At 35.1% G+C, this 72,089-nt stretch overlaps 1 long non-coding RNA gene across 1 annotated transcript; it reads left to right on the top strand.

Annotated features, from left to right (window-relative positions):
- The first annotated feature begins 35,214 nt into the window (after window positions 1-35,214).
- LOC116668281 lies at window positions 35,215-48,608 on the top strand. The gene is made up of 3 exons (XR_004325397.1): window positions 35,215-35,382; window positions 41,075-41,080; window positions 48,597-48,608. It is a non-coding gene; the product is annotated as an uncharacterized LOC116668281 (long non-coding RNA).
- Window positions 48,609-72,089: the final 23,481 nt, after the last annotated feature.

Genomic DNA, 72,089 nt, shown 5'->3' with positions numbered 1-72,089 from the left:
ACTCACACACAGGAAATTCATTAAACTTTTATTTCTGTTTGGAGTATTTATAAAAAAAACTTGGAAAAAAATCTTCTGATATTATCATAATTACAAATCTTAAAGACTATACCTGTTTGCAACTGACACAGAATTTCCAGTCAACAGATTTAAAGGTGGAAACAGCCCGACAAAATGGATACCACTATTATTTCCAATTTGCAGATTTAAAAACTGAGACATGCAGAAGTTTTCTCAGGGCCACAGGCAGCGTGTGGCTTCAGTGTTACCCACGCGGTGGGGTGCCAGAGCTGGGCTCATGTCAAGCCATTACACTACGGTCTCTTGTATCTAATGTGGTCATTGAGGACATTTTAGATGTGTTGCCCATCTAAAGCTTATCATTGTTTATCACTCTTGGAACCTTACTCCTGTGTAAATAGCTTTCACATAATTAAGAATTCTTTGCTTACAACAGGAAATTTTGAACAGAGAAATTCAAAATCGTAGAACAATCAAATATCATTCTATTCAACTTCATGCCAACTATCATGGAGGGAAAAGCACTCCCAGTAATGAAAGTAGTAGGTCCATTTTAGGTCAAGATTGTCTAATATTCAATTCTGAGTTTTTGTTTTTGTAAAGAAAACCCCTCAGCCACTCACCAAAATATTTTGTAGAAAGTTTCTGTGCACACAGTCCCATCTTCCTCATACTTTGTGTCCAGTAGGGCAAACATGATGTAGAAGACAGTTGGCATTCTCCGAAGGTGAGACCAAGTGTGAGATGGAGAATTCCATAAGAGCACCCCTGCTTTAGAAGTTACAAAATGGAATGGATTTTTCTTCTCCCTTCCCCAAACACTCTCATACTAAGTTTCTGGGCTTATGAGGGAATACAGAGGGAAAGGAAGTGTTAACCACAGGACAGTGGAAGATTTGGGGACATCCTGCCCTCAGCATCACATTTATAAGGATTTCTGATGATTCTCTGTGTAGAATGGGTACCCAAAAGATACAGTATATTTTTTTTAACCAGGATAAGGGAAGAAAATTTAGCTATGCATCTATCCTTGTTTCTTGTTTTTGTTTTTTTTTTGTTTGTTTGATTCTTTTTGTTGACAGTAAATGTTAGCCAAACTGGAAGAGAGAAAGATTTATTTTTCTTAGTGAACACTGGATGTGTAATCCCATGGTCAAGAAAGTGCCTAAATCGACAGCATTCTGTATCATGGATTTTCCAAAATTGCCCATCATATCCTACTATTTATTTCAAGTCCTTAAGCAAGAAACAACGCTGAAGAGTAAGCCAGCTACAAATTTCATTGCACAGCCCTTCTAAAATCACATCCTCACTCACTGCAGCAGCTTGCCTGGGTTATCTGTCAGAGTTTGAACATGGTATCTGGAGGGGCAGGAAAGGGCTGATAAAATTTATTTGAACAATCTTTGTCTTTGCCTATGACTCTTAGCAACAAAATTATAGAAATAAATCCATGAAACTAATTGCCTAAGATTATAGTGAACATAGTGTGCTTCTAAGCTGTATGTAACAACAACAAAGAACATCAAATGAAAAAAAGTTCTCAAATGTAAGGTCATCCACAGAGAAAAGCAAATAGATAAAGAAGCATAAAATGCTGACTATGCAGCTACAAGTCCAGGGAAAGGAGAATTTTTGATATCTATTGTTAGTTCAGTATAAACTCAGGGAATATTCTAGTATACGATTCAAAGAAAGCACTGAATAATTTTTTTGCCTTCTGGCTGCCGATGACATTGAAGGAAGGATGGACAAGGACTGACTTAGCTTTGGTCAGGACGTTTGCCTGCCTGGATGTATTACTACATGTGAGATTTATATGTAACTCTTAAAAGAAAAAATGAGTGAGGAGGAAATGTGGAAAGAAATTTATTCTGGAAATTTCATCAGCACATAAAATAATTTGATATCAATATCAACCAAAAATATAAGGATTAATTTCCACCCACAAATGACTATTAGGAAGAAAAATTAACCTTTATAAGAGGGGTACACATAGAACTTTCAGAGATGACTGTGTAGGTAAATTTAAATTAACTTCACTTCTATGACCTCAAATCTATTCGTTGTGGGTTTTTCAGTGAGATAATAACTATAACATCAAAATATATATTTATCTTGATTATAAATGATGTTAGTAATTTTATTAACTGACATATCTGCTTTATGTGATAGCCCAATAAATTTATCTAGTTTAAAAAATATGTTTAATCCAAAGACTGGCAAATTTTATAGCAAAGACATAATGGTCTACACTAGTAGAAAGGTGTGTATAATTCTGTCAATTGAATGTATACTCGGACAATTCTTTAAATATAGACAAAGGTACTTACTGAAATATATACACACAATGTATTTTATTTTAAGTCGGACTATTTTATGCAGTCTAACATGGTCCAAATGATTACTGAGGTGATTTCTGAAGCTTGAAAAATTTAGCTTTTTCTGGAGTACGTACACTTATGGCCTAAAATGCAAATATAAGGGTTTGGCCACATAGAGCTATATACATTTTCAGTAAGACATAATTTAACCCACGGTGTGTAACTATTCATATGAGGTTAGTTAATACTGAGTCATTCCTGTGTGACTTGAGGTCCTTTTCAGTTTGTAGTATACACTCGCTCACTATGTCTGTAGCATCACAAAGTGCTTCTGCAAGATGCCAGGGAGTTGAGGCAAACTTTTGAAATATAAGAATTTTTGTTTGAAAGAAATGTGTTTGAAAGAAGTAAGATCTAAAATCACATCAAACAAATAGAACAAGTAGAGCTCTTGTGTTCTTACAACATGATGATGTCTCACAGACACTGCGGACACTTCACCAACTCTCACTCTTCACTTCTCTGTGTTTCAGCAGCAGCATTGTCGCCCTGACCACACTTACTGGCTACAGAATTGAACGTTCTGGAAAAAAAACACTTCCTGATTTGGTTTACAGAAATATCATAACCTTTGATTTTTATTCAAAGCAAGTTATAACCTGCTCTGTACACCATGGCATGAACTCACTGCAGCATTCTGTTTAACAGATAAAATCATAGCAGGTTAAGACTTAGTTGAACCAAAAACGAATTATCCATTTATAAGTAATTTAAAGAAACTAATTTCATATTTTAAATGTATCTTTCCATTCTTTTTATTAAGAAATATTTATTGAAAGCCTAGTAGGAACTATAATCTTAGCAGATGCTGTTATTTTAAAGATGAGTAAAGCATGCTTCCAGGTCTCAAGATGCTTAAATTCCAGCCAGGGATATAATAGTAAACCTACCCTCTAATACAGTGTATTTAGGAATCACACAGTCATTTGCTATTTATATCTCTTAGAAGTATAGCCAAAATTCATTCTCTAATGTCCCAATTAACACATACGTACTTCACAAAGTTGCTTTTGGGTACGTTTAATTTCTGACGATGAAACCATATAAACTCTTCCAAAACTGTGAACTCTGTTTAAATTTATTATTTTTAAATGCATATAGCTTTGAAGAAACTAATTAAAGCAATTAGACATTTAAAACTGGAGCATTAAAGCATGACAAAAACTATTTTCTTAGACCCCTAATAAGAAATTTGTGTCTCTCCCAATCGCTGAAGAAGTAATAATTAGCACCTCCCTTAAGGCTCATGAAAAATCTCCTTCAAAGAAAAAAAATGCATTTTAAAACATTAAAATTTTTTTATTGTATTAAATTTATTTAGTGTGAGTGTCATTCCATACTTCTCACTCACTCTTACATTTAATACGTTGATAATATTCAGGTTAAAAATGTTACTGAGTGTCCTACTTCCATCATTCAGAGAGAATTTTCTTTGTGTTTTATTCTGTTAATCCAAATTTGTTTTAATTTGTTAATTCTTGTGATCTAAAATTTCTTCCTAGAAGTATGTTTTAAAACTGTATGGTGGGTGTCTTCCAGGTTATTGGAGCACCATTCCCTAAGTGTTAGGAAGCCAGAATGTTCTTAATGCCACTCTGGTGGTTTAAATAAATTGAGAGTTTCTAAAACCAGCTATTTCATTCCAAGAGAATTAAAAAGGTTATAAATTGATATATCTTAGTTCTTTAAAGAAGAATCTCATGGATAGCACCATTTTGTTTTTGAGAGAGTAAAATATTAGTTTTATTTGGAACTGGGTATTTATAAATTTATAAATTTTAAATGCACTAATGAGAATGGTAAAATGAGAGATCAGTGGTGATATTAAGATCATTCTGGGCTAGACAAGCCAGGAAACTTCTAATTGTGCTCAAACCCAATGATACCCCTCTCCTGAGAAGTCCTTCAAGGAGATATCTGTGCAAAAGGGCACAAGAAATAGATAAAGGAAATGGTGCTGTTATTAACAGCTTCCCAACTCTGGTTAACTAGCTTGGACCAAACTGAGAGTGTCTGGCCTAGACTAACGGTTCTAACTTTAAAGAGTAATTAACAGCCACTCATTTCAGTACAGGAAGAATATTAACTAGAAAAATAGAAAGCAAATGCATATATGCTTATTGAAATGTAGCAACAGGGCCAGAAAATATCCTTACTTCCTCTCCATCTGTTTACGTAGGCTGGGTCTAGCGAAGGTGGAAATTCAAAAGAAGAAGACAAAAAAGAGATTTGGTCTGACTCCACAGAATCAAGATTACTTCATCTTAACTCTCCTCCTTCATGGAAGTTGACATATAGTCTCATGAATTGTCAGATTGTTAGGAAAGAGCTAGACAACAACAAAAAGCAGTTACAGAAACTGCTTAATACTGAGAGGCCCTCATATAAAGCAAGTGGCACCCAGGCAAGAATAACAAGAGACGTTATAAAGCCTGTCCTCTGTCAAACTCAACCCAGCTTGACTTGCATACTGCTCACCACATACGTTTAAACTTGAAACAAAGAAAACCCAAATGAAGAGAATTCACAGTGGAATCTTCTGTCTGTAACTTCCTGTGAGAGTGTTATACTGACTAACCTTTAAACCGTCAATTATATTGTACGTGTCCTACGCAAATTTTGCTGATTCTCATATTTTGCTCCAGAGATTCTCATCTTGAGACGTAGAGAATATTTGATGGCCTAGTTATCGAAAGAGAATTTATTCAATTTACTGTGCCTTGGGCAATGAAGAAAACATGGTATTAATATTGCTTTCATAGAGCTTATATTATTATATGCTAGGAAATAACCCATAAATAGACACATAGTGATGTTTAAGTAGATAATTAAAATCAACGTAAAAATGAAAAAGTTGTCAAATTTTTTCTGTCTCTCTTTCGTCTCCATTTCTTTCTTTTATTTGACCTGCCTTCCCAGGGGAGGAACTGGAATGTTGGAGACAGCAAGGCACTGTGTAAATCAGTAGGGATGGCAGCCTGAGTCCTGAGCAAGTGTCATGCAGGTGGCCAGGGACACACAGGCTGGTTCTGTGTCCCAGTGAAGGGTATCTGGGACCTAAGAGAAAGCGAAATACCACTTTTCCTATTTCCCCTACTACTCTTTTCTCGCTTTGCAGGTCCTCACGTAGACCTAGGAAACTTTTTGTCATATATTTCACCTGGTCTTTTGATTTTTTGCGCATTGTGTTGTCACTATAAATATCCTAAATTCGACCCCCTTCTTGCTTGGATCCACCATACGCGACTGCTCTCTTCTCAGGGATTGGTCCCTTTTGTGAAAAATTAACTGCTGTCTTTGGGACTTAACTACTGGCCATCCTAAGGATAAACCTTCTGAAAAACCTGACTCCAGAGCCTACCTTCCTTGCTCTATTAGCTCCTAAATCATCCTGGAACTCAGTGCTTTGACCTAGCTTTATATTGGAACTGATCAATGTGCGAATGGTGTGCTCCTCATATAAGTAAACTGGATTCTAACTTCAGAGCATCAGGACAGACCAATTCCTCCCCAAATTGTTTATCATCTTTTTAGTTTATATCTAATCAATTTGAGTTGGGTTCTTAAATCCTGAATAGCTCTTTTTTTTCGTTAAACAGTTTCAATGATTTGTTTCCATTAAAAAAACTCAAAAGTTGACTCTCTTTTTAGTCATCCGCAATATAATATGTTTCTTTCAAAGTTTGTAGATGTTTCTGATAAATTTTCATTTGTTTGTTCTGTTTTTCTTATTTTCTCAAGACTCCTTCCCTGAGCAGTATATATGCACTGTATTCATTATTTTGAATAAAGCATGAACGTATGCTAGACTGCTATATCTTAACATTTTCTATTCTAACTACTCTCCCTAACACCTGCACCTTTATGTCCTGTCTGAGATGGGTATTTATCTACTAACATTCCTTAACTCTTTCCATAGTACAGATTTGTTACAGTTTTCTAGCCATGTAATATTTTTCTTAGCCACTATTCCATCTTGGTTTGGCCATGTGTCTAGTTTTTTTGTCAAAAGAATGAACATAAGTATCCTAGCTCTGGTTCAAGTCTTTGAAACTCAAATCTGACTCTTCCATGCTATTTCATTACTTCCAATAGCTGAGTGCAAATAATGATAAAGAAGTAGGAGATGGTGGAATAGAAGCCCCCAAAAAGAAGAGTCCTAGGTCACCGTATCACTAAAGGGAAGAAAGACAGGCTACAGGCAAGAGTAACAGGCTAGAATTGTTTTGTAAATAATATAAGTAAGATTATTTTTCAGACATCATATATTTTAGATCATTTAATTATCACCACACACTTGCCTTAACTAACTAAAACAACCTGAACCATTTTAACCCAAATAACTTTGATGTTTTTCCATTGGGAAGTCTTCTGTGGACTCTCCTAGACTAGGCTGAGTGTTCCTCCTGTGTGCCCACCTAGTCCTTGTTGTATCACATATCATGTCCATCATTAAGCCATACTACAGAGCTTTAATTTAGCTTCCCCAGGTAGACTGTGTATGCTCACAGAATAGGAGTAGTTTCTGCCTTGTTCTGATAACATCCCCAGCACCTAGCCTTTTGACTTGGAACATATGAAGTCCTAAATAAACGTGCTCAAGTAAGAAATGAATGAACATACAGAAATAATTTTGAAGCTATGTTGATTTAAGATCTAAAGGCTTGAGTGACACCTCAGAAAGTCAAGAGATAACACTAATTTGAAAACAGTGTCCTCTCCTTGTTTATCCATTTAATTTCTTTTAAAATAAAGCCTTACAACTTAAAAAACATTTCAAAATGAGTTTATGTAAGCTTTTTTAAAAATATTAGATATGTAGAATTTGAAAATAGTGTTCACAACATGTGAGAGTTAAAAAAATCTAATGAATAATTGTGCTAATTTTTTTATTTGCTGCAAAACGGTAATCAATATTTGTCATGCCCATCAATATGCCTCATACACTTATTTAGCATTGATATATGTTAAATATAAATTAATACTGAAAGTGTTAGTGGCTATGCATATCTGCATTTGGTATGATTAATTTTCAAAAGAAAAAATTATCAGCAGCCAAAACACTTCAAAAATGTATTTTAGAAATGCAAAGAAGCTTTTACTAGATTAACCAACCATGTGAAAATAGCGTCTTTGAACTATAGATATTTTTGTGTAATATGACAGCTAACTAAGCTTTCCTTAAGAACAGTTTTTCTACAGAAACTGAAAAGCTTTTCCAACTCATTTATAGATTGGACAATTTTACATATTCAAAAGGAGATGATGCTTACTTCCTTACCTCTTCAATTTTAGGTGCTTGCACTCCTAAATAAAATAGATTTTATTCAGGTTAATCGCCTTTAGCCAGAATCTGAACTGTTTCTTGTTAAATTCTATTGCGCTTAGGCTTAAACCACTTCTTAGATGTCCCCTTTCATAATTAAGATAAAATCCTCAATTAAAATCCCTTCTGAAGGAGTTCTGGTTTATTGTCAGCATACCACGACTACAGAATATAACTTAATTCACTGTTAGATCTCTAGACTTTACAGGGTAACTAAAAATGTACAATAATTCATGTTCATCTGAGTACATTCACCAATTACCAGTTGAACATTTCTTTGAGGTTAATAAGTGTGTTCTTTTTTTTAAGACTCTTATTTCGGAGTTGCAATCCACTTTCTAGTTCTCCTACCCTATTAGTTCCAAAATCATCAGCAATTCACTATTGATTCTTTTGAGGTTTTTATTTTTGAATTACTCTTACAAAGGAACAAAGGTTCAGCACATTATATTTTATATCTAAGCCTTATCTGAAATATTTGATTAGCTTTTGGGACAAATCATACCACTCGACATTCTTCCTGTTCCATAGCACCAGTGAGTATGAACAAGGAACTCTAAATATCACCTTTGTAGCCAAATATTTATTGATTTCACACATGCTTGTACATATGTATATGAATTTATCCTATTACCAATGCAAATGTTCTTCATTTATGGTAAGTTGTTTGTTGAGCTTTGATAGCAGGGCAAGGGGACCCAAATCTTTAGTCATGAATCAGAGAGACCCAAACAAGTGAATCCTTTGGAAAATTGAATTGCAGCATGGTCTTTATGATTTTATTTGTCTGTTACTTTGACACACCTAAAAATTTTGGAAAAGTCCACAAAGTTTCAGTACTGAAAAGACAATGATGAATCCAGCCAATATATAATCCCAAGAGTAAAAACAAATTAAAATACAGTAAAAGGTAATTTCTAACCTAACTTCACATTTCTGTTTATCAGCAAAAAGTAGTGACTTTGTAAAAGCTCACAGTGTCCATTATGTTACTTTTCTTTGTATGTTTCCTACATAATAAAGAAAATCATTTTTAATGTTTTAACTTTATCCTTTTGCAATATTTTATTGCATCTGTAAATCAGCATGCATGCAATGATTAAAATATTTTTGAAAGAAAGGAAAAAACATACATGTCTCTTTATAATGGTCAAGTGTCATTCATTCCCTGTAATCATGTTTAGATGGCTTTTCTCCATTTTACCTCTTCTTTTCCTTCCTTGCTTAACTATTTTTGGCCTTTGCCAATATCTTGAAAACTAACATTTCATTATTTCACTCTTCCAATGTAGTGAACCTCTTGTTTTTCTAAGGGCCTGTGTAGTTCTGTGCATGAAGAGAAAATAGATTCCATATAGTTTGGTCTAATAAGTGAAATGCTTATCCAAAAGTAATCCAAGGAACATCATATAATAAATTATGGTAAAAGGAAGGCATTGTCGTAGATCAGGTTTCCTGGGAAGCAGACTTAGCAAAGGAGATTAGATGATGGAGTTTTGTTAGCACGTGCCCTCAGGTTCAGTGCATCACGGAGAGAAGTCAGCTTACAAAGCAGTCACAGTAAGTTGATCCCATGGGACACACTGAAACTGAGATAATCCTTTAGAGGTTTCCGAATTGAGGTAAGGAGGCCACGTCTTTATATTCCAGCATTTACCTGTCATTGGATGTGATCTTCCCAGGGACCAGAGTTTGTCCTTCGGGAAGTTGGTCATCTTCATTTAAGACAATTCCCAAAGTGAACTCTCGGCTAAGAATTATCAACCAGCAACCTTCCCAAGAGCGGAAGGAATAAGTCCTCTAGAACTGAAGGCAGTATCTGGCAGTGCAGCATCCTCAATAGGCAGTATGCACAAAATCATGACCTTGATGTAAAATTAAAAGTAAGTTCTTCCAACTTGATGTATAACTGAGATACAGGAAAACTCGGTTTATCCTTGCAAAGTGGGAGGGAAGAGTATTGTCACCTAGATAGACAAAGTTTATGTTTAATACTTTCTTCCTTTTATTTCTGTACCTACTTTCCTTTCTTAGTAGTCTTTCTCTCTTTTTTCCTGATAAATACCCACTTTCCTTATATTTTTCTCTCTGAATTCATAATCTCTCCTCTTTTACACCCCCAAATATCCTATTTCCACTATATCTTGATTTCAACTAGCAGCCTTGAAATAAATAATTCTGTTTAACTGAGGTATGAAATATAATGTATACCATTAACAGCTGAGTATTTCCCACAATATTAGTTGTAAAATAACTCTTCACGAGGTGGTTTCCTGTAAAATGAATGTCTCCCATCCCCAGTCATGTCACAGGAACCTCTAAGTCTACTCTATTCTTGACAACCTGTGATGGGAAACCACCCCACTAGTGATTCCATTCCTAATCTCCTGTGTGCCTAATAACCTCTGATTTTACAGATATAAGGGATTCAAGAGCTTAAGTCACTTTTCCAAAACTGCAGAAGCAGCTACTGGTTTTTCCTTTATGTCTTGATTTTCAGTTATTGTCCCCACAGCTATCACAGTGCCTAGAGCATACACTGTCTTTGATAAATATTTGTTGTTAGAAGTAGACAGAGAGACAGAAAATGACCTTCACTAATGGAATACCAGGCAACAAAGCCATCAGAAAAGGAAGCTATTTTGTGGTCAAGAACTTAGAACACATTTACTGTTATAAAATTCACAGTGTATAAAAAGTTACGTCAAAGGTTATTTAATGGTTATACATTCTGGATTTTAAATACACTTAGCAGCAATAAAGAACTTGCAAAGAAGTTAATTGGGCTCTTGGTCATCACTATATTAAACCTCTGTTGATTTCAGGACAAATAAAATAAGTGACTTAGGTAGTAAATGGGAAACATTTACTGATCTGATCTTTCCCTTTAGAGGTATATTCTAAGAAAGTGAGAAATAGAGCATATCCCTGGTCATGTAAACAAGACTGGGTAATTTTAATAATGAGTCTAGTAACTTTGCAACATTGACTTGCCTTAGGACTGTATGGTTTGAGTGTTGTAACACCTCTGAGCTTTATTTTCCCCCAGCTGAAAAATGAGGTGTTTGCTGTCTGGTCTCTGAAGTCTCCCCAAACTCTACCATTCCCTGAATCTATGAATACCCTTGCTCATTTACATCTGCATCATTTCTTACATATTTTTCTTTCTTTATATGTGTTTTTTGTTTCCTAGTTTATAATACGGTGGTTGTTGCAACCTTACATATTCCTCTGGGTACTTTTTCTCATACGTGAAGCACACTGTTAGCTAAATCTTCAGAATTATACTTTTGAGAATAACTATATTTTTGGCTTCTAAACTATTAACATATGTAGTCATGAAATGCTGAGTCAAATCTTGTGAATGATGTCCTGTAAGGTGTAGAGATTGTATTAACTTCTTATAATCAGAGCACAAAACTAAAATATTCTGAAGCACTTCTGCTCTAAGGAATTCATGTAACTATTACGGACCTGAGTATGTATTTTACAAAATAAATCAAGACATTTCCTGTTCTTGTGACCTAGATGTGGACTTTCAATTAGAATGAATTTTACTGCTTTTCACAGGTTTTCTAGTATACAATTCTCAATGAACAAGAAGTTTTATTATTTCATTGGCATAAATCATTATTTTTATAATGCTTCATTACTTATTGTATAAATGCTTTGCTAGTTAATCAGAGACCCCAGCTTACTGTTCTTCCACTATATGATGCTAAAACAAACACTTTCTTCCACTTGCCCAATATATTACACATTTAATTCTTTATTTAAAAGTAAACACTAGGATAAATAGTTTGCAAAGCTTTTCTAATAGCTCAGATTAGTTCTTGGTTTTAGACTTTGAATGCTTTTTCCTTGTTGCTATGATCCTTCAGAATTTTTTCTAGTGCTCAGTCCAGTGAGATTTCCAGTTTGACTGCTGGCATTAATTTCTGGAGCCAGACACACTGAGAACTAGAAAGGCCATTTATTGTTACAGAGTAGCAAAGCCTTGTACCAGGAAAAATACTCCCCAGTCCTATGTGCTGGCTAGAAACTTTCATCTTTCCACGGTGTGCCTTTTGACATAAATAGTTGTGCTAAAATTATGAAGTGCTTCTGAATAAATCTACAGCATATTTTAAAGAATAGTTCTCTCAAAGTAGTCCATTAGGAGAAATACAGCAAACAAACAAGACACTCACTAGAAAGAATGGTCTTAAATGTAATTGGAAATTGTTGATTCAATGCAGAGAATTTCATAATTAATTCTCCAGATTATTGCAATGATTATTCAAGTTTTCACATATCTTAGCCAAACTCCTTCCCACATAATTATAAGAAATTTAAAAAGAAGTGGCTATTGTATTTCTAAAAGTTTAAAATTGTGTTATATTTTACTGTATGAAATCATGCAAATGATATTACCATTATTGCATTGGCTCCTATGATTTTGCAAGAACTTAAATACTTTCAGACTTTCCAACACATTACAAGTCTCTCTTTTGTAGACGTGAAAGAAAGACAATAGAGACTTCTATAGAATTGACAATTGTCTTACTACTGATTCGTCCTCTGAGTCCTAATTTGAGTGTCTTCCCTCTTTATAAGTTTGTAGAGTAGACTAGAAAAGACCCCTGAACTTTGGAGTCAGATTGACTTGGTTTCAAGTCTCAGTTCTTAGCTGTAGACTTGTTCTTAGCTGTTCTTAGCTCAAGAAAAAAATGTCAGTTTCTTCATGCATATAAAGAAAAATAATAGTATCTCTTTCATGATACTATGACTATGGCCAATAAAGCAATGAATGTCCAGGAAACACACATTCTGTTGTCATACCTCAGTAAGTATCAGTTTTCTTCTCCATTAAGTAGAAGGAGACACCCTGTCTGCGCTCTGTAACCTAAGCTCTGAAGTTTGTGAAAAAACTTTTTACCTCTTTCAACCAATAGTGAGACGTAAGGTTTTAAATTCTTCAATTAATCATAATCATTTTTAAAAAGCATATATTGAATACTTACTCTCTTCCAGGCACCCCAAAATCAGGGAAGAATGTAAAGTTCTTTCTCCCAAGAATCTCAGACTCCACTAGCAACAATATATTTATATACTTAATATTTATATATTCTATATATTTTTTAAAATATATAAATATATGTATCTGATAAAACGTGTGTTATAGGAGCCAGTGCAATAATGGTAATATCATTAACATGATTTCATACAGTAAAATATAACACAATTTTAAAGTTTCAGAAATACAATAGCCACTGTAACAAAAGTGAATTTTATTTTCTAAGCTCGTAAGATTGTACTAGATTTATTTGTATAGATAGCTATCTTAGAAACCTTTATTTAAAAAGAAAAGATACCTCTTTTTTGTGATTAATGATTTTCTATCTGCTCAGAAGGATCACAAAAGACCCACAATTCATGACATGCAGGCCATGTACCTGTCACAGGTTGGGCAGGAAGAATTACACTGAGAACACTCATTTCCTTGCTGCTGCAATTTCCTTTTCTTTGCAAGTTGAATCCTATTTTTGTCAAAGAAAAATATGTAAATGTTGAAGTATTTTTCTACCGAATATCTTCCAGCTCAACCTAATCTCACTCCCTGAGCAACAATATTCATTTCTTTTAGTTGTGACTTTTCCTTGTATTATTTATTTTCAAATAACATATTTATGCTTCCATTTCCTGATTCATTAATTTTAGATATATCTGCTTATATCATCACCTATTTCCTATTAAAGTGTGGTTTAGATATCACTTCCTTCTTTGCCATTTCCCTCAATACTGATAAATCACAATGTGAATTAAAATGTATTCATTATTACCATGTTATGACTACATAATTTGGGTCACTGCAAGTTCAACAACTCTTTGATGGTTATTTTTGTGCTATGGAATATTCTTTTATGTTTATGGGGTTAAAATTTGCCTTTTTAAAATTACTTGATAAAATTACTTGCTTGGAGAGTGGTAGAGCACATGCTCACCATGTGTGAGGTCCTAGGTACAATCCCCAGTACCTCTATTAAAAAAAAAAATCACTTGCTTATGTTCAAAGGAACTATCCCTTATCAATTTCAGTAAGCCAATTTATGTATCAATTGACTATCAATATTTAATTTCTAGTTCTCAAAGATACCACATAATCTATCTATCTATCTATCTATCTATCTATCTATCTATCATCTATCTATCTATTTATCATCTATCTATCTATATATCTATCTATCTATCTATCTATCTATCTATCTATCTAATGTTTTGTTTTCCTGGTGGGTTCTACATCACCATTCTCTGTCCTCCTACTTCAGTCTAAACTATTTGCTTTCTGGACTTACTGCAAATTTCACACCTTGAAATTTCCTTTCTTGCCTTCTAATGTAAGAAATTTTGATGTCTAGATCCCATTTCTTCATTTTTCTTGGTTTCCTAAGAATGAGTACATGTTAGATAATTTTTAAGCTCTTGCTCAAAATTCAGAAATGCTTTCCTCTCTGAATTATTGACTGAAAGTTTGGCTAGACAGAAGATGCTAGAAGGAAAATATTGGTCCACTCTTGCTGGTGCTGTCTCATTTTAAATGTTTTCTTCTGTTAAACAACACTGGCTTTATTATTATAAATAAAGTGGTAACATAAAGTTTCCTTTTTAGATATATTTATATGAGTCAAGAAGATGGTCCATAAAATATACTGAGGAGGAAAAAAGCTAGTAATCATGTACAGCCAAGACCACAAGATGGTACATGGATTTAGCAAAATGTACAAAAGACAGATGAGAGTAACTGAAGGCATTGTTAGAAGGCAGTGTTCCACTCTGTTTACCTCTGTTCCATTGTGTATGGCCTAATATTTCTAGTGCTTAAAAGCTATACGATTTTCCAAAACCATTTTTCTGTTTTGTGTAACAGGAGCACTGTGATTCAGCATCAATATTTTTGTTTGAGTTCTTATAGTTTCACACCACAAAGATGTAGGATACCGTTTGCTCAGTATCATTTTGCAACGATACTGTGACTTTGAGAATAGTTTCTAGTTACTTCTCTATTTGTTTCTATCACCTAGCTAAATGGGCCCCAAGAGATGGCTTTTATTTGATATCATCTTACCAAATATTTATAAAATAGTGGCCTAAGCGTTGCACTTCTATGTCTCTTAATATGATGTTCTCAGAGTAGCAATTTTCATCACTGTTATTTACTCAAAGCCTTTCTGGCTTAGTGGGATAGAGGCAGAAAGATGACAGGGGCAAGCAGCTGATGATTGATTGTCTGTTTCCATTGTCTGCTCTTCAGTGTTTCTCTTTTTGTGAATGTGGACCCAAGATTGATTTTATCTGAGTTCCATTACCCATCAGGGTTTTCCCATGTCTGCGTATTTTAAAAAGGAAAACTGTAGTCATCTGTTTCTCTAGCTTTGTTTTCTTTGGTTCAACTAGTTGGATTAGTAATATATTCAAAATCATACTCTCCAGAATGACAGGGTACTTTTTTATTGCATTGATACCAAAGTTTCAGGCTGCTAATTACGGATTTTAAGAACTTCTAATAACTTCATAGTTTCATCACGCAAGATACTATATTTTGAAACTTAGCTTCTTACCTGCCAACTTCTAATATATAGAGTCCCCCAGGTGTGTATTATAATGGTTGAAAATGCTTTATCTCCAATGGTAGAAAAAATGGACTGTATTATGCATGTGATTGTAAATACCTATGAATGTACAAGACAAATAGTGTGGAAATAGTGAGTGTTAGGAAAAAAACTTCTTATAATAAATTTCAGCAGTCCGTACTATTGTAAAGAGAAAAATTTCCAAAACTTGAATGAATCACAGAGATTCTGCGTTTGGAAAAAGTTACAATAGTTTGAAATAATAACTTGCAGTCATCATTTTTGGTTCAGACACTAGATTAATCATTACTGGAGTGTTACGTTCTGGTGCTCATACAATTGAGCATTGTCACTGCTTCCCTATGAACCTGCAAACACGTATGTTTTAAAGCACTTTATAAAAACTTTTGATCTGGGCTGTACCTTGTTTTAATGATTATTATCGCCTATGAAATAGTGGGGAAGTACATATTCTTTTTAAATTGCTCTAAGATTAACTTAAGTTACTTTAGCAAAATAAAATAATTCTTTCTTTTTTTTTTTTTTTTTGGCTATTTCTCCCTTTAAAATATCTTTTGACTTTTAAAAACAGAACATCCAGGAGTGAACCTATCATATAATGTATCATAATTGTTTTTGAGCTAATTTTGAAGGCTATTTGTTCCTTATCTTAAAAAGAACCAAAGCCTCCAATTAGTATCTTCTCTTGGTTTAAGAATAACAAGTTTTAACTGGAGATCAGAGGAAACAATTAACCTTGAGAAGGAGTGCCTCGCATTCTAGCTAATGGAAATATATTTCACATTTTATTCACATGAATAAGATGACCTTAAAACACATCCTGTTTACCACTCCACAATAATATGAGTTCTACTGAATGACTTTAGGCAACTGAAAAAAAAAAAATCAATGAAATGATCAAAACCTTGTTAGTGGAGAAGTTCCTAATACTAGGCCATGCAGAGAACATTGTCACATTGATGTATATGGCTTAGTGTAAGCTGAAAGACAACAATGATTTTAATATAGAGTTTAATCCTCTGTGCGCCAGGAGATTGCATTATTAGAAGAATTAAAATACATAGTATTAAACACTTAGTTTTTTATTTTATTTTATTTTTTTAATTGAAGTACAGTCAGTGACAATGTGTCGATTTCTGGTGTATAGCATAATGTCCCAGTCATGCATATACATACATATATTCTTTTTCATATTTTTTTCATTAAAAGTTATTGCAAGATAGTGAATATAGTTCCCTGTGCTATACAGAAGAAACTTGATTTTTTTAAATCTATTTTTATATTTAGTGACTAACATTTGCCAATCTCAAACTCCCAAATTTATCCCTTCGCACCCCCCTTTCCCCTGGTAATTATAGAATTGTTTACTATGTCTGCAAGTTTGCAAATCTCAAACTCCCAAATTTATTCTTTTGTTTTTATTTTTTCTAAATTTATTGAGGTATAAATGACAAGTGAAAATTGTATATATTTAAGGTATACAATGTGATTTTTAAAAAATTTTTTGTTGAACTGTAGTCAGTTTACAATGTTGTGTCAAGTTCTGGTGTACTGCTTAACATTTCAGTCATGCATATACATACATATATTCATTTTCATATTCTTTTTTATTATAGGTTAATATAAAATATTGAACATAGTTCCCTGTGCTGTACAGTAGGTCCTTATTGTTTATCTATTTTATATATAGTAGTTAGTATCTGCAAATCTCAAATTCCCAATTTATCCCTTCCCACTCCTTTTTCCCCCCAGGTAACCATACTTTGTTTTCTATGTCTGTGAGTCTCTGTTTTGTAAATAAGTTCATTTGTCTTTTTTTTTTTTTTAGATTCCACATATAAGTGATATCATATGGTGTTTTTCTCTCTCTTCCTGGCTTACTTCACTTAGAATGACTATCTCCAGGTCCATTCATGTTGCTACAAATGGTATTATTTTATTCTGTTTTTTATGGTTGAGTAGTATCCCATTGTATAAATACACTACAGTTTCTTTATCCAGTCATCTGTCAATGGGCTTTTAGGTTGTTTTCATGTCTTGGCTATTGTAAACAGCACTTCTATGAACGTTGGGGTGCATGTATCTTTTTGAATTAGAGTTCTCTCCAGATAGATGCTCAGGAGTAAGACTGCTGGATCCTATGGTAAGTCTATTTTTAGTTTTTTGAGGAATCTCCATACTGTTTTTCATAATGGCTGCACCAAACTACATTCCCACCAACAGTACAACAGGATTTTAAAAGCTGACATTTTTGATTAAAAATGCTTCTTTTTCCTTTACTCATCATATTTCATTTTTACATGCTCCCATTTTTTTTGTTTGTTTTTATTTTTGTGTTGACTTTTTCCTTTTTTCATTGTGGTAATAGTATCAGATTTCAAGAACTTGGAAAGTAGACACATATATAAAGTAGGTACAGATGTCACTTTTTAAACTATTTTCCATTCTGACCTAGTGTGTAGCACGTTTACTGCGATTAAAATGTAGGGCTAGAATGGAACAATATCACATCTAAATCATTTCCAGTCCAAGTAGTTGTTCTCAGACTTCAGTGTGTGTAACAATCACCTCAAGACTTGTTGAAACAAAAATTGCGGAGCCCATCCCCAGAGTTTCTGACTCAGTAGGTCTTGGGTGTTTGTATTCCTACGGCTTTCCCAAGTGATGCTGATGCTCCTAGTCTTGGGATCACACTTCGAGAATGAGAACCATGACTTAAACATCTTCCTGTTCTAGCCACTCATTACCTCTGCCTGAAACTCGTATCTGTCTCCCCTTATCCTCTTAACTAGCATCTACCCAATATCAAAATTCGTCTGAAGAAGACACCTCTTATGGTTAAACTTCTCAAAGACCTCTAGCTTAGATTTGATCTCTGTATCTGCCAGGTTCTCTCAGGAGAGAGAAAATGTATGGTAATTTGAAAATAGAAAGTATAATGTAAAGAATATTAATTATAACAGGGGTTTGGAGTAATGAAGTTTTGATAGTAAGAGTTAAGGAGAACTCTAAAAAATGGAGGAAAAGCAAATATAAGGAACCTCCTTGCTCCAAGGGCTGTGATCTAGACCTCACTAGAGAGGAAATAAACATGGCTCACTGACTGGCATGGAAGTCCCTCTGGTGCTGCATCAGTAGAACTTGCTGGAAATCTGACTTGTTAGGTACCAGGGGAAGCTGTCCACAGGGATGATGTTCCCCTCCATGCACCACAGAATCTGGGAGCTACAGAAGGCATATGTGCTATAAAAGTCACCCTTGCTGCAGGAACTGGGCACTGGGTGTACTGAAAGGGTCTAAGAGAAGCACACTGGAATAAGGAAGGAACGCATCCTCATCTTACAACGTTTCCAGCACAAACTGCTGACAAAGCTTAACACTGTGCCATCTGGGAAAGAGAAAATGTTTAAAAGGACCCATGCTAATTTGTTCAGAAAAAGCAACGCAGAATAAATCTAAGACTGAGGCCAATAAGCTGGTAAATGACACAGTACCCTGAGAATTTGATCTGGTTGATATATTATGCGCACAAAAAATATATGTTGAACTGAACTTCCATGGCAACTATGTATATTTTACTGATACATATAATGCTCCCTTCAGTAGATATTATTGAATATACAATACCACTTTACATGTCACATTATGATTTTAACCCCAGTACTCACTAAGTACCTGGAGCATTTTAGGAGCTCAGCAAGTTTTTATGAGCTGCACGATTATCATATAACAGAAATAAAATATCAAGTCAAATGTTTTGAAATGACTTTGGATGTTTATATTCTAACTCTTTCAGAAAGCAGTAATAAATAAAAGTGTAAATAGGTAAAAACATAAGAAATCACGTCTGTTAGGACATCTGCGCTATAAAATTTAGTTGTTAAGATTATTTTAAAAACAATACTCTAGAAATACTAGCAAAAATTGTCAATAAGTTGACATATAAATAATTCAATTTGGATTTAAAAAGATAGTCATAAAAAACCCAATACCCTAGGATGAATTGGAAATTGTACTGTTTTGCAAATTCTTAACTATGATGTCTATACACATCAAAATATGACATGATTATGATATTCAGAATGAGAAGGATCTTATAATTCAATCTCCAGAAAAAAAAATAAAACATTATCATTAAAAAGAGGAGAGCTGTTCCCTTTTTTGATTGCAGTCATAATTGAAAACAGAGAGAATCTCATATTTCAATAGTGGAATAAAAGAAATAAGACAGAACAATATTTGCTGTATCTATGTTCATATATTTTATACATATGTGTATATATATCACTTTCTACAAAGTGGCACATATATTAACACATTCATAAGTACCAAGAAAAACAGGCAATCTTATGAACACCATTTTGCAGATGACACAACCAAGAAACTAAGAGGTTAACCAGTTGCTCAGAATCACACTGGTAGTAAATATCAGGGCAGGGATTTAAACCTAGGCAGATTGCTTTTATACCTTTTCTCCTAACACTACACTATACATCGTTAAAATGAAGTTATAATTGACTTATTAGTTTCAAGCATATGATCTAATGACTTGATATTTGTATATATTGTAAAATGATCAGCGCAGTAAGTCTAGTTACCATCCATCATCATATATAGATAAACATTTTGTGTGTGTGTGATAAGAAATTTTAAAATCTACTTTCTTAGCATATTTTCAAATATGCAATAGAGTATTATTAACAAGAGTCACCATATTGAACATTACATCCCCATGACTCCCCTATTTTATAGCTGGAAATTTGTACCTGTTGTCACCCTTCACTTTTTGGCCAAACCCTCAGTCCCAGCCTCTGGTAAGCACCAGTGTGTTCCCTGTGTCTATGAGCTTCAGTTTTCTTTTTTTTCTAGACTCCACAAATAAGTGAGATCATATGGTATTTGTCTTTGTCTGTCTGACCTATTTGGCATAATGCCTTCAGGTTTTATCCATGTTGTTGCAAATGGAAATATTTCCTTTTTTATGACTGAGTAATATTCCTGTGTGTGTGTGTGTGTGTGTGTGTGTGTAAACATCATTTTTATCCATTCATCCATTGATGGACAGTTTTTTTCCCCATATCTTAGCTATTGTAATTAATGCTGCAATGAACATTAGGGTGCATATATCTTTTCAAGTTAGTGGTTTTGTTTTCTTTGGAGAAATACTCAGAAGTGGAATTGCTGGATCATATTGTAGCTCTATTTTTAATTTGTTGAGGAAACTCCATACTGTTTTCTATAGTGGCTGCACCAATTTATATTCCCCACCAACAGTGTATGAGAGTATCCTTTCTCCACATCCTCACTAGCAATTTTTATTTTTTCCCTCTCTGATAATAGTTATTCTGATAGATGTGAAGTGATATCTCACGGTGATTTTGATTTGCATTTCCGTATGATTAATGATCTCGAGCATCTTTCTATATACCTATTGTCCATCTGTTGGATTCCATTCTTTGAAAAAATGTCCGTTCAGATCTCTGCCCATTTTTTAATCAGATTGTTTGATTTTTGCCATTGAGTTCTGTGAATTCTGTCTATATTTTAAATAGTACTAACTTCTATCAGATACATGATTTGCAAGTTTTTTTCTCCCATTCAGTAGGTTGCCTTTTCCTTTTTTTTTTTTTTATGCTTTCCTTTGCTGTGCAGAAGCTTTTTAGTTTGAAGTCTCCACTTGTTTACTTTTGCTTTTGTTAACGTTGCTTTTGGCAGCAAATAAAAAAAAAAAAGAGTTATTACAAGGCCAATCTTTGTCCTAAAAGTTTTATGGTTTCACATTGTATATTCAAGTCTTTAACTTATTTTGAGTTAATTTTTGCGTATACTGTAAGATAGTTGTCCAGGTTCATTCTTTTGTATGTAGCTGTCCAGTTTTCCCACTACCATTTATTGAAGAGATTGCTTTTTCCTCTAGTGTATATTCTTGACTCTTTTGTCATAGATTAATTGACCAAATATAAAATGTTTATTTCTGAGTTCTCTATTATGTTCCATCAATCTATATGTCTTTTTTTCCCAAGTATCATACTGTTTTGATTGCAATAGCTATAAAACATAGTTTGAAGTCAGGGAGAATGATGCCTCCAGCTTTGTTCTCAAGATTGCTTTGGTGATTCAGGATCTTTTGGTTCCATACAAATTTTAAGATTATTTGTTCTATTTCTATGAAAAATGTCACTGGAATTTTGATAAGGATTTTATTAAACCTGTAGATTGCTTTGAGTAGGTAGATTAACAATACTGATTCTTCTGATTCATAAGCACAAGATCTCTTTCCATTTCTTTGTGTCTGCCTCAATTTCTTTCACCGATGTCTTTTAGTTTTCAGTCTATTACCTCCTTGGTTAACTTTATTTCTAGGATTGCATTATTTTTGATGTAGTTGTGAATGGGATTGTTTTCTTAATGTCTTTTTCTGATAGTTCATTATTAGTATATAGAAACACAACAGATTTTTGTCTACTGATTTTGAATTCTGCAACTTTACTGAAGTCATTGATTAGTTCTAACAGTTTTTGATGGAGTCTTTAAGGTTTCCTATATATAATATCATGTCATCTCCAAGTAGTGACAGATTTATTTCTTTTCAATTTGGATGCCTTTTATTTTATTTTATTTTATTTGCTTGATTTCTCTGGTTATGTTGAATAATAGTGGCAATTGAGGGTATACTTTTCTTGTTCCTGACCTTAGAGAAAAAAACTTTTAGCTTTTCACTGTTGAATATGATGTTAGCTGTGGATTTGTCATATATGGCCCATATTATGTTAAGATATGTTCCCTCTATAGCCACTTTGTTGAGAGTTCTTATCATAAATAGATGTTGAATTTTGTCAAATGCTTCCTCTGCATCTATTGAGATGGTCACATAATTTTTATCTTTCATTTGATTAACATAGTGTATCATGTTAATTGATTTACAGATGTTGAAACATGCTGGCATATCTGGAAAAAAAACCCACTTGATTGTGTCATTCTTTTCATGAATTTTAAGCTTGGTTTGCTAATATTTTGTTGAGGATTTTTGCATTGATGCTTATCTGGGATATTGGCCTATAGTTTTCCTTTCTTGTGGTGTCCTTGCCTGGTTTTGGTATTGGGATAGTGTTGGCCTCACAAAATGAATTTGAAAGTATTTTCTCTTCTATTCTTCAAGGAAGTTTAACAATTGGTATTCAACAGAAACAGACTCATAGACATAGAATACAAACTTGTTACCAAGCGGGCGAGGGGTGGGAAGGGATAGACTGGGATTTCAAAATGTAGAATAGATAAACAATATTATAGCATAGGGAAATACATACAAGATCTTGTGGTAGCTCACAGAGAAAAAAATGCGGCAATGAATACATATATGTTCATGTATAACTAAAAACTTGTTCTGTACACTGGAATTTGACACAACATTTTAAAATGATTATAAATCAATAAAATATGCTTAAAAACAAAACAATTGGTATTCATTCTTCTTAGAATGTTTGGTGGAATTCACCAGTGAAGCTGTCTGGCCCTGAATTTCACTTTGGGGGGTTTTTTCATTAGTGTTTCAATAGCTATGCTAGTAATCAGTCTGGTCAGATTTTCTATTTCTTTATGATTCAGTCTTGGGAGGTTGTATCTAGGAATTTATCCACTTCTTATAGGTTGCCAATTATTTGATGTATAATTGTTCATAGTCGTGTTTTATGATCTTTATGTTATATTTTTATACCAAAACATATGTTAAATAGAAATGCTGTTGCCCTGCCTAGATAATTAGTACTCCTTTCCAAATAGACTTAAGTATTAACTTCTACATTTGGCTTGCTAGAGCATTTCTAATCCAGCTCAAATCTTCCTTCCCTCCTCTGATCCTTACATAAACTCTATGCTTCTGCCAACCATATCTTTGTATCATCCTCATGACACATTTTGTCCTTTATTTTAAACAGATTATTGCTGATACTTCATTCCTGTATCCACCTTAACTATTTTTCTATCATCAAAAGCTATCAAATTCTTCCTCATGCTTTGACATCTCCAATTACTCAGACAAGAAATAGTTGTACCATAGCCAACCTATATATCCAACTAAAGTTAAACAAAAAACTCTCTCTCTCCTCCTTTATCTAATGACCTACAACCTGTTCTTCTTCCATTTTATTATTTTCTCATACTACTCAGGGTCACTTAGTAATTAAAGCTATTCTATGGAATATACAAGGAGGATTAATCAAAAATGGAAATAATTAGTCTGATTCTTATAATTTAATCCCACTGAGATGGCTATTTTAATTTTTTTGTTTTCTTTTTCCACTGTGGTTTTTGCTGTAGTCTCTTAACTAGCTCCAGCTCACAGTCCTCAATCCAGAGTGGTCTTGCTTTGTTAAAATGGTGCAATTTATAATCTTTCATGAGTCATATAAAACCCTGGCCACAGTTTCAGTCTCACCTTGCACTAATTCTCAGTATTCTTTACTCCTGAACTATGAAACCACTTGTAATTCTGCAAAGATGCTTTACCATTTCTCCTTGATGCCAGGGCATTTGCTATTCAATTCACTTGAATGTCCTCTTATTTTTCTTTTTCTTCTAACTAAGCCTTATAAATTTATTCAAGGTCATCAAAATTTGGAAATCTTGTCTTCAATCTTTGTGAAAATAAGATCTGGTCTTACTTTTCTACTCCTATATACCTATATATTTGCATTAATTATTCTGCATGCAGATAGGCATAAAGTAGCACTATTAGAATTGATGCATTAAACATTTTTCCAAATATACTGTTTTCTTGATCTTAAAAGTAACTCATATTAAATTGTTGCAAATTTCAAAATTATAGGAAGTATGAGCAAGAAAAATATTTTATATCAACAAAATGAAGCAGTAACTGTTTTCATTTTGTTTTATCAACCCTCGGTATTTTTCTATGATAAATGTTGCATGATTATTGTAAAATACCTTAGTTGAAGTCAGTTAGCATTATCTAAGGATGTGTTATGCCCATATTATTGAGTCCAGATTTTCTAGTTTTAAAAAGTTAACAATAATAATGGTAAAATAAATTTTTGCTGAGCATTTCATTTGTATGTGGAACTGTAGGGAAATATTATGTGAATAATCTCACTTAATTCCCACAATAATCCTATGAAGCTGGTACAATTCTTTCACACATTTTTCTGAAGAAGAAATTGGTCTCAGAGAGATTAAATAGCTCATGCAAGTTTATAGACCAGCAAGTGTGGTGTCAGGATTGGATGATTTGTTATTCCAGAGGAGATGTGTCTTTTTAACATGAAGACCACAGAGACGTTTACTTCTTTCTCTCCAATATGCTTTGCAAAGTGCTGATTATCTGCTTTTCTTATCCTGGGAATATGTTTAGTTTGTGTGCTTAGCCCTGCAGCTTTTCCTGACCTGCATGCCCTGTCCTTTTCTTTTTCTCTCTTCTGTCTAGAATCCTCTCTCACACTGCCGCGATGAAAAACACAGTATATTTAAGTCCCTCCAGGGAAAAGAAATACTTGTAGTTTAGGCTTCAAAGGGAAAAACACAAATAAACAGAAAACAAAATAAAGTGAAAGTAATTGCACATTGTGAAGTTATACGACACTCCTTCATAGTTCCTTGGCTGAAGAAATAGTCAAGGACTATTGTTTAATCATGTAATAACCAATTACATCTAAACTTCGCATTATATTATTTTTTAATTTTTTCCTGCCCTAGTAGAAGTTTACCTTTTTGAGTCATTATTGTATATTTAGCATTGAAAAAAAAATGTCAATTATATAGAACATTCAAGAAGTGCTAAGAAAATGAAATAATAAATGAACAAGTGGATAGATCATATTCTGTAAGAAACCACATGCCACAGCTACTGGGAACCATTAGACTTGCATAGTCAAATAGAGGAAGTAAACAGAGGTCTCCCATGTTGTGCAATGTCTTCCAAATTCAAAATTCAGAATAAATATATCTTTTCTCAGTCGGTATTACAGTGGCATCACAGTGGCGTTAGATTATAAGGACTGGACTAATTATTTCCATTCTTGATTAATCCTCCTTGTACATGCCATAGAATAGTTCTAATGACTAAGTGACACTGAGTAGTATGACAAAATCACAAATTGGAAGAAGAACACGTTGTAGGTCATCAGATGAAGGAGAAGAGAGATAGTTTTTTGTTTAAATTTAGTTGCCTCTCTATCAAAAGACTTCAGTAACTAGTTAGTCCACATGTCATGTCCTTGAAAGTAGTAAAGAATTGAGTCCATCTAATCACTAATTCACAAAGACATTACAGGGATCCAGCCTATAAATTAAGTTTGTGTAAAACACATAAAAATCCTTAAAAGGTAGATGTACTTGGCTTACAAAAATGTATGAAATATACTGCTAACCTGCTGGGGTCCACCTCGATGGGTGGTGTTCTCAGTATTACAGGTCCCTACGGGACTTCTTTGAAGCCAGACCTTTCACTCTCAATAGTGATACTTGAGGCTGGATACTAATTTTTCATCGGGGCTGCTTGTTGGGGATGGTTAGCAGCATCTCTAGCCCCTATCCATTAATGCCAGGCCCTTCTCCAGCTTTCACAAACAAAAATGTTTCTAAAGCTTGCCAAATGTCCCTGGAGAGGCAAAACCTCAAGCTGCAGGTCATTAGAATCACGTGAACTACTTATGAAAGCAGACTGCTAAGCCCCATTCCCGGAAGTTCGGATTCAGTAGATCTGGGGTAGAGACCAAATGTCTGCATTTCTAACAGTTTTCCATGAGATCTTTGTGTTGAAGTTTCTGGTCCAGGGACCTCACTTTGAGAGTCACCACTCCAAAGAACAATACAATTATTATTGCAAAATAATTTTTAAGCTGAAATTAAGATTGGGGAATTTTCTGCATTAGCATTTGTTTGTTTTGGTTGGTTTAGTTTTTATAAAACAGAAATGATCATAAAACCAAACCACCATTAGGGGAGGGTATAGCTCAGTGGTAGAGTGCTTGCTTAGCATGCTGGAGGTCCTGGGTTCAATCCCCAGTACCTCCATTAAAAGAAATAGTAATAAAATAAACAAATAAAATTTTAAAGAATCACTATTGAGCAACCTTTAAAATTAAACCACTAATAGTCACATGTGTCATTAGTCCGTACTACCTTTCTTATGTATAGTACTGTGAGGCGAACAGATGTTAGTGAAATTGCACTAAACTGTATGCTCTTCTAAAGCCAAAGGCCCATAAAATTGTGATTCGGCTACAGCCATTCACCAATTTTGTCTTTAGCTCTAAATTCAAACTGAACATAAACAAGTATATGGTGGCTACCAAGTAGACAAAGAGAAATAATACAAATGGTTGCTTCCCCACACAAGCTTACTCTGAGCATATATTAACACACAACTTATATTACCTGAATAACTGAAATCTAATGTCCCCCAAGAATAAGTTACTCTACAATACGTGACAAGTACTAGCAAACATCTGAAGAGTTTAGGCTAATTGGAGGGATGAGGAATGTTTCTAGAAGCTTTCAGTGAGCCACGTAAGTAGTGTGATTCCCCTTCTCCACCTGCCTTTTTAGTCTCAGATTGAAGTTGAGTAATCATTACTACCTTTGTAAGAGGAAAAAAAGTTAGACTAGTTTTATATTTGATCTTCTAGCTAATTATATCTGATAGCAAATATTTACAAAGTTTGACATTATGTTACATGTGGTAGCCTAGAGGTGAGAAATACATATATTTAACCAAATATTTTATTTGTCATCAAAATAATATAATATGGAATGCCAATATCATACAGATGCCAAACATAATATACATATGTAATCATTTCATTTTTCTTTATTAATATTTTCCTTATTCCTTGGAAATCTGATTCAATATGTTTCATGCATAAACATACATACTAATGTTATAGCATTTCAGCAATTGTGTTATTATGCTTTACTGATATAAAAAAGTTTCATGATTGAATAAATTTGGAAAATATTGTGTTAAATACAAAAAAAAAAAAAAATTTCCCTTAAGGCATGACCCACCTGAATGTTAATATACTAAATTGCTTTGTTCACCTTTTATGACCTTTTAGACTATAAAATATTTTCTGAACTTATTTGACCACAGGTATCTTTCTTTAGGACAATCTCTGGGACCAATGGTCTTCAGGATTATCTTGGAGAAAGTTTACTTCATACTTTTTACATCATATCATATTCATAATCATCCTTTTGTCAAGGCAAGAGCTGCTATCTCTACACTAAATATAAGAACACTGAAGCTCAAATTTTCAAATAACTTGTACAAAACCACTAGTGAGGAATTTCTGGCATCAAAACTAGAATTCAAGCTTTTGAGCACTGTTCCCATTTTCCTACTCTGCTCTGTTGGTTGTTGAGTAAGGATTTCAGGCAAGTGGTATTCAGAGACTGCTGTCCCTACACAGTCATGTGACATAGCTAGAGATTGTGTGTTAAACAATAATTGCGTACATCTGATTAAAGTAAAACAATTGTATATTTGGAAGACACACAATCCAGATGGGTAGTAAGGAGGGCTGGTCAGAACATTACTTGATAGCAAGATATACATAAATACATATATTTAACTATTTTTGTATTAAGAGCTGAAAGAAACTGATTCAATTTGACGGATTAATAACTATTGGATAATATACATGTTATGGATCCTAACAACAATAACAATAAAAGATGTTTTTGTCTTAAAGAAATGGTTTTCTTTCCTTTAAATACCAAAAGCTAAACCATCTTCATATTGAAAAGCTATCTGCTTAACTGACATTGCCTTTCTGAGGTGAAAAAGAGTTCGTGATACAAAATAACTAGTAATGGATGAATTGGAGCTCTTTTCCCATTTTATAGTCTAGTCCATTTCACTGTTGTATTTCTAAATATATAGTAAGCACTTTGTGGCCATATACTCTTTCTTTTGTTCATAATTTGTTGAATTAATACTGCATGACTAAGCCAAATGTAGGAAATCAGTGATGGGAGATATAAATGTGGTTGACGAACTGAATTTAACTTTTCTCCACTCCTGGACTCATGGAAAGCATCACTGATAAAACATCTTCTCCGTTCGCTTTCTTCATTCAGTTGGTATTTATTAGTACCAACAATGTGACAGCCAGTAAAGAAAAAGTCTTTCTTCTCATGGTATGCTTTCTTTCTTTGCATATGTTAATAAAATAATAAAACTAACAAATTACACGTGGAAAGGCTTAGCATAGCTAAAACATTGAAAATTCAATGTGACCCAGAGATCGAAAGGTAGAGTGAGGCATGTGACACTTAAGAGGTTGAGGAAAGGCTGAGCTAAGCAAGGTTGTCTGCAAGGATGTTGGTCTTTAATCCTAAGAGCTTGGAGCATCCATGGAAATATTTTATCAAAGCATATGTCATGAGAAGATTTGAAGTTTGAAGACAACTCTTGTTGTAGTGCGAGAGAGGGGTTGGGGGGTGCTAGAGTGGTTATGGGAGACCGATTGGAGGTCCCTCCTCTTGACATTGAGTGGTGACTTCAGGGACTGTGAAAAATGGCACTATCTGAGAAATAAAATTATCGGAAACTGTGTGATAGAATATGCGCACTGAGGGAGAAGGAAGCAAAGGAGGGCACTTTAGTCTTTTATTTATGTCTATACCTATAAAGTATTTTCTTGCCTATAAAATTATTTCAGGGAGGATAAGTAACTTATGTGTTCAAGCAAAACTGTGTTACCATTTTCTGGTAACTAAAGCTCTTAATACTTTTTAATGACAAAAATCTGGATTTTACAAGGTAAAGTGTACTCCAATTAGAGGAGCTACATGTCAAAAGGCAGTCGTGGGGCTGAAATTCTAGTAGTAGAAGCTCCCGGGTTAAAAATACACCACGTTAAGTGATGTCATGCCAAGGACAAACCTACACACAATTTTCAGGAATCTTTTCAGTCTGTTGAGCCTATTCTGACTTCCTATTGGCAGACGTACTCTGCCCCATTAGTGGAAAGGTATTTTCTGAACAAATGAAGGTGAGTTTATAATAACCGGAGTTAAAAGTAATGGAGAGCATTGAATTGATCAGCAGGAAACTTGAGAAAGGTTAAAATAGCCTCCATTTTTATGTCGCTGTACAGTAGTGAGTAATGTTAATTGAATTCCCCTTGTGAGATTCTAAGAGATTTTTCCACAGGATCCTGTGCTGTATGAAAAGGAAACAATGGCTTGTGGTAAAGTTAATTCAAGCTGAGATACATTAACTGCACCACATTATCGGTTGCGAAGAGTGCTATTAACACACATCCCCCACTGTGCATATTTGTGAATTAAGAGGTTTCCTTGTTAATGGAAATGAGACACTTTCCTTGAAAATACCAAGCACTGTGGATGCTGAGGTCATTTTTTATTTAAATTTTTTTTTTTTTACTTATTTCTCCCACACCACCTCCCCTCCCCCTCAACCTTAGTGTTGGTAACCACTAATCTGTTTTCTCTGTATTTATGATGATGTTTGTTTGCTTGTTTTTTTCAATTTATCCTGATAAAAGAGATCATCATGTATTTTCCTCTCTCGGTCTGACTTAGCAGTTGAGATCGTTTTTAAAAAGCACAAAAGAGGAGGACACCTTTATTCCACGTATGACAGAGCTCTTCTCACCTTTGACACAGAACTGTCTTTACTACTAATCTTCTCTTTGGATTGTTTACTCTTTTCGTTTTGTTGTTTGTTTTCCTTATCATTTTTCGGTGGTGATGGTAGAAGATCATTTTGAATAGATTCACACCATGAAAACACCTGCATTCAAGTGTACTAAGGCATTTTGAATGTTCTAAAATAGCAGTTGCTGGTTACAAAACAGAAACATACCAACTACAAAATCAGAAAATTCAAGTTCAGATCCTGGCTTTAGCTCTGCCTATACCTGTGTGCCTGTGATAAGGGGAAAGAGAAGGAAAGCAGTATTTATGAAAAGTTTATAAATACGCCGGGTGGTAGGCTTGGCTTCACTTATGTTCCTTCCCTTAAATTAATTGTGACCTGTATGTTATTTTGCTCCTCTGTTTAGATTGAGGAATCTATGGCTCAGGGAAAGGGAAGTTCCCTAACTGACCTATAAAATATGAGTGTTACAGACATATCCACTTAAAAAGTTAAAGAAAGCAGTAACTATTGGATAACTGCATTTAAAAAAAAAAAAAATCGTTTCCCCTGGTAGCGACCTTATGTGAAAGAAAGATTTCAGTATTTTGTTTGTTTAATTAATCCTCTGCTTAGAAACTCAGGCTTTGCATCAGTGTTATCCTACCAGACATTCCTTACACTTGATCAAACACCAAAAAGTATAGTACTATAGCCCTTAAAAGCAATAATTCAAAACTATGCTCCTGACATTTTCACAGTACATTTGCTTTATTCCAGAAGTGGACCCAGGGTATGAATAGAATTGTAATTCCTCTCCAATTACATGGAAACAAATGACAGTACAATTACATGATTAAAAATGAATTTTATTTATGCTTTTCCAGGCATGAAATCTACATACTTCCTGCCTGGTTTGTAAATAGGCTCTGAAGTACTCTTCCGAATGTATAATAATTTTCATTGGTGAATTTCCTCATAAAATGGTAATTATCTGTGGAAAAAAATTAGCTTCCAGAACTCTAAGCTAGAAATGCTGGAGAAACAGCATGAAAGAAATTGAGAAAGAGTGTTTTCAACTAGCTATGTCAACTACATAGATTTATGAAGCCACTGGTACAACAGGAATATCTATTCAGTTCATTCATCGATTAAAAAAAAAAAGTATGATAAAGTGGATCCTGGTTCACAAATACACCACTGAGAATCCTTTGTATCATTATTAATTCAACATTCAGGACATATTTGAATATAAAGACGGTCTCTTCCGTTATGTGCATTAAAAATTTACTTAAAAGACCTATTTTCTTGTAGGGAAAGAGAATCAACAAAACTTCTCTGGGAGATTTTGTCCCGGAGAAATAATTATAATAATAGTTAATAAAATAAGAAACAATAGTTTGGGATGTAGATAAAGTCATCTAAAGCGAAACTAAAGCAGCATCGGCATTCCACAGCATCCTCCCCCACTCCTTGTGTGTATTATTTGTACAAAGACAGCCAGGTGCCCCACACAACCTGTCTTCTTTTCTTCCTGGACACAGATGTCATCCACATTTTTCAATTTCTCTTGGTTTCAGTTTTGGCCACATTATAATTGATAAAATGTGAGCGGAATAATACGTGAACTTCCACGCTTCGTTCTTAATCACCCGCCACTGCTCAACCCCACCTCCTGCTCCACCTCCTCTTATGTGAACGATCCTGTTGGCTCGTTCTCTTTTTCCCTTTTCACTGGCTGGACATCAAAGTGTGGGCTGGATTAGAAGATGTGTGTGGAAGAAGGCAGAGTCCCTACCACCTGGGTCTTTAAATAATAAAGTGGGTGAGAACCACACATCGGCCAATCTACAATTATCTCGGATTGCCTATGTGAGAAAAACCTTTCTATTACATTTAAGTCATTGTAACTTCGGGGTTCTGATTCCAAGAAGTTAGCCGCTGCTAAGTAGTAATCAGTATATTCACTGTTTCTTGACTGTAATCTAAAGGATGCACATAGAAAACAGTCTAACATTAGAATATCTTAAGAAAACAATGAGTAAATAACTATATGTATATGTGTATGTATGTGTACGTCTGTGTGTTGCCGACAGTTAGGTCCTTGTCTCGTCACACAGTAATTCCGAGACAAGACACAGAGGTTAAAAAAGTAAAGTGCGGATCTATTAGGGATGGATAGGACACTCTTAAGAGGAGAGCAGGCAGGCTCAGGGGAGCAGCTGTGCTGTGTTTCTTTGGGAAGCTGATTACATAAGGTACAAAAATGAGTGGGTGGAATATTTATTAGAGATGCAAGGGCTTGGGGTCGTATTCCCTGATTTTCATCCCAACTCCACCTTCCCAAAGGGAGGAGGGATTTTTGTCCTTATTTAGTCTGGATACAAAGTGTCATGGCATCGGTGCATGACAGGTACTTCTAATCTGCAAGGCTAATTTTATTGTAATGAGGGCAAAATGAGCAAAAGGTTACATTTGGATACTGGAGATTCCTGCCTTTTCTCACCTTTCTTTGTTGGCCTCCAGGTCACCTGTCACCCTCAAATCGGTGATTTCTTACCAGTCCCAAGGTTTCCGCTTTGCTTTGCCTGCCCAAGGACCCCTGTTGTTTACATGATGTATGGTTTCTGGCATTTGGACCCTCCTTTTTTTGCCTGTCATTAGGCCTGTGTCTCCCTTTCTCTGCTCATACCTAATTAGCTGCCTGCTCTAACCTATGCACAATAAATATGTAAATGAAATTTCTGTCAATAGAATTAGAAAATACAGGCATTATCTGGACAGTACATATTTCCTTAAGTTTCTACCAGATAATCAAACCTTAGGGAACTGTCTGAAGGCTAACAGACTGTCCAAAAAGGACAGAAAATGTGGCTGTTCGTTCATTACCGAGTCAGAAGACTAATTGAGAAAGCAATGCCCCGCTCATCCCGTTTGTCCTTATTTACACAAATGGAAGAACAAACGATCTGAAGCAACCCAAACTGAGAGGACTTTGTCCAAAACCTAGATATTTGGATTCCTCTGTGTGAATCAAGAGAAAAATAATTCAGCAAGCAATGTTTCGTGTTTTTTTCTTTCTACTTTAGACCATGCTTTGTCTCTTTCACTGCTTATTAGCACTTCCACCAAAATCGGTTAAGGAAGGGAATCTGAAAATCAGCCCTGACCGGTATTGATCTGCTAAACTGGTGTTAGTCCCATCATCCCTGCTACTTTGCCTGTGTGGCCACTCAATGTCCATCAGTTTTCCACGACACCACTCCAGGGCATGGATTTTAATTTGAAAACCAGAGCAAGCACTGGCAGCAACAGACACTTGACTGCACTGACTGCATGCTCACAACAGAAAGAAGCCTGAAGATGGCATTTTCAAGGCAACGTTCAATCTATCTGTGGCTGTAAAGAAAACATCTCCAGTATGAAGAATCCTGTATTGCAAATAGTTGACAAACATTCATTAACTAAAATCAGTGCTTTCCTTTTCTTCCAAACAACATTGTTTATTTTTAGAAAGTCCTGAAATTTTCCACTGTTTACCAAAATGTATCTTTATCCTTTGTCAAATATACACATTTTGTGAAAGGTGTTGCTTTGGTTATCATTTTAATTGCCATTCTAGGAGATTCAAAGATCTCAGACAAAAGTATTTTTTAAATTCCACCATAACTAAGACTTTTTACAGACTAATATTAGAATATACTGTTTTATGAATCAGAATTTTATACTGTTACTATGTGATCTTTTTGCTATAATTATATTGCTAGCATAATTGTCCCTATGTATCATTTGTTAGTTTAATAGTTCTGTTGAACACCTATTCTATGCAAGATACTGTGCTAGGTGCTGAGGATATAAAGATAACATGACACAAATCGGTTCCTTATTTGAAACAGCAACACAAACGTGAACAAAAGGACTGAGGTATGACAATGTTGCTCATGGGAATGTCTTGCACATGAGAACCAGTCTCAGATTTAAAAAGAGGCTTACTATGCTACAATTTGTGATATGTTCCATTTATATTCTAGAGATCTGCTTAGACACTGTGTGTCTTATTTGACTCAAGACAGGAAATACCAAAGAAGGTGGACGATCATTCATATTAAAACAATAATTTCAAGTGTTTTGTGTAAAACTCTAGTCATTCAGGAAAATTTTTCACTTTAATTTGTTAGACTGCCTAACAAGTTAAAAATTAAGATTTCATTAAATGTCACTTGTTTCTACTATATTTACATACCTGTTTGTTTTATTTGTGATTGATAATCTAAGGCCAAGGCATTCTTTCATTGTCTTGAATAATCAAAGACATATTTGTTTAACACAGATTAAAGATGAGTCTGAAAATTTGTTCTTAGGGTTGTTCTAAGCTTTCTTCAAAGATATTTGCAATATTATTTGTAAGTTAGATATTTGCATTAAAAATGACCAATTATTTATACAAGTTAATATTCTTTTTGTTATTTATATATAACACAAAATATTAAACAAAAAATTAAATATTTAAAAAAATGGAAAACTGTTAAATAACTGAAGTAATATGCTTGATTAAGGGACTAAAAAGTCTACAAGATATAGAGCAGGCATGAATTCCAAAACTGGATTCTGACTCCAGCTCTGTCCCTCACTTTTTAGTCACTTTAGGCAAGTTAATAAGGCATTTTTAAATGTCCACAGTGCAAATGAGGGAGTTTGATTTTATTCTTCAGCTACTTCCAATAACAAAATTCTGTGATTCAAAATATCTTATCTAGGGGGCTCATAGATATTTAGTACCAGTATAAATTTGAGACTGTTTTCAAATCCAGGATAACAGGTTTGGCTTTTCTATTGCAAACACATCTCCAGGGCATGGAATCAAAAATATGACCAGAATTCTACGTCCTTAGAAAGTGAACTGAAGATTCTCATTCTTATTGTATATTGAAGCCTATTTACCTATAAAACTATTTTCAGGATTTCTTCTTTGAAATTCCAGGAAACAAGAAAACTGTCCCTACACTGTGGATCATCCGTTGTCAGAGTTAACTGTGGAATCACATCATTTCTTTGGAAGCCACCTAAAGTCTTTTGGTAATAGTGTCCTGGAGACAGCCCCATGGTTATATTTGGGTTTGGGAATGAAACTAGAGTTATTTGACTTCCTTACTGAAGAAACATGAGTATTGAAAAGATTTGGAGTAAGAAAGAGCTAAGTTCAAATACAATTTTTGCTGCTTATTAGCTACCTACTTACATGATCTGAGGTCTGATGATTGGAAATGAGTTTCATGTGGTAACTGTAAGAATTAATACGGCAAAATATACAAAGTGTTTTTAGGTAAATGTAAAGGTTAGCACCCTCATCCTTACTGTTTATTCACCTTCTTTCATTTCTCTTGCTTTCTCACTCTGCCTGTTTTCAGGAATATAACTTCTAAATGTTACTGGATGTTAGAGATTAGAGTTATGATCATCCAAGCTCTCACGACTCCTACTTTCTGAATTTTATGTCTAAAGAAGCTTACAGCCTAAGGACAACTGCCAATTGATGAAAAATACTCTAATTCATTAAAAATGGGGTAAGTTTTAATACCCCATAATGTGAAGATAGATTAATTAATATATTGTAGCCTCCTGACTAGTCCAGGAAGGCTAAATAAGCTTTCTGTTTAATCTTATCAATATGTGACTGCCAGAAACATCTAACTTTCTACCTCTTCACAAATATGTGGTGGGGGTAGAAGAGGCTGCAAAGGACATAGAAAGGATCAGATGGTTTTTGTCTTAGTTGTTCAACCTACTGAGGAAACATATCCAAGGACTGTTCTATTCTCTGCCCCTTTACATTAACAACATGGTCCTTGGATGGGAGTGGTGGAGAAAAAGAACTGTTTCTCTATCCTTTCCAAAGCAACAATTTAGGGAAAGGGAAAAATGATCCACTTCCTATGTATATCTGTTCAGCTTGTGAAGTTGTCTAACACTGATAATGGTACCCTGTGTTCTAGGAGTCAAGGAAGTATAAGTACATTTCTGTTATAGCCAACTTTTATTGCAAAGAGATTCTGCAAGAGAATCTGATAATAGAAATTCAATTACTGTAGTGTGAGAAGCTACAGTGAAATAGGGCTGGTTTGTTAAATTTTGTAATGCATAATCAATTGGAAAGAAGCATCATCAACCCCTTTGGGGAAGGGAAAAAAGCCACTATCCCAACCGTACTGCAGCTGACTCCCGCAAGGATGGTCACATGTCACATTGATTTTTTTTTCATTGTAATAGTCACGTCTCTTGTTTATGAAGTTAAGCAATTAATAATTTGTATATAGGACTTTAGTGCATTTTCTATAGAATTCACTGAAAAATAGTTAAAGAGCAAAAACTGTTTGGTTTAGATTTTAATAATTTTGACTTCTTGTTAATACAGAAGTGAATCAGAGAACGATACATGGGCCTGAGCCATCTACTGTATGTACTATGTAACACTGCTGTGGCCAGATTAATAGAGAGAGGTTCTCAATGAGTTTACCAATGGTTCATAGAAATAGCTTTGACATTCTGAACATTTTTTTAGCTCCTATTTTTTTATGCAATGAGATAAAATTATTTAGTAATTAAGAGTTGGGCTTGAAAACAATATCAAGAGTCCCCAAATTTTACAAGACATTGACTCCCTGACAATGAACAAGTTACTTCACATGCCATTGCTTCATGCTTCTCACCTTAAAATGGGATGATAAGAATATAAATGGGATAGTCTTGTGAAGATTAAATGAATTAATATAGGTAAGTGCTGGGAATAATGCCTCGGAACATAGTATATACTGTATATTATAGTAATTTTATTATTAACCAAATTGCTTTGAAATTTACTCCTAATGACTTGCACTGATACATATTTTTCCCCTAGCAGACAATAAGTGTTAAGAGATCAAAGGTTTGTCCACAGTGCTGTATTATCAGAGTGCAGAAGTGCCTGACCCTGACACATGTTTTAAAAATATGCTAATAAGATAAATGAATAAGTGAGTTCAATCTTTAAAACTGCCTTAAAAGAATGGGGGAAATTATTGCTTCTATACTAATTTAGCAATTAGAATACAGTTGTTTATTACTGAATTACTACAGGCCAGTCCTTGACTTGATTGTTTAATAGAAACCCCACAGGGGTCTTAGAGGTGGTTAGCACTATAAGCCCCACTTTGGATACGAGGAACCTGACATTCAAAAAATGAAGCCTAAGCTGTTCAAGATCATTTGCTAAATGCTGGGGCCAGGATTTGTGTCCAAGTATAACTTACCGACAAAATGTGACTTGTTCTTATTGACAAAGAATATGTTCATTTTTAGATTTCTATAGATTTTTATGCTATAAAATATAATAATTTAGCTGGTATTAGAAATTGTCATTTCAAAATATAAAGTCTACAATTTTTTCCGGAGATGAATCTTTCAGTTATATCTCGACACACACAGCAAAGAAGACTCAAGATGGCATTAAAGGGACAAGCGACTCCTTAAACTTGAAGGAGTTTCATCGATTTTCATCCTGGCTGAAGGCCATTTTGAAATAAGTTGGCATGTCGCTCATAAAACATACAACAAAAAAACAACCAACCAATCAGAAGGACAAGTTGAAATTATCCAGCAGTCAGAACTTCTGAGGGAAAATACAGCCTGCCGTCAAATATTAGGTAGAAAGGTGGTAGGGCATAGCTCAGTGGTAGAGCACATGCTTAGCATGCACAAGGTCCTGGGTTCAATCCTCAGTATCTCCATTAAAAAAAAAATTAAAATTAATAAATAAATAAACATAATTACCTCCCCCCAAAAAAGTTTAAAATTTTTTAAAAAATATATAAGGTAGGAATGAATTATTTTGCGTATGATGAGGAAATAAATCAAATATCTACTTACAGATATAATTGATGTTTATGTATCAAATAGATAAATTTTTCTGATTATTTTCAAGAATGTAAATTTAAACCAAAATAAAATATGTGAAATTCTGGAGCTTAATTTATAATAATATGTTTATCAAAAGTTTGTATTTACTTTATCCCAAAGAGAAATGCTTTGTAGAATGATAAAAAGGAGACAATCACCTTGAAGAGTTAAAAACTGAATGAAAAACAGTCATGGTCAGATATGCCAGCCTAACTGGATTACTGCCTAATGTACTGACTCAAATCCCTTTATGTGGAACTTTAACAAACATTATTTTTAAAAGAAACTTTAGAAATCATGTAGTAGAAGGGTCTTAAACATTTCTAAATCAATTAAAATATGACAAAAAAATAAAAGCAAATATTCTATAGAGTCATAAAGATTTATGAAAAAATAAAAGAAAAATGGTGAGAGCAAAATATGTTCATTCAAGGTCTAGAAAGTATTTATGAACTACCATGTGCCAGACAATGTGCTAGGGTAAGACTGACAATTCCTCTCTTTTTAGAGTTTATAATCTAGCCAAGATTGTATGATTTTGTCAATGATTCAAGGTAAGGGGGAGAAGTCACAGCACAGTGAGAACTAGTAAGGCAGGTCTAATAGTAGGACACAAAGTTCAGAAACTTAGGTGTGGGTTCATCACCAGTTGTGGGTTCTGGCTGGCAGAAGTCCCACCGAGTCACAATGAACTACTCGAGACTCTGGAAAAAGTCAAGAGAGCGAGAGGGAGTTGGGAGCCAACTCCACGAACCTCTCAAATGCTCCCATATTTATTGTGTACAATCAAAGGAGAAATCATTGACAATTGTGTGATGGAATGCAGGAATTTAGGGAAAGACAGGGTGGGATCGAGACTGTAGAGTCTGGTTCAAGGTCAGAAGACCCTTTATCTTTTGGTAGATCATGTTCGTGTTGGCATCAGCGAGCCTTACAGCTTATCAGGGCAGAAGTCTGAGAAGCTGCTTAACCTTTTTTTTGGACTCAGGCGGCTGTGCCTGTCTTAGGTCGCCCCCCTCTGGGGGTCTTACCTATCATTGGCTAACCAGCCTTCTCACCTCTGAGTCTGCAGCTTCTTATAACTTGTTTACCATTCCGGCCCAACACTCGTTCCTTTGGGGGCCTACAGTTTACCTTTAGGGAAGTCATGGGAAGAGGGGAGCAAGATACATTCTTATAGATATGCTAAAGCAGACCACCAGCCCAGCCAGTTCCTTGCTTTGGGGATAGAAGACTGTCTAACAGTAGGCACGCCCAGCGTTTATAGCCGAGGGCCTGGGTCGTTAATTTGCAAGGAGCAGAGTGCTATCTAAAACCTCAACTATGCAAGCAAGGCAGTTACTAAGCACATTTGCTCTTCTTTAAGGAGACAAGCGGCTGGGGTCTGTTACAATTTGTTAACCCAATCATGGGTTCCTACATTTAGGACGGAATTTTGGTTATCTTTTATTTATTTGCTTTGTATATTTCTTTATTTTCTGTAGGATTATGTGTACCCATTCAAAGGTATGAGGCAAATTGGGGATAAAGAAGGGGCTAATTCTTAAGGTGTATACGACTTATGTATACAAACTTTAAATGTCAATAAGCCAACAATTTAACAAAAAGCACTGAAAATATAACACCATTCATGAAATCATCACAGTGGATTATGGCAAATCTCTGAGCAGCACAGTTGCAAAAATTATTGTAGGCACAAAACACCCCCAAATCTTATTTGATGTAAATATTGATAGAATGCAATTATTTCTATAATTTTCATTTAAAATAAAATGATGACACTAAATTCTAAAAATTAAACTAGTGGTATCTAGAAATATGAGGAATAAAAGATCCCTCCCTTCACATACTCATATTTCAATTAGAGAACCAAAATTACATAGATTCACAGATTAGATAGATAGATAGATAATAAAGAGATAAAGACAAACAAGATATGGTACAATTATGTACACATGGACTCAGAAAGAAAGACGTTTTTAACTGTGCCTGGAGAGGACAGGGAAGACGTCTTAAAGAGTTCCCATCTTTTTGAATGTCAAAGGAAAGGAAAGTTTTCAGACAAGTGGTACAAGAATGGTGGACTTTCTTGCAGTAGAAACAAGTATTTTAAAATGTGTGCCAAGTTCAGGGATTATAAATGGGCTCAGAGACGCAAGATCCCCAGAACATATGGGAAACTGATAGTAACTGAAGTTAGAAAATTGGAATTATCAGGTCTTAGCCTTGTTCTTACATTTAAGGAGTTTGGGTGACTGGAAACACTTGACTGATTGAGACTGGTTTTCAGAAAGATCACTCTAGCACCATTGTGGAGAGTGGCATGCAAAGGAGAAGAAACTAGAACCGGATAACCCATTAACAAGACTATTACAAATGGTTTGAGAGAAAAATCAGGGAGGCATGAAATAAGGCAGTCAGTGGAGAATAAGTGAAGCAGATAGATTAACATGATTTTAAGAAGTTGGACATGAAAGTACCTTTTTGTCCAATTAGATATGGGGACTAAATGAAAAGGAAGAATCTACACAAGTGATTCTAAAATCCTCCCCTTCTTCATTAAACACACACATGTTAGCACACACAAATGTTACATATAATTACAGGTAGTTTTCTCAGATACCTTGAAATTCAAGCTCAGAGTATCAATCAGAGTTCAACCAGAGAGGTAAAATCAGTAGGAGTTTATCTCTATCTCTATCATCATCTGTCTATATTTTCTATCCCTGTATCTGTGTCTACATCTGTATCTTTGTCTATCTATTGCAAGGAATTAACTTACACAATTCTCTATGGCAGGCTGTCAAGAAGGATTAACTGAAACTCTCAAGCATGGCTGAAGCTGCAGATTATCTAGGATAATCTCTCTTCCTTGAAGACATCTGATTATTGATTTTAATCACATCTACAAGATATCTTTATAGTAATACTAGATTAAGGGTGGGTTAGATAACTGGCAACTTAGCCTACTGAAGTTGTCAAAAAGACCATTACACTCATATATAGATCTTGCCTTAAAAAAAAAAATTCTGTCTGGCTTACTTCACTTAGAATGACATTCTACAGGCTCATCCACGTTGCTGCAAATGGCATTATTTTATTATTTTTTATGGCTGAGTAGTATTCCATTGTATAAATATACCACAGCTTCTTTATCCAGTCATCTGTCATTCTAAGTGAAGTAAGCCAGAAAGAGAAAGAAAAAATACAAGATCATTTATACATGGAATCTAAGAAGAAAAAAAAAGAGAGAGAGACAAACGAACTTATTTACAAAACAGAAACAGACTCACAAAAACGTATTATTACCAGGGGGGTTGGGAGATGGGAAGGGATAAATTGGGAGTTCAAGATTTGCAGATACTAATATATATAAAGTAGATAAACAACAAGTTTATACTTTATAGCACAGGGAACCATATCCAATTTCTTGTAACATATGGTGAAGAAGAATATGAGAACAAATATACGTATATTCGTATGTGACTAAAGTATTGTGCTGTACACCAGAAATTGACACATTGTAAACTAACTGTACTTCGATAAAAATATATATTAAAAAGTTAAAAAATAAAATTAACTTAAAAAAAACCTCAGCTCTCAAATGATTCCTAGATTTCTTGCTTAGAAAATTGGGATAATCACTCCATAATTAATCAAAATCGGAGAGAGAAAAAAGAAAATATTAGTAGATTTTGAGGGGAGATAAAGTGGTGTCAGTTGAATTGTTGATTTTGAAGTTACTATGGGGGGTTTAATATTAAAATATATTTACTATTTTAAATGAATGTAAAAATGCTTTTATGACATACTAATACATGAGAAAGAATTTAGCATGCTTTCCTTAAAATATTGTTACATGGTAGAGTATAGACGGGTGACAATGGGAAAGTTGGGTGTTAGTACTTGATATTTCACTAAAAAACCAGTGTTCAGGAAAGATACATAACCTCTCTGGATTTCACCATCTTTATCTGCGAAATAAGGGAGGACAGGCTAGATTGCTATGTCTTCTATTGTAGTACTAGATAATGAAATTAATGCACTGATTGCATTAAAATCCATCCTAATGTAATGATGATCAAAATAATTATCTTCAGATTCGGACTTTGGTTTGTTTTTAAGCAATTCTTCATAAATAGCCTACAGTCAGCAGTAGATAAACTATGTATAAAAACATAACAGGGTGGCTATGAGAGAGGGAGAGAGGGATGGGGTTAGAGTGCTTTCTCTGGTTACATCTAATTATTTGAACAGCTATCTTTTCTTTTTAAATTCTACATTGATTGCACAAAAAGGGCATTTAATAGTCAAAGTTTTGAAGCCATGTGCTTCCAGGCACTCTCTGTTGATCTCACATACTTCCTTTTTTTTCCAAATTGGATTTAAACCTCAAAAAAAAAAAAAAAAGGAAGAGGAAGATTAAAGAAAAAAAAAAAAAAGATGGGTCTGAGAAGAAAGGGGCGAATGAGAGAACAAGGACAAAGAAAATATGAAGGTGAGGCAAAATCAACGTTAGTTAGTGGGCTGGTTTTGACATGCAAAAATAAATCACCCTGATAATAAACGATTACATCTTATTTAAAGCTCCCCTGTGTACAATGTTTTAGACCAATGGATCATTGTTGGTCTAAATGTATTTTGGGTCTGAGCTGCTGAATTTATACTCTGTTCTGCAATCCTACCCCCAAAAAGGTGGTATGGTACAAATTCTGGTTTGTGTTTGTTCCTGAAATATATTGCTCTTAATTCCATGGGTCCTAAGGATTGATAATTGCCAACTCACCCGTTACGATCTTTCCTGGTTAGAAATGTTGTAAGAGGTAGACAGGACATTTGAAGGAAGAAAGCTAAGGGCTATTACTGAGCAAGTGTATTTTCTTTTTCTCTTTTTCTAAACAGTTTTCACTGTGATTCTTCATCGCATCCCAGAGATACAGACATTTATAGTGAGATTTAATAAGTAAAAAGAAAGTTCTCATCTTAGGTTAAATAATACAGTTGAGCTAAATACTCTATATTAGGCTTTGCTCAAAAATGGATAAATTCATTAGATTTAATTATTTTCAAAGTATATATTAATGATGTTTATTGAACTGTTCTTTTCCAAGTGGCCCAAGTCACTCCCTCCTGTTATGTTTGACAATAACCAAAATGCTTTTAGCAAAAAAAATTTTACATTAACTGATCCTTTACAGATCTCTTGCTTTTCACAGTCAAGTAGTGATACACCAAATGGCAGTGAGTTATTAAAAATATATATTTTTTGAATTTTATTAAGATATTTTCTTGTTCATATTTGCTTTTCTTCTAGGCTTATTTTTTCAGAATTTAAAAATATAGCCTATGAATTGGCAAAATTTTTCCTCTATCAACTTCAGTTTCTTTGTCTAAAAAGGGAATGAAATTTTTGCCAAGTCCAAACTCTTCTGCTTGCTGCCCGACAGGCCAATAAATCGGGAGAGGAGGTGTTGGGGCAAGGAATAGCAGCTTTATTCATAAAGCCAGCAGACCAAAAGGATGGCAGATTAAGGTCTTGAAGAACCATTCTGCTCTAGTCAGAATACAGGCTCCTTTTATACAAAAAAACAAGGGAGGGGGTGTGGTTGATTGTTGCAATCTTCTTGCTGCAGGCGTTCTTTGTTCTTACAGCCTTCCCCGTGGGCCAGGTTATGATGTCCATGTAAACCTCCAACAAAACAAAGGTTACTCTCTACTACAGAAGATTAGAATGGCCCAAAATGATGCACATTGTAAAAATAATGTTGATTTCCCTATAGAAACCTGTTTTCATATATCACCACCATTTCTTTAAATCCTGTGGGCATTAATTTAAAACCTTTAAAGTAATGAAGCCCCTTGGTTCTCCATCTCCCATCTGCTCTAAGCTGTCAGTCAGAAATTGTAAACAGAATCGGTGATGATATTATCAAAGATTTTATTTGCTCATAGGGACAGATAATTCCTCTGCGATCATCTTTTTTGGAGGCTATTCAAAGCTTAAGTGTTTAATCGCATTGGCACCTTAATCATATGTAAGGGATTTTAAGATTTAAGTAACTAAACTTATCATAGAGATGAACTTGAAAGCTGATTCAGTCTCTGAAATATTAAACAGATCACATCTACTCATTTTACCACTTTCCATGCTCACACCATAATTAATAATTTTCATATAGTTATTATTTATCTGATTCTTTGTACAAGTAAACCTTTAGTCAAATTATAAAAACATAAAACAACATAAACTAGAAAACCTGTCATTTAAAATGATACCAACACAATCACATCAGTACAGGACACAGGTAGCCCCAAAACCACCATAGAAAGTGATTGAAACACAGGTTAGAAAAGGCAACCTTTACATCAAGGAGCAGAAAGTTGCAGTGGAGACGTGCACATATTGAAAATCTCTCTGCTACCAACAAGTCAAGATGCCTAAAAATTTTCCCTAAATTTATTCCTTTTATTGGACATTACATCATCCATAGTCCATGAGTACTTGTGTAGACACAAACCAAGAGAAATGTCTGCAAATGCAAAACTACTTCTTTTAGAAACTGGATTTCTAAACGGTGGAGTGGGCTGTGCTACTAGGAATGCTTAAAGCTTCTTTTAACCTCTTTTTCTTTTCCTTTCTTTCTTCCTTTCTTCCTTTCTTTCTTTCTTTCTTTCTTTCTTTCTTTCTTTCTTTCTTTCTTTCTTTCTTTCTTTCTTTCTTTCTTTCTTTCTTCTTTCAACTGGAGAGCCAATATTTGGGTTAGAGGCCATGTGGAGTCTATTTGGCTACAGAAGGTAACAATATAATTAGCTACAAATTTCCACATTATAAAATAAAGTGAAATAACTGGCTGATAGATGTCATCATAAGGGGTGAATCATGCTAGCTGGGTTGGTATTTTGGGGAGGGTGCTGGTGCAGAGGGCAGCATGTCCTCAAATACTTGAATTCCAGAAAATACAAAAATGAAACTGTGGCATATGAACATTTATTGAGAATATACCTATATATCTCCTCTTTCTTTTTTTCTTTATCTGTCTACCATCTATCTATCTGTTCTTCATTCTGTCTATCTCTTATCTATTTAAAAAGAGTTTAGAGGTGATTTTCAAGATTATGCCTGCACTGTGTAACTCTCACGAAGTTACGTCAATATGGATTGGCTGTATTTTTTACATGATCTTTTCAGCCAATGGATACACAAGTATTCAGTGATCACAAGTTCTAAGCCCAGAGACCAGAAGCCTCTGTAAATTCTTTAAGTCAGGGCTTCTCAGCATTGTTTACATTGTGCCATATATAGAAAATAATAAAATTTACTTGTCACAATGGGGTAGACTGGATTTGGGAACTTTTATTTATAAGAGGCTTGTTGAAAAGACTCATTTCATTTTCTAAGAAAACAAATCCAGTTTTGAGAAATATAACAATATTTGCTATAAATTTTAAAATAAAATACTCAAAATTTTAATGAGAAAAAATGTGCTTACATCAGTGAGTATGACTTTTTTTTTATCATTGAAGGAGTTATTCAGAATACCTGATTAAGATTTTTAATACTGATATCTTGAAAAATTTCACAGACATTGTTAACAACAAAAAAAGGAAAAATCAAACATAGAAAACCAAAAAAATGGATTAAAAAAGCAATTCTAATTTTCAAACAGATCTTTGAAATCATTTCAAAGTTTATACTTTTGAATTTTTATTTAAATAATCTAATAATAATTCCTTTGCTTTCATTGACAGATGTAATGTTAAAATTTAGAAGAATTAGATTAGAAGAATAGATGGAAAACGAATCAGCATTTCAAAGGAATGGTGAAACTCTAAGTCCAGAGGAAGCATTGTTAAGCAGTCACGAGGACTCTGGCTTGGATGCCCCTAGAGACAAAGAGACAGAAGCATCTAATAAATGTGAATTCAGCCATTCAGGTGGACTGGCTGGAGCTCTGTCTGACTGGTTGGTCTTCATGCTGCACAGCATGCCTCTCCAGCACCTGGACCAAGGAACTGTCCAGAAGCTCCACGGGGACCTTGTCCACTGGTGGACAGAGGCACAAAACGAGGCTGGCTTCTGAAGCAGACAGAGCCCCTATTGGGGAATGCTCAGTGCACCACAGTGGAATCGATGTTGCTCATCATTCTCCCTGCCTGCCTGCTGGGACTGCTGGGAGTGTCCTCAGACCCCTATCAGCTAGGGCCACACTGAGGAGCACCCAAGGAAGTCAGTCTCTGGGGTTACACTTGTAATCTACTCAGGATAAATTTGAAGGCAGTTTTTCACAGAAGAGGAAGCCCTGTCTTATCAATAAGCCCCCCTGGGAAAATGTACTCTGGATGAAAATCAACCAGAACATCGTTACCGTAAGTTATTATTTTTAAATGCCAGGTGTGAGACATCTCTGAAAGAGCATGCTATCTAGGAGAAAGCGAGTGCAAATTTTTCATTTGGTTGGGGAGCCAGGGAATGTTCAGTCAAATCCCAGCTGATTTCAGAAACTGTTCAATCAAATATAGATCCTGGAAAAAGGAGGAATTTTTTTTTATAGATTAGCAGCCAGAATTTTGGCAATGTGGCTTTTATCAAGTGGTGTTGGGAGGAAAATTTAGGGGGTAAATTCACGTGTAAGAAGGGATGTAGAGAAACAGGTGTGTGAGAAGAGTGAGGGTCACAGTGGAAAATTGTCAGTCCTTCCAGGTTTCATACAATTTCACTATAAAGGTCTGAAATCTACATCCCAAGCCTTCCCTTTTCTAGCTCCCCTAAATTTGCAATTCCAGGTATCAGTTTTGGTGTACCATAACCTGGCGAAAGGGGAGAAATGAGGAATAAAGCAGGGAGAAAAACTGAAAGAAAAAAATTGTTTTTGAAAGTAAGGCACACTGTTTTATATTCATTTTATCAATTATTTCTATATAATTTTTAAAAAAATGTTCTGTTTAGCATTTTATTCTTCCTCCTTCCCAAACATAGCCTAAATGTTATCTAAGAATTGCCGAAATAAAATTTGAATGAAATAGCATTAGTACTAGCAAAAATGATTCAGGTTTTTGAGTTAGCTAAGTCCAGTTTGAATTCTCTCTCTATCCCTTTTTAAAATTTATTGCTGGGTACATTAAGACTCACGGTTCTCATTTTGAAAATTGTGCTTGTGGGCCATCACTCTGTCCTAAAATACACAAGCATGGTGCTATTTCGTAATAGGCATCCCCAAATACAGGTTTCTACTCCTTTTTTCTCTTCCCCTCTCCTCTAATTCTTTTGCTTGGGTAAAATCTTAACCAGATACAAAGAAAAATACTAATTACGGATAATGCAAAAAAAAAAGTGCAATACACTTGTCTTCAAAACATACTCATAACTTTACCTTTAAACTCTTCATTTGTCTTATCCTTGAACCTTTAGTAATATTCTGTAGTGGTTTTTTTTTTTTTATTCTGAATGGGTAAGATTTAATTTTAATAGAAAAATAAGCTGCTTATAAGAATTATTTGAGAAGAGGGGATCCATTCATCTACTCAACATTTACATATTAATCATCTAATACATTCTAGGCAATGTCTTAGTAGTTAGGATTAATCAGTGAACGTAACCCTGAATTTATGAAGCTTACTTTCTAGAAGGAGAGACAGAACGTAAGCATGTAAGTGTACAACATAAGCATGTAAGCATATAACAGAATGATATATAGTGATAAGTGGAAGGAAGTGAGTAAGTGCAAACTGCAGAGGGACAGATTTGGAGAGGCCAGGGACTATTATTTTTAGAGAAAGTAGGTTGGAAAGAGGTCTTTCCATGGTATTTGAGTCTAAACATGATGAAGTAAGGAGTGAAACGAGCAGGTGAATTAAAGGCAGATGGGAGGCAACAGTGAATGAAAAACATTTTTTTTCCTCTACCCATCTAAGATTCCTTGCCTGGGGCCTGTGAATCAAACTGTTAAGAGAGAGATTAACAAGAGTTTAAAAGAAACCCACAGTGTTAATTACACACCTATGCAAAGAGAAGGGGCTCAAGGCAATGGTTAAATAATTAAGGTTGCATATACCATCCTAGGCTAAACAAAGGGGAAGAGGTTGTGGGATTCCGGGAAGGGGAGGCAAGTTATGGGAAGGTGACTAAGACAAATAAGGTGAACAAGAGTTGTTTAGTAAAGTCTGTTCTGCAGATTTAAGTCAATGCCTTATCATTAATAAGAGTTGCTGAGCTTTCCTGATATGTAGCAGGACACTGTGGGGTCCTCCTTGGTACAAATCTTTCCATGTTTCCCATTTCTTGTAAGTAGGAAATAGGCTTCATTCAGCTTCCTCAACCTTCCCTGAGTTCCAAAGGGCAGATTCAAACAGTTGCAAATCAGGGAAGGGAGGCAATGCAGAAACAAGAGAGGAACAGTCAAGAAACAATAGTGCAGCCCTGGGGCAGGGTCCTGGTTAGCAAGGCTGTTGCCTCCAGGATCATACCCCTCCCTCAAATAGAAACAAATTACTCTAAGTCTCAGGAGGCAAAGAGGAGAAATACGAACTAGTTGGGACCTGTAGAGCCAAGGATTTGACTTCCATTGGACCTTGGGCGTCCTTGTACGGTCACTGTGATGCGCTGGCATGCTAAGCAACGTACCCTCCGGCACCTTGACCTTTGATGATTGCCATGGCAACAACCAGAAAAGCCCACATGCAAGGATGGAAAAGAAAAATGATTAGCTCCAGCACACCCGGAACAAGGACATGATGGCAGAAGCCTCCCGTAAAAGTCCAGGTGGCCCAAAGCCACTGCTGGAGCTGTTTCTACTGGGCCATCTTGGCTGACGGCTCCCTGCTCCAGTGCCTTCTCCTCGCTCGAACGCCTTTCTTTCCTCTTCTGCACTCGAGCACCTTCCTTCCTTTTCCTCTTTTGAGAAATAAAGCAGCTTTCACTTTGTCCCTCTGCCTCAGCTGTAACTTCTTTCCAGCCATCAGGCAAGAACCCATCTTTTGTGGGATCCCCATTCAAGGGGGAGTCTTCCATCCACTAATATTTCTCTTCTTGGTATGTGAGAGGGAGACACCTTTACAAATAGAAATTTTCTTTATAAATGTAAATTACCTTTAAACAAAGAAAATGTGTGCCCTATATTCAGAGATTTTTTTGGTCTGCTGGCTCTAAATGGCTTCCAGCTCAAAATAACTTGTACGCCGAAAAGGTGTGTTTTGAGGTGACATATTCTGGTACCCTTCATTGTAATATCACATTGCAAAAAGTCTCATCCAAGATTTGTTTGTATTTTGGTGGATACACACTATCTGGAGAATTCAGTATCATAGATCCTAACCAACATCCAAATAGATTAAATTCTATTATTTTCAAATGGGAATTCTCCCAAATTATAAGCCAACCTTATGAATCTTACCTTCTTAAGGCTTAATGTATAGGAAATCAGCCTGAATAAATAAACAAAAATCTAAAATGGTTGCTGAGATACCAGATATTCTGAGAATGACTGAAAAAAAAAGGACAAAAGATTAGTCAGGAAAGTGAGAAAATGCCTTGCTATGAGATAATATGACAGATTTGAAGATGGAGTAGCAGAGCATTTTTCTTATTTCTCACCTTATCTATCCAATCAGCTAGCACTAAGATGCCCTGAATATGGGAAAGCATCAATTCCACCCAGATCTCCTTCCATTGTGTGGCTCAGCAGGTGTCTCTTTTAAGGTAAAATGTTCATAGTTGTCATTAAGAATAGTGGAGATCTGTGACCAGGATGAGTGCCTCCTTTGTTCCCTCTGGAACTTTCTCTGACAGCTTTTCAATTCTCACTCGTAAAATTGAATCTATCTTTCCCAACTGTTCATCATTGGGTAATTGCATTCCTATTTGGGTAATTATCTCCTTAATGAGAAAATTACAGTTCTTCTTGATTTCTGCCATATTTCTGAGAACCAATTTATTTAGTTCAGTAATAGTAAAGGTCAGCTACCTAGAAATATTTACCCTTTTAAAATCGTAGATCAGTTTCAAACTAATTCACTTGATTCTTAACTAACCTCAATCTTCTCCTTCCAGGAAGGAGGAGATTATTCCTTGATGCAATTATTCCTGATCAAATGCTTATTGGCTTTATTTTTAAATTCAAGGGAAATGTTATTCTTTGAACAGGCATCAAGCAAAATATAACTTATTTCCTTTGGTTCTAGGTTTTAAAACAATAGTTTCTACTTTGACACAGAAATTAAGTGTTTCTACTTAGTACCTTGGTAAGTTTGGAGCTAGAAATTAGATGTAAAGCTGTTGTGTTCTGGTGTTGTTTTACTTGTAATCGAGGTCAAGGACCTAATCATTTTTCAAACAGGTGAGTTATGAGGAACAAAGAGCAGAATCTTATGTGCTCTCAGACTTTCAGAAATTTTTATGTAATTCTTCACCACATGAAATGTATTTATACTAATAGTAAAACTGTTTACTATATAGTATGGTAATAAATTTCTAATAATGGCGGTGTGTGCCTCTGTATCAGAGCAATTCATTAAAACCAGTCAATTCGTTTTGAGACGTGATTTAACATTTTTTAGATACATATGACAGTTAAAAAATGTTGCTCACCATCTGGTTCTGTAAGAATGAAGTCACGAAGAAGTTGCTGACTTTTAATACACCCTGAAAGGAGTTCAGGGTGGAGATCAGGAATGAGCCACTCTCTGCTTTTGGAAAACTGGTGGGACAGGCCTTCAGAGAGTAAGATATTTTCAGGAGAAAATTTTATGGACCCAGTTTCTTGCATCTGCTTCTACATAGAAAAGTACTAAAATCATTAACAAAGCCTCGTGCAACTTTCTGCAGAGATGTGTACTGGGTTGCAGGTACCCCTGCTCCAAAATCACTACATACTAACCTCCCCCCTTACCTCTTTGGAGCAGTTCCTCAGAGCTGTCTGAGAGACTGTCTCTTAGGCTATAATCCTCAGTAAGTCCTCAGATAAAACTGAGCTCTCATGTGTGCTTTTATTTTACTAGACATATCCAAAATATCTTTAAACATTTTTAAAGATGGCACAACTAAAATACAAGTTCTAGTTTTTCTTTTTTCTTTTTTTTGCTCAACTAATCTAGCCCACAATAGTGTGTGTGTGCGTGTGCACGCGCGCACACGCATGCACAGACACATATACATAATTTTGAAGGGGCGGTGCTTTTTTATTGAAGTATAGTTGGTATATAATAGTATATAAGTTACAGATGTACAACATAGTGATTCACAAGTTTTAAATGTTCTACTCCATATATAGTTATTGTAGATTATTGACTATCTTACCGGTGTTATACAATATATCCTTGTAGTTTATTTTAAACCTAATAGTTTGCACTCCTTAATCACCTACCCTTATGTTGCCCCCCCTTTCCCTCTCCCCATTGGTAACCACTAGACTCTGTATCTGTGAGTCTGCTTCAGTTTTGTTCTATTCACTAGTTTGTTGTATTTTTTTAGATTTTTCAAATAAGTGATATCATACAGTATCTGTCTTTCTCTGTCTGACTTATTTCACTTAGCATAACAGCCTCTAAGTCCATCCATGTTGTTACAACAGCAAAGGGTCATAATTTTTATGGCTGAATTGTAGTTCATTTTATTTATATGTATACACACACACACACACATATATATATAGATATACATATATATATACACACACACCACATCTTTACCCATTCATCTGTTGGAAAAACAACAATTCTTAAGTTGTTACCATATCTTGACAATTGTAAATAATGTTGCTGAGAACATTGAGCTGCATATATCTTTTCAAATTACTGCTTTTGGTTTTTTTGGATATATACCCAGGAGTGGAATTATTGAGTCATATGGTAGTCTTATTTTTCATTTTTTGAGAAACTTCCATACTCTTTTCCACAGTGGCTGCACCAATATATATTCCCACCAACAGTGTATGAGGGTTCTCTTTTCTCCACATCCTTGCCAACATTTGTTATTTATGTTCTTTTTGATGACAGCTATTCTGACATGTGTGAGGTGATATCTCACTGCAGTTTTGACTTGCATTTCCCTGGTGATTAGCAATGTTGAGCATCTTTTCATGTGCCCGTTAGCCATCTGCATGTCCTCTTTGGAAAAATATCTATCTATTCAGGACTTCTGCTCATTTTTAAATCAATTTTTTTAGATATTCAGTGTTATGAGCTCTTTATATATTTTGGCTATTAACCCTTTATCAGTCATATCGTTTCCAAATATCTTCTCCCATTTAGTAGGTTGTCTTTTCATTTTGTTGACTGTTTCCTTTGCTGTGCAAAAGCTTTTAAGTTTGATTAGGTCCCATTTGTTTATATTTGTTTTTGTTTCCTTTGCCTGAGGAGACAGATCCAATAAAATAGCACTATAATTTATGCCAAAGAGTGTTCTGACTATATTTTTCTCTAGAAGTTTTATGGTATCTGGTCTTATATTTAGGTTTTCTACCTATTTTGAGTTTGTTTTTGAATATGATGTTAGAGAATACAAAGGATCTTTAGACATTTTTAAAGGTGGTACAACCTAAAATACAAGTTTCAATCTTTAAATATCATCCAGGATAAATATTAGCATCTAGGTATAAAGCATATGCAATCTTAATTTTTTTGCAATGTCATAATGTCATAAAAATTAACTTGATTTGTTATTTAAAGGACCATATAAAATGTGTACTAGAGTCATAAAGATACCAGTCTGAGTTCCATTCTATCAGTTTGTAGCTTTGTGATCTTAGGCAAATTATACAACTTCTCTGAGGTTTTGGTTTTGAATTTGTAAAACAGAGGTTATGTCTGCCTAGTGGATTGCTGTAAGGATAAAATATGGTAAGTGTGCGTAAGTTGAACACAATAATTGAGAAATAGTGAACACACAATAAGTTATATTTTGTTCATTTATTTATTCAATACATATTTGTTAAGCATTTGCCCCTCTTCTAGGGTTTAGGGGCAAAAATTAGTAAATATATACATGACAGTGACAAGTTCATGCAGATGAGGATGGGGAGGACCAATGCAGGGTTGGCAATTCAACTTTAAATATGGTGGTCATAGAAGCCTCACTGAACTTTGAGCAAAGACTGAAATGAGATGAGAATAGAAGTTGTGAGAATACATGGGGGTATAGAACTCAGGCAAAACAAAAAGGAAACAGGTATTAGGGCTCTGAGGAAAGAATAGACTAGATATATTTAAGGAGCAATAAGGAGTCACTGGATAGTGGAAACTGAGTGAGAGAAAGAAAGAAGTAGAAACTAATGCTTATTGAGCACTGATACTGTATCAGGAATATTCTAGGTACTTTTTATTTAACTCATTTAATCTTAGAAAAACCCCAGTGATATAGGTGTTATTATCCCCATTATACAGAAGAGGACACTGAGGAGTACAAGGGTTAAATAACATCTGGAAAGTGATGGGACCATCATTTGAACCTAGAAACATCAGGCTTCTGAGCCCATGCGCTGAACTACTGCATGGTGGGAGGTGAAATTAGAAAGACAAGGAAAAGCTAGGCCACTATAAATATGTAAGACTTTGAGATGAGAAGTCACTTGAATGTTTTGGGCACAGGAGTGTCATGATTAGCCTTGACCTTAACAGGATCACTCTACCTATCTTGCTAAGAACGACTTTGGGGGAAAGGACAGAACTGGGGAGAATAATTAGGAACCATTTGTAGTTATAGAAGTGAACAATGGTGTAGCTTAGATCAGAGTGATAATGATGGTGAAAAAATATTTAGAATCTGTCTCTATTGTGAAATTAAAACCAATTGCATTTGCTGAAAGAATGAATGCATGGCATGAAATAATGTATTCAAAGTTAGCTCTGTTTTCTGTCTCAACAATTAGGGGAATGAAGTTGCCGTTAATTGAAATGGGAGGATGAGATGTAGGGGTGAAGGTGAAGAGGCTATATTTAAACATTTTATATTTCAGATCCCTATTCGACATCTAAGGGAGAATGTTAAGTGCATTGTAAGACACACAGGTCTGGATTCTTTAACATATAGTTAATGCTTAAAGCCATGAAACTGGGTGAGATTACTACAAGAAGCCGCATAGATCAAAAAAACTAAAAAAACTAAGTCAAAGGGTATTTCCAACCTTTAGCAGCAGGGTGATAAGGAGGAAGTCGAAATGAGAATGAGAAAGACTGGCTAGTGAAGTAGAAGGAAAACAAGAGGCTTGTGGTCCCATGCATATCTAATGTAATGCTCCTAGGTAGAGTGATTGTGTTAAATGATGCTGAAAGGTCACGTAAGATGAGCACTGAAAATAAAATCGGCCATTAGAGTTAGCAAAATGAATGTCATTTGTAATCCTGAGAATAGTAGCTTTGGGGGAATGCTGGAGGCAATAAAGATACATATATAAAGAGAGAGGGAGAAAGACAGAGACAGAGAAAGGGAAACAAAGACATTTATTGACCACTATTTCAAAAACACTTTACAGTAATTAGGAACATAAACAGGGGAACTAGTGTGATATATGAAATCAAGAGGGATTCCTTTATTTTAAAGATGGCATATTTAATTATTCCATATGGTAAACCATAAATATATACCATATATATACTTACAAATGTATTTTTATGGTGATGTAGATGACTCAGTAAAAAGGGGGAATTGATAATACAGAAGAGAAGGGGAAAACTCCTACGAAGGTGGCCCTGGATAGGTGAAATTAGATGGTATCTAATGTAGTCACGATGAGCTTAGCTTACAGTCACAGAGGATTCATATACAGTAAGAAATGGGAAGAAACAATACATGGAAGCTAATGTAGGGAGATGAGTAGATGTTGGGATGTGTCTCAAATTGACGTTCCGATTGTTTTTATTTACTCAGTGACATAAAAGAAAAGGTATAGATACATATAAAATGGGTCTAGAAAGGAAACACCTAAAAAAATATTATAATTGTCAAGCATAATTAAGAGACCACTTATGGTCAGTAGTTCTGAATTTGACATAATATTTGTCAAAAGAGTATATGTTTTTCTCCAGCTTTGTTCAGATACAACAGCTGTTAACTTTCCACCAAAATCCCTTTCATGTAATCAGGTCAAGTTATACAAATGTCTATCCAGCCTAGACTTTTCTATTTCACAGATTCCCTCTTACAGAGGTGTAGAAATGTGACACCACCTTACCTGGGAGTGTGAGCAGAAGAGATAAAGGAGACTCCTGCCTCAGCTGTTAAAAGGAATGTTATTAAACTACATCTCCGCTCTTTCCAGATTATATGAATTAAGTCATGGTCATGCCTAGTTACCCAACTCTAGTCAGGAAGTAAGGATAACGCTGTAACAATGGGAAAGGAAAAAGGAAACCCACGTCCCTGAATGTCTGCATGGAGTCCAGGCTCGCTGCTTAACTGGACCACTCGTCTTGGTATCTTTAGTTGAGGAAAAAATGAACTTCTCTTTTATTTAGGTCCTTACATTTTCGAGGTTTCTTTATTCAAACAATTTATCCTTTACCCTAGCTAACAGTCAAGTTAGGATACAAGTTAAAACATGAGTTTAGTTTTAACCAGATTTGGAGTCTTGCTAAGATATTACAACAAAGCAAGGGAGGCAACATTCCTCAGAGTGTATGTATGGGAAGATTTATAATGATTAACCATGAAATTTAAGTTCTGTGAGAAAGGAAGTAAGAACATCAGTGAGGGATAGTGAATGGGAGAAAAATTAAGCGACATAGGGTCAAAGCATTGTGGGAGTTAGGTTTCAGAGTCAGAGAGTCGAGAGAGAGAGGAGTTTGTGGTGGAGAATGGAATACTTGATATTGGAATTATGGAAAGATGCAATATTTATAAGGACAAAGCTTAGATCATGACCTTAATGTTACTGAAGTCGAGGTAGAGTGACTAAGAAAAACAACCCAAGAGAAGAGAGTATAAGAATGAGCATAAATCTAGGTACTGAAAAAAGCTAGAATTATGACAGAAGCAGTGTCAGGGACAGTGACATTAATCCAGGAGATAACATTTCCAAAGAATAAGAGGGAATGTCCCAAGGATTGCTAAATGATTTCAAAGATGATTTTATTATGTGTTTATGCTTAATCCCAGTTAATTTAATTGTTTCAAACTTCACACCATGGTGTTCTTGATAATGTATCTTTGACTTCATCCCAGAAGCTGAGCACTAAGGATATTCCACAGCAGAGAGATAGGCTACATTGTTCATATTATTACAACTGTGTGATAAAGACAAATGTTGGATTTTGAAGATGTTGCAATTTGTTGAAATAACAAACATTCATTTTTCTAGCTGGTGTTCTGAAGCTTTTTTTTTTTTTTTTTAGCCCAAAGCAAATGCCACTGTCAGCAAGCTAAAGAGAATCATTTGTATCACAGCAGGAAACAGAAGAGATAACAAAAGAACAGTGAAAGCCAACTACAACCTCCTTTTCTGTGATCACTCTCCTTTCATAGCTAGACTTCAGTAATTAAAGAAAGCCTGCCTTATTTATTGGATGCCTTGGAAAAGCAATTCAAGGGGGAAAAAATGTAGCTTAAGGAAAAATTGGGTTTTAGTTAATCTGAAATATTAGGTACTTAAAACAACATTGTAATTGAATACTTTTAGAGAGCAATGGAGCATCCATTTTTATGACAACTTTCTGGTAACTGTTTTTCAGAAAATGCTAGCATCTTTTTCACTGAAAAATACACTAATCTTTTTTTCCTTCATTTTGAAACACCTCAAAGTAGAAACGTGTTTGATTTTCCTCCTGAGATCTGGGGACAATTTCATAACATATCCAGAGAAGGAAGATTTGAAATGTGGGTGTGATCTTGATTTGAGGGAAAGTCTAGAAATTAACATGTTTGGGGTGCAGATAGTATGGATGGTTCTTCCATTCCTTTGTTCTCTAAGGAATGGTTGCATCAGACAATATCCTCTGTTGGAAAGTATCATCAGCTATCAAATAACACATATATGTGCAAAGGTAAAGATGATTAATAATATATATATCAAATGAAGATCCTTTATAATCTAACAAGCCCCCATCCTTAGAACTAAACTGAGTTAACAGACTGGTGTATATTAACTTAAAATTGGACTTAAAAACTATACTTTAACTTAGATTAATTAATATATATAAAGTATGTAACCTAAATTAAGCACAACAATAAACTTAACACTTGTAGAAGACTCAGAAATCAAAGAAACAATTATTATATAAACTTGTAGTTCCATGTGTTAAAAAAAGTCAACAGGCTTAAAATGGTGTCACTTGTGCTAAGCTCACATCACCAAACTGAGAAATAGCAACTAGCTTAATTACAGTTTCAACCTGTCCCAGAAGTGGAATTTTAAACCAGTCCATCTGGAATTACCTGGTTAGCACTAGTGAGGTAATCTGCCGGACAGTCCCCTGCCTTTTGCCAAAGGAAGGTGACCTTGCCTATAATAACCCACTCTTTGCTAGTAACTTCCTTGTCCCAGCGTTTCTTACCTGAAAAAAATCCTCCACTATGTACACTTCTTGGAGCCCCTTTATATTTGCTAGATGGGATGCTGCCCAATTCATAAATCACTGAATAAAGTCAATTAGATCTTTAATTTATTCAGTTGAATTTTTTTTAACACCTGTCTATCCCCGATAACCTTAGCTGTTCTCTTAAAGACAACATGGAATACTGATTTAAGCTTATTTTTTAAATTATTCTTTTGTTTTGTTTTTTACATCTTTACCATATATATATATATCCATAAATATCACTTTTAGTTCTGTTTGTTTTCCTATGATCTCCTTTTTTAATAGCAAAAATGTGACTTATTCTAATAGTTATCTATCGTGTGTAACTGCTGTTGCTTCACTCTAAATACCACTTAATTTTCATTTTTTTTAATCTACTGTAGTGTATTTATTCATTCTCTTGTTTTAGAAGCAGACAGGGTAGTGGGTCCCTGGAGAAAGAGAACTGGGCATGGCTTTCTTGACATAAGAGAAGTCATTTTGACCTAAGCCAGTTTGTGATCTAAACTTGGCCACAATGCTTATCCTTGAATAATCCTGTCCTTGAACAGGTCTCAGTAATTAATGGTCTTGAAGGGACAAGGAATGTAGGAACAAATGACTGTTATCAGGCAAGAGAAGTAACAACAGCAAAGATATCAGTTGTAAAGACTCCCAGTTCTGTTTCAGTCAGAAAGATTAACCTGAAGCGCTCAACCACCAGATCAATTGGAACCTAAAAGATAATGATTGTGACCTTTTCTGAGCCTTGTGATGTCAGTCAACTAAAGCTTGGACTCTGTTGACCTTTGCCCAAATTCTATGACATCATCCAAGCCCTTTCATGAATATGCATGTACCCTTAGCTTAGAACTTCCCCAGTTTTGTTACTGGGGAGACACTGCTTTGGAAAAGATCACCCATGTTCTCCTCACTTGCTGCAAGTAATAAATCCTTCCTTCTCCCACTCTTTGGCTTGGTTGTGTCTTTTGGGTCAACAACCATCAAGAGGTGAACTCAGTTTTCAGGTAACAGTTGAGCATTTGGGTTAGATTTTCATTTGTTTTGCTGTTACAAACTCAATCATTACTGTGTTTGTCTTCTGGTGTCCATGTGCAAGAGTTTCTGTAAAGTGTGTACGTTCAATCAAAAGGATGGGTAAATTATATAATTTGAAATGTAGAACTTTACAAAAGATAACAAGTAATTTTACAAATTGTTTTTAATAATGTTACTTCTATCAGTACTGATATCACAGTTCCCATTACATCACATATTTGAAAAAATTTGGTATTATCAGACAATTAAAATTTTTACCAATCTATTGGATTTATAGTCATCTTACTGTAGTTTTAATTTTTATTTCCCTGTTTATTACTGCAGTTTAAACTTTTAAAAATATATTCTGCCATCCATGTCATTACCATCACTTTTATTGGCTTGATTTCTTAGGAATTTTAGGAGTAATTTCTCAATGCTAATCCTTCATGAGATACATAAAAAATATTTTTCCTAGTGTGTGATCTGTTTTTTAATTTGGAGCCCAAACACATGGCATAATGATGTCTATGTTTAAGTAAATAAAAATAGCTACTAAGATTCTATAAAACAAGAGACATAAAAATAGAGCAATATTAAAAGACAAACAAAAATAAACTCAAATCCTAGGAAAGAAAAATAAATTGATTTTAAACTACTTATCTGAATGCTAAACCAGTAAAAATTCACAGTAGAAAAAATTGGTAAACAAGTTTTTCAATCTAAATAAAGTAAATAGAGTATAGTACAGAAATGGGGACTATTACACAGAACATGAGATGTGAAGAATGGCTAAAAAGTTTCAACGTAAAAGTAATTGAGCTTCTAGAAGAAAGAAAACATCATAATGAGGAGGTAATATTCAAAAAGACAGTGGCTGGGCCTTTTCCAAAATTCAAGCAATGAATCCTTGAAGTCTGGAATCTCTTGTTGGGAACCCTTTTGCTAAGAGATCTTGCTAATTTTGTAAAGCGCCGAAGAAGCAGAAAGAACCACATGGTTTTACAACTGTGTAGGAGCTTAGAAATTATCGAGTTCCAAGTCCTCTCTCTGTTAGTGACTGTCATAGATGTTGAGATGGCCAGGTCCACTGGATTCAGGTATTTAGAACCAGGACTGGACAACTTCAGGAGTTTCTGCTTATGTTGACTTCAACAATGTGAATTGCGTTGGCTAGTCAATGCACTGGCTCATCAGTCTCAAGGAATGCCCAAAGTCATACTCTCAAGATTTAAAAACAGTGCCAGAGATATAACTCATGTCGCTATCTCATTCTCCTAAAAGAACGTTGTCTTCTTAAAGGCCGTAAATATTAACCAGATATAGTTTTAAAAAATTAGATTGAAATCTTACCCTTGGTGACAAAAAGTAATTTTGAGGGGGAGGTATATTATAGCTCAAGTGGTAGAGCACATGCTCAGCATGCATGAGGTCTCAGGTTCAATCCCCAGCACCTCCTCTAAAAATAATAAGTAAATAAATAAACCTAATTACATCCCTCCACCAAAATATAAAATAAAATAATAATTTTGGAAGAAAAGAATCATGATTTATCTCCATCCCTCTTATTCTTACCTTTGTCAGTTGAAGCCTTGTTTGAAACAGACCACAGATTTATTAAGCCTCTAAGTCCTAGGTGAGGAAGTCCAAGCTTATAAGTGGAAAAACTATCAGTGCTGTTGATTGGGTCACCCAGCCCCAGAGAATGACTCAATATGTTATTTCTCAGGACTGTCTCCAGACCTGGCCCATGGAGGTGTCTCCTTTCTTTCAGAAAAGGAAGAAGTTCTGCCTGAGTTTCAGCAGACATGATATTTTGTTGTTTTCTCAATAACTGAGAAATCGAAGAGACAAATTACTAACTCAAAAAGAAAAGAGCAATTTAATTCTGAAACTGGTGGCAGAGGTTAGAAAGGCATGGAGAAATGAACATTTTTTTTTCTGACGTTGTCTGATCCATCTTCATGATGGCTCTGTGTAAGGTTTTGGATCTCTACTTTGCTATAGGTCTTGTTCACAAGATAAAAAGATAAATCATTTTTTCTCTCTGTTGTAGGTCTCCATCATGCCTAAGTCTCTCTTAGTTTCTTAAGCCTGATTTTCCTTCTCCAGATGTACCAGAGACAATTATATAAAAAGGGGACATCAATTTTATGATTGAAGGGCTCAGCTTTAGCCACCAAACACCAAAGTTTTTGGTCACTTTGGGCTATTATTGATGGGAGAGGTGGAAGAGATCTTACCCTTGTTCCTAAGCTACGGACCAATTTTAAATACCTTATGTAACTTAAATAACCTTAGCATTTTGTAAAGTCTTTAGGACATACTTCTTTGTCACCCAACTTCCATATTGAAGTTCAAATTAAAACTAGTTAAATAAGAAGGGAGGGCAGAGTTCCTTTATCCTTTGTACTCTGTAACTTTGAACTTGAAACCAAATGCAGTTGCCTGGTGTCTGCTTGCTGTAAGGTACCCTCCGAGGCAAAGTCGTTCAAATGACTGGTTTTCCAGGTTACTTCTTAATGGTCCTGCCTAACCTCTTTCACCCAGGCTGCACGGCCTTTGTACGATTGGTTTAATGAGTATATCCTCTAATTGCCCCCTGAGGTGACTTTTCATCTAGAACACTAAGGATTTTAAGAGGTTAGTCAAGCTTTTGATCTAAAATCTGTCCTTGAATTAAGAATGTGTGTTTCCTGCTCTATATATTATTTATTCATTTCCAATAGGATGACTCCTGATGGAAACTTTTGAAAAATTGTTTTCATTATTGAAGAGCAAAGCATGTTTTTCCCCCCTCGGTTGTAGTGTGTTTTCTTTATTTTTTATGTTATTTTGCGTTTATGATTCTTACCTCCTGGTTCTATAGGACAAACAAGCAGGCAGGCAGATAGCTAGTGAAAAATATTTACTCAGCACACATCAAAAGCCTGGCTCTGTTTTACTGCAAGGACTCAGACAATAATCACAAAAATTAATAAGAAGAACATTTTAGACACTGGGAGGGGCAACAAAGAAAATAAACAGAATAATGACATAGTGATGGGACTGAGGGGGTGTGACTTGGGGTAGGGAATTCACTGAAGCCCTTCCGAGAAAATTGGCATTTAAACAACATCCTAACTGATGAGATAGATGCAGCTATATGAAAAATCTAAGAGGAAAAGAGGGAAGAAAGCAGAAGGAAAATCAGAGAGGTTCAGATTATGTAATATCTTGAAGACTGGCAAAGAATATAGGATTTCATTCTATTTCATTGGGAAATAACAAGAAGTGAGTCATAGTTTATAAAGTGTGACTACTTTCTGAAGAAAGGTAACTAATCTCCAAGAGAAAAACAGCTGGACACTAACGCAGTAAAGACCAATTTCATTCAGTAACTGCCACAGTTGGAGGAGGAGGCTTCTGCCATAAGACAACTGAGCTCAATTCCAAACACAGCAAAGACAGCTGGGGGTTAAGAGCCAACAAGCCAAGTGAGAAAGTCAGTGGGAGGAAAATCACTAAGAGGAGACCTCAAGAATAAGGAGATTCTTGCTGAACTGATCTAAGGAGATTCTTGCCAAAGACCTGCCAAGGTCTTACATGTCAAAGTAGGGGATGGTGAACTTGATCAGATATCAAGAGTGTTCAGGTACCAAGGGCAAGCGTTCTTGTTCAGCTGACTTATCAAGGTTCTTTGCTAAAACTGGCTTCAGCAGGCCAAGGACAGGGCCCAGGGATGAGACTCAGTCTGAAACAGGGCTCAGAAGAGACTGCCTAGTTCTGTTAGAAGGGTCTTTGTCAGAATCTTTGGCAGAGAATGTACGTTAAGGGAGCTAAAGAGTCAAGGCAGGGAAACCTATTAGGAGACTCTTACGTTAGTCTAGATGAGAGATGTTCGTAGCTTTAGCAGAGGAAGTGGGAAGAAATGGTTGTTTGGGGATATCATTTTTAAGGGAAACCTGAGTGAACTTACCATCACAAAGGAGTGAAACCAGCAAGCTCGTGCATCCTCCTTAGCTTTTAGGCTGAGCAACTGGATGGAAATGGTGTCAATTACAGAGACAGATAGATTTGCAGAGGGATGGCGGGCATGGGGTGTGCAGGTCGATCAGTTGTCCTTTGTGGCCAGGCAATGTCAGAGATACTGTCCAATGACTCAATTAGGTGCTAAATGGATAGCTCAGTCTAACCCAGTGAAGGGTTAGAGCAGGGCTGCGGATGCCGAGAGCCTTCGGGAGCTATGGGTGGAAAGCCAGGGAACTAGAGGGAATCAATTGAGTAACAGACAGAAAGTGATGCAGTTTCCCCTGCACTTGGCTCCTCAAGAATCAAGAAAGTCCTCGGAAACCCCCATAGTAAATATTTTGACATAATCACCATTTAGGGAATGTATACAGAATGATTTAAGAGGCTGGTACATTCTATACGGTTGTACAGTGCAAAGTGGCCACTTTGTCTTCTTCTGGAGGGAAGAAGCATTGAATATCTACTCTACCATGACCTACAACAGAGTTTCTAATAACTTTCCCATTCAATGATCTCCATGAAGTAGTTATCATTTTCTTTTGATAGGAGTAAACCGAGAAATGTGACAACTTTCTGATGATAACACCGCCAGGTCGGGATCTGAACCCACGTTTGTCTGGTTAAAAAGCTTGTGCAGAGCTCATTAAAATTTTTTTCTCTTGAATCCTATGCAGATGGAAATAAATTAATACCACCCCCAGAACACAGAATCAAAATTCTCAGTGATTTGTTCCCTCAAGTATAAATAGCTAAAGCAAAGATCCACAGAGCAGAAGGGACTAGCTTTAAACTGAGTTTTTAATTCCGGTGAATCCCTCCCTCCAAGGCTTTCTATCCTGCCCCAAGTTTCCTTGATGTGGCCAAAGAAGTTGGAAACATGAAATGGAAGGTGATGGTGATAAATTGAAAGTTTTACTATAGTTTAAGACCCATCTTGGAGACACATATGTCCTTTTCAATGAATGATGACTTTGGTTATTCAGAACAAAATGCCTGATTTCACTGTTTTATGTCTCATTATGCTGCACATTAAGGAGCTACATATGGGCGCTTGTTTTGTCAGAGTTTGGAGAACTTGGCCAACCACTGTGCTGTTATTGTATGTCTCAGCATCCTTTTCTCAAAGGTATATAAGGGGACTGACATTTACTTTGGCTTCATAATCAATTGATAGTTTGTATAATCGACTTCTGTTCCCTAGAACTGCCTCTCCTGTTAAGAGCTTCTGACCTCCATGTGTCTTTGTCATTCTCCTGGAAGAGTCAATACACATTTCTTCAAATAACACAGCTTGAGGGGTGTGTGTGTGTGTGTGTGTGTGTGTGTATGAAGGAATGGGAAGCTTAACTCAATAACACATCTAAATTTTTGTTTTTAACCCAATCCATTAGTTGCTTTGATACAGATACAGATTATATATATGTAAATCATGTGAATAGTAAAGTAGTAGTCATTTGAATGTCACAAATCAGCTCATGTCAGGCCTGCCTGCTAATCAATTTGAGGACAGTATGGAGGGTCTTACTCAGGTTGTCCTGAGGCACATCACCCATGATTGAGTCCTAAGATGACAGAGTAGGAAGTTTTTAACTGGAAATAATTATGTTTTGCTAAGGCCCTTGGTATAATGAAAACTCTATGTGTTAAGTGTTAAGTCATTTTGGTGCTAAACGTTCCGTTAAGAATGGAAGGGATGTGTGTGGGAGTCGTGATGAATATGACGACACTTATGTGCTCAGTATTGCTGATGGGCAGTCAGAAAGCCAATATCAGCAGACTCTCAAAAGCAACTAATTTGGCTTGGTTGTCATCGCCAGGCACCAATGGGAGCAGTGTCCACATCGGTCAGCAGCGTCAAAGTGCCAGCTTGGCTCTGACATAGGGCAAAGCTGTGGAAGATACCAGAAGTAGCTCAGGGCTTTCCATCTACACTGTACAAAGACTCTCTGGTAGATTTCCAAAACTTTGACAAATTTGATGATGATCTGAATTCCTACAAAAGATAGAAATAGAGCCAGTGAAGTACTTTTTGTGAATATTATTGTCTATATTTAATCATAGAAAACAAGTGGTCTGGAAAACACAAATGACTTAAGTGTGCCCAAGGCCATCACACTTTGTACCAAGTATATTTATTATATAAACTGAAGTCCAGTAACCAAGAAATTGAAAACAGGAAATCACCTTGCATGAAGCAAAATCATCCATGTAACGAAGTTTATTAAATGTTCAGGAAGATATAAAGAGACAAAGGTGACTTTACAATTTAATCATTGAAATATTAGCTATTTCAGTTCTTAAAAAAGAGTTCTATATGATTTCCAGAATTAGTAGAGGTCCATTTTTGGTTACTGTCTCCATCTTTTCTTCACTCTGCCTTCTTCTAAGGGCCTACTCATCTTTTTATTATATCTTCAAACTCACTTCTATCCTTTACCAAATCTCACCATTAGATCTCTCTCTGGACATCTAAGGACACAGTAGAATTAATGTTTATAAAGCTGTATCTCATTAAGATCTTAAACATGGGTTTTTAACTTCTAAATTCTGTCATAAAAGAGAGGGGTTTTTGTTTCTTTTACTTTATGTAAAAGGCAATCTTATTTTGTATAATGAGATAAAATGGAGAAAAACATAAATATTGGAGACATGAAGACTCAAGATAGAGTCAAATTAGGATTCTGATGTTTTTGTGTCTTTATCAAGAAAAAGTTATTTAATATTTCTCTTAATCCATTTCAATGAAATAAGGATAAAATAACTTTTCATTTGGGTATTATGAAGAACAAAAAGGTGAGGAAATCAGTAAATAAATGTTAATTTCAGTCTATTGCCCTTTCTTCCTCAATTTACAAGTGTATAAACTGAGGTCCAAAGGAGTGATACAAATTTCCTAAGATTCCTATTTTTTTTTTCTTTTATGTACTTTAATTTTGCTTTCCCATCTCTGCATTACCTGCCTTGCCAAAAAAGAAAAAAAAAGGCTGGTGAATTTCTGGCTAGTTGGGGTCAATGTCCCGTACATCTCATCAAGATCGTAGACATGCAGTCCATGGGGTCAAGAAGCCACTGCAGGGCAAGTCACCCTAACAAAATTCCAGCTTATTCACAGGGATAAAAAAAAAGAAAGAAAGGAAGGGAAGAAAGGAAGGAAGGAAAGAAGGAAATACATACACACATACATTAATTAAACTTAGTTTATAAAGAATTAGGATACTTCGAATGCGTAAACACAGGAAAATGTTTCAAACATCATGATTATCTCTGACCTACCTATAATTTTAAATTTCTGTTTTCAACCACTCCACGAATCTCTAGAAAATTTAACAGGCGTGTGTTCATTTGTGTACTAATTTGTACTCTCTACCAAAATAATTTCTGATTTTCCTCTGACTGTGGAAAAAAAAAAAAAAAAAGGAAGAAAAAAAAGAAAAGGGGCTGTCGGGCATTTTCTTACTTTCAGGAAATAATTCTGATGTAGTTTACCACAAAATAAATTCTCACAATATTTTAGAAGTCACACCTCAAGCAAAAATTATTTTTCTCTTACAAATTTTAAAATTTGAACATATTTTTTACTCCCCTTTGAGGGTGACAAACATTGCCTGATCTTTTGAATGAGGTGGGGTAGGATTGGGTGGGTCTGTAACAACCCTGTACATGTCCCTCAGAGGTGTACGCAAAGAACAACTTACACTTTCAGTTATTATGAAACCTTATGTCAATCATATAACTAGACATATAATACAACCTTGGGACTCACATGGATAAGTTTTTCCATTGGGAAAAACAAATTTTACCAAGTCCAAACTTGTTCTGCTCACCAATGACAGGTCAATAAATTGGGAGACAAGGTGTTGGGGCAAGGAATAATGACTTTATTTGGAAAGCTGACAGACCGAGAAGATGGCAGACTAATGTCCTGGAGAACCATCTTTCCCCCAGTCAGAATTCAGTCTCCTTTTGTAATAAAAAGGGGAGGGGGTGTGGTTGTTACAAACTCCTTGCAGCTGTCCACGTGGGTCAGATCATGGTGTCCCTGAAAACCTCCAACAAAACAAATGTTATTTTCTAGTCTGCAAATTTTTATCTTTATATAAAGTGAAAAACATTAATATCCTTAAAGGTCACAGACTTGAGAATAGGCTCTCCTGTATATTTCAGGCTATAGGCAACATTCTTTTACAAAAGGTACAAAACCAGCATGACTAACCCCAGGAAACAGAGCACAGGGTTAAAGCCAAAGAAACAGATCTAATATGGAGTCAGATTTGTTCTTTTCTATTACACAAGAAGAACTGATGTGGGTTCAAAAATGTGATGAAGTCAAATTCATAAAACTTTAGAAGTTGCAAAATAAAACATTCTCTTTCTTTACATATACAACAATAGTTTGCTTTTTCCTTCTTCTTCTTCTTCAAGTTTAGTCTGAGTTGATTTAGAGGTAGACTACAAGAAAAGTTCACCTTAGGCTGTCAAAAATAGTGTAAGCAGTAAAACTCCATGTCTGTATCCTCAGTGGAGAGTGGGGTCAGAGATAAACCACGGCAGGTAAAATTGAAGCAAGTTTATGTTCCTGGTTAATTCTCCAACAAAAGTGGGGACACAGGGAGAGCACCACCCAGGGGCATCTCTCTGGGTTTAGGTTAGTGGTAAATCACAACACGGATTCAACCTTTCCCTTACTGGATGCTTCAAAACTGACAAAATCAGGTTAATGTGAACATCAAGGTCAACCACAAAAGGAAAAAGCTTTCACAAAAGGGAAGTCTAAGGTAGAAGAATATTTAATGATAGCAAACAATGGTTGTTGGTCCACTGCACACACGTGCAACCTTGAGTGTCTTAGTATATCTGGCAGAACACCTCTTTTCCACCCACATCTTACCCTTTACCCCCCAAATGTCACCATTGTTCCTAATTCACTAAAAAATGGCTTTACAAATAGCTATTTTAAAATGTTGCTATGTGAAATATCCTTTCTTATCCTTCAAAAAGAAAGATGAATTATAACTATAATACTTTGTTAAAACTTGATTGTTGAAATGATAATAAATCATATGCTGAGTGTTTATTCTGGTATGAATCTGGCAAGTAATTGAAGTAAAAGTATGTACCCAAATATTGACAAATTTATTTTTCCTCATAGAATAAAATGTGCAGGAAACACATTCATGCTTTAAAAAAGAATAATACAAGATTCTGTAAAGATTTCTGTTCTGTGTGTGAAGATTCAGGTTGTCTCATATCTTCATTTATTAACGTTTTTAGAAGAAGAAGAATAGGATTTATTAAGTGCAAAGAAACTGTTTAAAACATTTGTAAAATTGTTATAGTAGATTTCTTTGCAAAAAATTTTGAATGGTTTAATTTCTTGACAGCGACACTAATCAGTGTTGCTGGAAATCTTAGCTCTGATGGCTGCTAAGAATGTACCAAATGTCATGTCACCTTGCCTGCACCTCTCTTCCCACTCCTCCAGCTCCCCAGGAGGGCATCAGATCATTGTAAATCTAACACAATATTCTGCACAAAGCATTGTAGCAAGCTGGTCTATGAGATTATGTCTCTGAAGTCCTCAGTTCTGAGATTCTTCTAGGGAATGACCTCAAGGAGCAAATACATTGTAATCACTTACTTTATACAAGAGGATACATGAGGTTAAAGGTGGTGCCAAGCCTGTTGTTCTGTAGTTAACTAAAGCCAGAGTAAGAAAGAGCATGCTTGTACTGCACCACGTGCAAAGGAGATTGGAGAAAATAAAGCATATCTTGAAAGAGGTTAAAGTTTTACAGACTAAAGCTGTTCTGGAAAACCTTTTGCTAGAATTCTCTACATATGAGAACAAATCTTACAGTTAGCATCCTCACTGAAGTTATGTCTAATTGTAAAGAATTCAAGAATGGCAAACTAAGTGAAGAGGTGAACTTTCTTTCATCAGTTCTCACAAATACAGAAAAGTAAAGAAAAGGAAGACAATGCAACTCAGGGAAATCCATGAGTGGTCTCTCACCAGCCAGCAGTGTCTCCTACCTCTGCAGTCACAGATGTAAATATGTAATTTTCAGAAGGCAACCCAGGATATGTGTACAGGTGCTTCTGCATACATGGGTCTATATGTATACATGCTTATAAGTATATTTTATTTTTAGATTTGCAGTAACTGTTACATAAATCTTTAAGGAAACAGCAGCATTAAAAATAAAAAGACTAAAAGGCTAGCTTGATTTGGCCACAATTTATGTAAATATTTCACAGACTTTGAAGATTTGCCTCATTCGTGACTTCAAACTCCTTCACTCTACCAAATTCGACTACTCATTAGCTGAGTGAACCAAGGCAGGTATTTCCACTGAATTGGGCAAATTGTGATTTGAACAAATTTCCATTAGCCTTTAGGAAGAAATCACAAAACTGACTTTCATCTGTGGGCTAAGACTGGATGTGAAAAATTTCCCAGAGAAAGGAAAGAAAAAAAGATTGCAAGTTGTGAGCATAAAGCTGAAAATCATTCAGGATATTTAACATGGAATATAATTTAATCAGGCCCTAATGAAAGCCATGTCAGCTCTAATACACATAATACGTTTCTTACACACTTTTGTATTGTACTCAGTATCTATCCTTAAACAGTGATAAAGGGATGAGCAGCACCAAGAATATCATTTAGGTTGAAGCTGGGGTGTCCAAACCACTTAAATGTTTCTTCAAGCAAGATTTCAGTCCTCCCAAACCAATCTTCCAACACAAGTTTCATGAACACAAAGACACTTAATAAGTATAACTGAATGATGATTAACTTCCTAAATTACTAGCTAATTAATCTGCTGTGAATTTAATTGATGAAGTCAGACCTCCAAGTCAGAAGCTAGTAGGGTGGGCAGTATCAAATTAATTCCTCTTAAAAAACTGGAAAGCTAGAACTCTCCTATTAATTCATGCTAAATATAACTGATTAGAGACAAATATTTTGAAAATGTACAGGCCATTTTGTCCTTTGGTTTTCCTTTACTACTCAATAGTCAAAGTGTCAGTTCATTCTACTTTTAATGGAATCCGACAATCAAGAGTTTATTTTTAAGTACTATGGGCTTAGAGATATAATTTAAAGGTTCTGCAATTTAGCCATGCAAAATATTTTTGAAAAAAAAAATCAGTTTAGCCAGAAGAGGCTGTGTGTGATGTGATCTGCTGGGAAATCAACATGAACAAAATACTTGTCCAAGATTACACACTTTAAGAAGGGCCAAAATTAAGTCCTAATATTATGTATCAGACTGAATTGATGGTTTGGTCTTCTGTCGTGAAAGTTATAATTAATAAAACATAAATAACTACCATTTGTTGAGCATATACTATGTCCCAGGCAATGCTGGGCGTATTATGTGTAATTTGCAAAACTCTTTGGATATTAGTGAAAACGTTTTATAAATGAAGAAATTGAACAACAGAGAAGTTAATTGCCCATGATTATAGAACAATAATTTAAAACCAGATATATGTAACTGCAAGGTCTGAAATTTTTGTGTATTTCTTAGTCCCTCAAAAGCAAAACGGAACATAACAAAGCAAAATAAAGCAAAACAAATAAAAATGAAAACATACAGGAACACACCTCTGTAAACACTACTGAAAAATTTAGGTCTATAAGATTTTAGCTTCTGCTATCCAATATGTTGATCTAAAATCAGCAAAATGTAACTGTTTTTAAGTTCTTTCACAGTTTTTTGTCAGTGATATTGCTTCAGATTGTTCAACTAGGTGTTAGAAAAGCAGGATAAAGAGTCAATATAGGAAGAAAATCTTGGATGAAAATAGATTACCTTTTATATTTGGCTTCCTGAAGAATGCATATATTTGAGTGAAAAGGAACAAGTTTATTCTGTTAATTATTGAAATCAGTAAAAGATATAAATTGTCTTCTATGCCTTAGCTTTGTAAATTACTAAAGTTCTCTTTTTTGGCCTGGAAGTTGCTATGGCATCTTATTGCCAAATTATGAGCAAACTCAATTAGTTAGAGTTTGGGGAAGAAATAGACTTTTTATTCCTGAGAATTCTTCAAAGAGCTTAACACACCATTTGGCATGTACTGTAAACTCTGACAAAGCTTCAACTCCTAATGACCTAGAAATCCCTCACTATGTCAAACTGAGTTTCTCTCGGACTGATGGAACTGAGGAAGGCACTTCTACCTCGGACAAATAGTGTGGTAGCTTTGTGGAACGACTTCCTTATTTTTAAGTTCACCTTCAGTATTTTATTGAACACTCTTTACCACTCTTTAATTACTTTAAAAACAATGGTGAATTTTATTCTATTGCAATAGCAAGGTGCAGAGCAGCCTGAATGTAAGTTTTTACAATTCAGGCAGGATGAATTTAATATGCTTTTCACTTATGCTATGCATGGTTGAAGGTACTGATGATACAAATGTGAAAAAATGTACATCCAATACTATTGGTTGTTGTCACCATCCGCTTACCTGTCTTCCTGGTTGGTGTTCTCATTTATATGTCCAACTTGCCTCTGTAAAACTCAGGAAAGGTAATTCTTGTCCCTGGTCAGTGGGTGAGCCATGCCTAATCTAAGTTTAAGCCAATCAGCATGGTTCCATTTTATTTACTGGAAATGAGGATATGGCCCAATTGTGGCTAACATAACCTGAGAGGGATTCAGTAGAGAAACTGCTAGAACATTTTCACTTTTAAAAAAAAATGCATAAAGAAAGGAAGAAAAGAAAGGATGAAAGATGCCATTACTTCTTTCCAGTTTTAATGTGACACAGTCACACACCCTATTATGGGAATATTAAGGAAGGTTTATATTTCTATACAATTCATCTAAAGTCTATAGTGATTCACTACCTTTGATAGCAAATGATCAGAAATTAGATGATAAATAGATAAAATGATAATGATGTCAGCTAGATTTAGTAGGTCTGCAGTTGTTTTGATATCTTTACTTTTTGAAATATCTGTTGATGATTTTGATATTGATCTTTACAATGTGTGATCTTTATATTCGCAATAAATGCCAATAGTTGAGCATGGTGTAGACCATGATAATCTTGTTCATTTAAATATCAATTATGATTTTACAGCTAATTATCTGTGGAGGTATCAACGTGTGAAGGAGATCTAGATCCCAAAAATCAATATAAAGTGAATGTCCATTGGCATTAAGTAACATCACCAAAAAAAAAAAGAAAGACAATTGCAGTACAATTTTCAGTCTTTCATGATGCAGTCTATACAGGTAGATGTTTGAATCACAGAATATTCCACATGGGATTTAATCAGTTTTAAATTCTTCATATCAGTGAAAATCAGGAGGGAATAAAAAAATAGGTGCTTATCTCAACTATTCAAAGTGAAGTTAAATCTCAAAGTCATTATTAAAAACATTTTTCACTTTGATTTGTATGGATTATTTTGGGATAAATATAGTCAATTTAAAGAGACAAGTTGAACAATTTGCCCGAGTGATCACGAATTTCGTGGATTCCTAGCAGGCGTGAGGCACCTCGTATACTAAAGCTACTTCCTCTCATAACCATTTTAAAAGAAAAAAGCATGTTTTATCAATAAACATTGAAACTGAACTTTGGAAAGATAGCAGACAGGGCACATAAAAGTAGTTCTT

The sequence above is a fragment of the Camelus ferus genome, chromosome 2, assembly GCF_009834535.1.
Source record: "Camelus ferus isolate YT-003-E chromosome 2, BCGSAC_Cfer_1.0, whole genome shotgun sequence".
Lineage (NCBI taxonomy): Eukaryota > Metazoa > Chordata > Mammalia > Artiodactyla > Camelidae > Camelus > Camelus ferus.
The sequence above is the reverse complement of the archived record's forward strand: the minus strand, read 5'-3'. Positions and strand labels throughout refer to the sequence as shown.